The sequence below is a fragment of the Phalacrocorax carbo genome, chromosome 9 (assembly GCF_963921805.1).
Source record: "Phalacrocorax carbo chromosome 9, bPhaCar2.1, whole genome shotgun sequence".
Lineage (NCBI taxonomy): Eukaryota > Metazoa > Chordata > Aves > Suliformes > Phalacrocoracidae > Phalacrocorax > Phalacrocorax carbo.
In genome coordinates this window covers 12,557,177-12,618,124 of record NC_087521.1, presented here as the reverse complement: position 1 = coordinate 12,618,124, position 60,948 = coordinate 12,557,177, and the positions used below count along the sequence as shown (strand labels likewise).

The window sequence follows — 60,948 nt, the reverse complement described above, 5'->3', positions numbered from 1 at the left end:
TGTTCATGGGTGTCAGTAAAGTGGCAGGTGGGGGGCTGAGGGCAAGGCAATGCCCCAAATCACAGAGTCACGGAGTGGCTGAGGTTGGAAGGGACCTCTGCAGGTCATCTGGCCCAACCCCCTACTCAGGCAGAGCCACCAAGAGCCAGTTGCCCAGGACCATGTCTAAATGTCTTTTGAATACCTCCAAGGCGGGAGACTCCACAACCCAATCATTAATGAAGATGCTGAACAGGATTGGATGTAGTATTTGGAGCAGTGTTTCTGCTCCACTGTTTGCCCTATATCTGCAAGGAAGTGGGAACTATGGAGCTGTGTTTTACACTGGCTTTTGTGAAACATGGACCAGCATGAGCACAAGGAGCATTTCACATAAGTTATCCTTTGTCTGTGATAAGGCCTTGCCACTTCTACCCATGGATTGAATTCTGTCCAGGCAGATGTTCCATCCAACAGAAATAGGAAGAAAAAAAGGAGGGCTAGAGAGACTCTGCAAAGGACACGAAACCCCAGGGCGCTTGTCTGTCTGGCATCTTCCCCAGCAGCTTTTCAACCCCGTCTACTTTCAGTCAAGTGTAACAGAGAGCACAGAGATGTCAGGGATGCACAGGGATCACCTACTCACCTTTTGGTCACTCCATGATCTCTCTGCAAGCAGAGGTCTGGTCTGGGGATCCTGGGATCCAGCTGCCTCTTTCAGGGGTGTTCATCTGCCTGGAGCCAGGGGGATTGCACCCAGGCAGGCACAGCTCTGCTGCACAACGCTGAAGTGGGGTGAGCTGAATCACAGCACCATGCTCCTGTGGGAGCCTTGGAAAGCAGCAGCTGGCTGGCAGAGAAGCAAGGGGGGACTCACACTGCCTTCCCTATATCTAGGTTATAGGAGAACTGGATATGGAGAAGGCAGCACATCTGCTGGGATGCGGGCAGAGCTGGCATTACTCTAGGGGCAATGCAGCCTGAAGCATAAAGGGAATAGGGTGTGAATTCTTAAGAAATTAGAGTTTCACTGGTTGTGCTGTGCAGGGTGTGGTGTGTAATTTCATTTACAGTCTAGCAGTGCCCAAGATAGAGCAGCTAGTTTTCAAAGACTAATGGGTGCCTGTCACAGGAATATTTCTACAGATAAATTGTGTCTGCTTGGTTGGCTGGGGGAGAAGGGAGAGCTGCTGACCCCACAGTGGCTATGGTCACGACCCTCAGGCTTGGGTGGGCTCTTGCTTCACCATCTCCCACTAGTTACCTGAAGAAGCAATGAGGGTAGCGCACTCACCTACTGCTGACTCAGTTTCATCTTTAAAAAAAAAAAAGATCCTTTCCTTCCCTTTCTGTGGTATATGCAAAAAGCCCACAGCCACCCACAACTGTCTCCCCTGGGAACAATTTCTCTGGGCTATCCTTTTACATCTCCAATCGCATTTATAACCCATCCACAGCAATGCTCCCAGTCCACACAGCTAAACAGCAGCAAAGCTGCTAAGCACTAAAAATCGGTTTCCTGCCTCCAGGCTGCTGGTGTTCTGTAACAGCCAAAAGAGGGAGACGTAACCACGTTGACTAAGCTGGCGAGGCCCGGAGAGACCTTACATACTCATCTGTGTCATTATTTACGATAAGAGCCTTTAGTACTCATGTACAGCTAATTAGAGCTTGAAGAAGTTCCTAGTGAACGTTCATCCTGTGTGCCAAAATAGCTGGGGGGGGGGAACTCTGACAAGGAGTAAAACATCTGTTTTTTCTTTAATCCTGCTAATGACTTGGACTAGTCTGCAGTGGCAGAACCAGCCCTAGAGGTTCCCAGCTCAAGCAGATATTCTTGAAAGGGAACTTACCTCAAACACCCATCTCAGATGCATATTTGGCATCAGAGCAGCTGTCTCCAGGTCAGCATCCCCTGGTGAGCCAGTGGCCCATACTCATGAAATCTCAGCAACGTTTGCTGTCCCATCATAAGCATTGGAAAGATGGCTTAGTCCAGGTTACAGCACAAATACCACATTTGAGAGCCAACATTGTTTTTCAGCTGGAGAAGGCACCCCTTCCTCTGCCTATGGTGTGCAGAGCTGCCCTGTGCTGCAGACCCATCACCACTCCAGGGGAAGGTGAAGCAACGTACAGAGAGACTGTGGAGATCAGTCTCAAGGATAAAACACTCTGTGGGGTCCCCCAGGACAGACCAGTATCTCTAGCTGGTAGCAAAAGCTTTTTCTTTTTGCACACCATGAAATACCGTATTAATTGTGAGCCACAGACCAGGGAAGGGGAACTGGGGAGTGGGGCTGTGCCAGGTGCCAGCTTCACAGCATCAGCTAGTTGAGCTGTTCTCCCTTGACTTATGCAATGAAAAGCCCTGTTTTGATGAGACAGTGGCAATGGAGCCACAGAGACAGGGCCGCACTCTCCCTTCTGGGCTGCCCGAGCTCACCAGCCTGCCTGCAGCACCCTGGGTGCAAGCACTAAGGCTTGGGTGCAGAGGTGAGCAGGGTGGAGAAGGAAGATGTTTCACAGGGAGCTCTGCCCAGACAGGGCAGCACAGGCAGGCACTGAGACAGGGAGGCCACGGTGTAGCCCAGGGGCTTTTGTGGGAGATACTTACTCTGAGCAAGGGAGCACAAAGGAGCGAGAGGGTTGTCGGCCTCTGCTGGAGAGTGCAGACTCGCCTCCACCACCCAAAACCAGCAGGTTGGCTGGGGGCAATGCTCATCCGGGGAGGCAGCTGTGGTGATAGAAGATGGGAGGCAGGCTGCCAGGGAACCAGCACACATGTCCATCCATAGATAAATACCAAACTAGTAAATCCATTCTTTAAAAGCGGGCCTGATTAGCATGCTTGAGAACAGCTATTCAAGTAAAGCCAGTGACAGCTGTGTCACAGGTCTCCAGGAAAAGCAGATTTAGGTCAACACTCGACACATGTGAGGATACAGTCCATATTTATATACTAATTCCTTCTCAGCTAACTGTACAGGCTGCCAAGTAGCAGGTAAAGTCCCACATCATTAAGTCCCATGTCATGATCTACATTTTCTTTGGTAACATACAAACATTAAAGGCCTAAAATTTGAGAAATTTCTTATTTTCCCCTTTTGAGATGACTTTCAGCAAATTTACAGTAAGCAATCACACCTACTGCCAGCCTCTGCAGTATTTCTATAGGCTTCCCAAATTTACTGATTTTTTTAGTACTAGGCTTTTGATTAAAAGTTCATAGGGTAATTTTCATGTTGTCTATTAGGGTTAAACACCATTCTTGGTTTTGCTATTCCAACAAAATGGGCACTATAGACACTTTCTGTAGCTATTTCCCATTACCTACTAAGCAACTCTTAATGACACAGCATTAAGTCCAACTGGCATAAGCCAAATGTAGCAGCTTCCCGGCTTGTGTTTATTGCTTAGGCTTTTATCTTTTTCTCACTAGTTGTTCTGCTAGATTAAGAAGGATCATTCTTAAAAGTGCCAGCCTGTACCAACAGGATCAATCTTTTTGTCTCAACACAATCATAGGAAATAGGCAGCTGAATGCAAGTGTTGAAGTGAAAGCTTGCAGTATAAAAAATACAAGATAGAGTAAAAAACCTGAAACTTCAAGGAAAATATTTTACTGAATTTCCCAAAGCACATACGTGTCATCCATAGCTTTACACAAGAACAGAAGTTATAGAAAAATACTTTGTATTACTTTAAAAAACTAAGCGAAACACCTGACAACATATATGTGTATACACATATCTATAAATCTCTATATAAAACCTGTCCGTATCTGGTTCTCAGAATAAGCACAGAATATTCAACAGCTTAAATAATTGTTTTTTGTTTCTAAGTTCCAGGTCTGTGAGTAAGAAACAGTAGAATTAAGGACAACTTTTGAAAACACCATGGATTCATGCTCAAGGGAAAAGTGAGGCCAGCCCTACACACCTGTGTCTACTGAGTCCCCATGACTGGCAGTGCAACCTGTGTTCAAATAAAAACAATTACAAAGGCTGTTTCTAAATATAATGCCTTAAGAATAGTATCACAGTTACAAAATGCTGTACAAAATGCTGTAGAAACGGCATTTTTAGAAGCCACAGTGCGCTCTAATCTTGAGCAATCGTTATAAAGCAGAATATCATCTATTCATGTTCAGAAACCTCCCGGGCTGCAGCTGTGAGCATTATGCCAAGTGGCAGCAAAGCCCTATCGTCTCAGCTCTGACTGCTGCTGGCTCAGAGGTTTTTCAGTTTGTTGCTTCTTTTGCGGAAGGCCATGCCCATAGCATGGTGTCTCCAAGAAAGGGCAGAACAACAGAGGCTTTTTACTCAGGAGCAGACTCTTCAGATACCCTCTGGGTAGAGCACAAGTCCATCAACACTGCTGTCAGAGCTCAGGTAGAGCCCTTCACTGTGTTTTTCTTCATCACACCGCAACTTCAGACCATTTATTCTGCAGCTATTTCTAAGTCCTGAGCTTGAAAGGAATCTCACCTCCATTTGTGACTAAACTTTTAATGAGCAATGTTATCTAAAAGACCAGAGCAATTTCTTTGCAGGAACTGGCAGCATCTGGAAATTGGAAACACCATCTCAGTAACAGTCGTCAGTGAAGGTCTCTGTATTCACGACACGGGATCTTGGCTTCCCAAGGTGGTAAGAAGCCAAGCGTGTTTGATCTGGTGACAAACGTTCTGTTTCAGGAACTTTGTGGAGCTTTGATTATGCATTGAAATGTAAAGGAGTGACAATACTATACTCACCCATATGCTAGCACTTAACTGGAGATGTGTCCATTAACACTATACAATTTCCTTGTGCAAGCATCTTTGGTACCTGCACTGTCATCAGGATACTGGTGGCAATGCTTTCTGCATTGGAACAGTCACACCAATTGGAACACAAAATCCTTGCAGATCCCAGTTTACTCATAAAGATGTTTGTATTTCATTCTTTAGAAGGGGCCACCTCACACTGGAAGGAATTATCTTTGGACCAGTGTTTCTTGAGCAGCTACTGTGGGGAAGACTACAATGGCACAGAGCATCTGTTCAGTGCCAAAGACATTATTGCTGTGTGAACTCTCCAATAACTGAGACAAAACTGCAGAATCCTCTTTCTCCCGAGTTGTTTTAAGCTTGTTTCCATATAACTGTGTGGTGCAATTCAAACAAAAATATGGCAGTTTCTTTCCTTTACATACTCAGTGGCCAACTTATTCCCTGCTAACAGCCTATCAATACACTCTGCATCTGTCTGCATCAATACTCTCATACTAAAGCCCACCATCTCCCGACAGTGCAGCTTTACTCAGATCACCACACCCCGCCTATGACCATTTGTCCCCAAATTTACTGGTTAAGGAAAACCAAGTTTAGCTTTTGACTGTGTCATCAATTTAGGCCAATAGCCTAAATAGTAGGGAATAGCCCTACTACAATTCTTAAGATGTTTCTTAACAGTGAGTATGAAGACCTCTGTCAGTCAGTAGACTGGCAGTTACCAGCAGCAGATCTCACCTCTTTTAACACTACTGTATGGCCTCTTATGTCAACCACAGCCCACCATCAGCCTTGGAGCCACCCAGCTGTTCTTTCTGCAGAAGTTGTTCTCCAGCAACTAGTGGCAGTAGCAATTTTTTCCAGAGCAGCTCCCCTCTTTGCAAAAGATGCTAGAACCAGTGTGGAAGGTGTTCCTCAGGAGCATGGCACTGACGTCACCTGAAAGCAGTGTGTCATGTCCCAAAAGCCTTTTCAGAAAAATTTACTGGCCCTTACACTGTTCCCACAACATGCTCCAGTGATCCAAGGATCTTGCTAGTTGAGCAGTTTGCAAAACTCAGTTCACCATCTCACAAAGCTTCTCCTATAAGCCTTCTGGTGCCAGTTCAATTGTCTTTATTCAGTATATTATTGAACGGTCATGTGTTTGGAAGCCTTCAGTGGCTTTTTCCAGTGGAAATAAACCTTACAGTTAACAGCCCCATGACCGAAACACATTGCATGCTGGAAGATAAAAGCTGAGAAAGGATTCTCAGACATACAAAATGCCAGTTAAGAGAGCTGGGGAAGAAGAAGGCAGGGAAGATAGGTAAATGCAAGTAGTATAGATGTAACAGATACCATGCAGGTATAAAACAGAAATCCATAAGTAATGGAGTAATGACAAGGCAAATGAGGTGGTACCAAAAAAAAGTCAGGCCCTACATGTGAAAGATCTACATACAACAGCCCTAAATCCTGGTACAAATAAAGGAGCACTGAGATTAATAGGGAGGAAGGTTTTATGTAGACACCTCTCCAATGTCTGTTTTCCCCATAAGACCTTTAAACAGAACCGTAGCACTGGGAAAATCCCCTGCCATGACAACTCAGTTCTGCACTGTTAAGATTTAGCACACAGGTATGTTATCAATACATACAACTGTAGCGGAGCTTTGGACAGTCAGCGTGCCCCAGCACATGAATCCACACCATAGACAGTTCAAAATACCACGTGATCCATCCGCCATCCCACAATAAGATGTAGCATCCCCCCAGCCCATCTGCAAAATGGAAGAGGTCTGACTCATGAGGGTAAACCCCTAGATAAAAATCACGGTAATTAGTCTATGAGAAGTTATAAGGTGATTTCTGGGAAGCATCACTGAAGACATGCATCTTTGTGCCATTCCCTCTCTGGTAATAGGACTTATCTGCTCCACATTAACTGTTCAGAGCTTGGCTCAGACGCATCCCAGGCGCAGGACGGGATCCCTGTGTGCATAGGGTTCAAGGGCAACATGTCAGTGACGCTGCTGGAGGTAGGCTGCTGCTTCCAAAGGCAGAACTGCTCTTAAAATAAATCAAACTTTGTGACAATGACATCAGCAAAAAACCTGCCAAACAAAAGAAATCCCAGCTGGTAACAGTGTAAATAAAGAAAATAAGGTGCCTAATTGCTACTGAACATTCTTCTCCCTGAGATCACCAAAAGCAGCATTTCACGTATTATCTTATTTTCAAAACCTTTGTCTTTTATCACGGTTAGAAACTCAGCAAAAAAAACCCCAAAACCTGACACTGAATACAGAATTCCAATTCTTACTTTTCCACAATGTATTTCTACCCTTTTATACTTTCCAAAATTCCCAGTCTTGATTTTGCTGCTAATTTATATCCTCTTTGCCAGGGAAGATGCCACCCAGGTGCATATTTGCACAATATTTTAATAATGTTAATGACTTCAAACTCAATGCAATTTTAGTGCCATTATTTCCAGAGGTCTTCCTTCTCCACAGCTGGTGTATCAAAGGTAGGGAAAAATGAAACCAGTAATATTAAAAAAAACCAAAAGCAACCTATATATTGCAGAAAGTTAACAATGTTTCTACAATACACAGACTCCACCTGTACATTCAGCTGTACTGAACTCTGTACACACCAAGTCTATACAATTTGACACAAACACAGAAAATCACAGCAAAGATTGAAACTTGAAAAGCAGCAGTGCAGAAGGCTCTGGAAACCGCATACAGGTCTCAAATCCCTGCTGGACTGGACTAATCCAGCTGAAGAACTGAATGTAAAGGAAATTGATTTCAGCACCATTTAAGTTTTCTATAACATATATTAAGACGTGTGTTACACATTTATGACCTGTGCTAGAAAATGCAGAAAAAATATACCCAATTAGGTTAATTATCACAAGGAGAGAATATATTATTTGTCTCTCCTGTATATGGAGGCCAACAAGTAGCTTCCTCTGCTTAAAGGGGATTTCCCTCATCTTGATGCATGTAGTCAAGGACAAATTAAGATAAAAGGAAATGCCACAATAGTCAATAGAAGGAAAAGGAATGTGTACTCCAAGAGATAAGCTATACATCTTTGCCTTAGAAAGGTAAATCTCCTAATAATAGACCAAAGTCTCAACCTAAATCATTCATCTAAGTAAGAGACTGCTATAAAACTGCTGCTGAAAGAGTATTTTCCAAGGCAACGATGTCTGAAATCAATCCCTCTTGTGAATAAGAGCACCCGGATGAAGAACGTACATAAATTACACTCCTGCAAAAATATAATTACCTCATCACCAACCCTGGACCTCACATCAATTGTGCAGATTTATAAGTAATGTTTATTTCTGAGGTTCTGTTTCACTAGGAATGGTAAACCACCATGAACAGGAACACAGCATCTGTATTTTCTCTTCACAGACCTTAGCACCAAAAAGGTGAGATGCTGAGAATAAATGTCTGAATCAAGAGAGAAATTTTGCAATACTCCTTGAGAAAGACAATCTCTATGAGATTGCTCAGCTGTAACAGACACTGTTGGGGAACTTGTCTCCAAAACTCTGACTGCACTGCATGCTGCTGCATCAGAGTATGTAGTGGAGAACAGCCTTTGAGAGACAAATCCTCTGGACAACTGTGGCTTTTCAAATGAAATTCAAGACTATGACAGATGCAGAATCCAAGAAACTAAATCAAAGCAAAGCGCAAAGTGACAACATGATATGGTCAGCCTTTTTGCATTTAGCAAAACATAAATCATGTCATTCTTAACTTCCAGATGGTCCTTTCTTTCAATGTAGCACATTGTAAGTCTAGCTTAGGAACAAGAGAAGGATGGAAATCCACAGGACTGAGACAATCTTCTACAAGCCAGTCCTGGACACAACTGACAAAGGAGGTGATGGAGAAATATTTGTTACTGAAGGTCACAGGTTTCATCAGGTCTCCAAACTGACCCAAAGCCAAACAGTCACTTCTGGTTTTGCTGAATTAAATCTAGCCTTTTAGTCAGATTTTTATTTTGCTCCAAGTTAATCTTCAAGTAGCAGGTACAGATGTGCACTGTTGGCATACTACTAGCAATGCAGCATACTCACCATGTTAGTGTCTCTCCCCAACAGATTTGCAGATAAATTGCTTAAAGGGTATCTGAATATTATTCTCAAGCTGCATCTGAAACATGTATACTGCAATGAGGCAGACAGACTTAAGTAAAAATCAGGAAGTTTATACCCAAGTTTACTTTAGGGCTGTCCCTTCTGCCTTACAGCAGGTTCTCTCTGCCTGCTGGCAGGAGGGAAAGGAGATACAAATTGTTATATTCCTAATAAAGGAATACATAGATTGTAATCTCCTTAGAAAAGGGTATTCACATTCCTCCTGAATTATGACGTATCTACTGCAAAACGTGCTGTAATCACATACATTGCACAAACCTGTTTGGACTGTTCACGTTAGAGCTTCAAGCATGTTTCTGTGTGAGAGATCTCGGTAGCATCTCCAAATCAAGCTGAAGTTCTGAGATTTCTCAGTCAGAGTGAAGTTAGCAGGTTCTTCTGTCAGAAGTATCTTTAGTGCTTTGGTTTGGATATTTATCCCTCTTTTTCTTCATTCCAAGAAGAAAGCAAAAGATTCAATAAGAAACCTTGGAAGGCTTCAGAAGAATTATTTCTTGCTCCAATATATTTAAAGACTCTGCAATCCAAAAGCAAGTTAAATCCCATTTTCCATTACATGTCAGTAGTTGTCAAGATTTCTAGCAGCATATAAAAAGACCATTTAGTTTTGATGCCTCTTCTTAAGGCAGAAGAAAGATCTTGTTCCACAATTATGTAGCACGTAGGTTCAATGGAGCGCAAAATCTTGACTGTGGACTGCAAGTGATACTCCATACAATAGTGTAATGTTAATCCACTGAAATATTTTCCATAGAAAAGTGGTGAATTTTCTTTCAGAAAGTAGAAGTTAATGGTTTAAAACTGTATCAGGCAATACGAAACCACAAAAATTTAATTATTGTGGAAACAATTTCAAGCTTTTGTTTTTTCTCCAATTTAATCCTAACATGACGTCACAGCTTTAGTGCCATCTGGTTGGCATTAACTGAAAAAAAAAATATCTTGATTTCTGTGTAGCTCTGAAGAGTACAGTAAGCTCTGCTATCAGACAAATTAATCGGTCCACAGCTTCTTCAAAGAAAAGAATGTGGCAACTTCAGTTCAAAGGAAATAGAAAACCAATCACCTCAAAGAATAGCAGTAAAGACTCATCACTTGCACAAGAGTTCTGAGCATTCACAGATGAGTAAGCTGAAACAGTGTAGGTGTTTCTTGGTAAACCTGTGTTTTCTGTGCTTCAAACAGTAATATAGTATTCTCAAAAAACAGAAGTTGCATGTACAAAGGCCAGTAACTGCATCAGCAACGGGGGTCAAGCAAATCTTTTACTACTATCTGCATCAGACTTACCAAAACAGAATAAAAAGATGATTTCTAAACACTGCTTAAGATACCTTGTCATCCACATATGGTGTAGCACCAAATTAAAGTCTTGTCTGTATTACCTACCTGCCAAAATAAATATTTAGTTTTTTGCATTTTAAGGCCATTTACACTCTGAAGCAGGGAAGAACTGCAGCTCTGCTCCCCTTCTGTACTAACCTCCAGAGAAAAAATGTAACCTTCTACAAGACTTAAACAGAAGAAATCTTAGTTTTTCTAGGATGCTTTTTTTTTTTTTTTTGAGTGGCGGGGTAGGGTGGGTGGGTTGAGAATGTTTCAAGTTCACATGTAATCTGTTAATGGCTTGTGCTTTTAAAGAGAATTAAAAAGTACTTTCAAATCACCTTTAACAGGCTTTTTCAAGATGCAGTGCTTTCTAAATCAGCTTGCTCAACTATACTTTAACCTGCAGACAAAAAATGGTAGGGATTAATTTCAGATTCTCCACCACAAATATATACGCAGCCAGCTGCTAAAGCAGACACCTCAAGACAGTGGAGTTGCTAGCACATTCTAGCCATACAAGAGACTCTAGCTCAGGTAATTAGAGTAAAACTAACTGAATGCCCATTTCCCGCCCCCCCCCCCCCCCCCCCCCCCTTTTCTTTTTTTTCTCATTTAGATGGAGAGTTTTCACTTCTCAGGTTTTGGGTGGCGTGTTCCCCCCCCCTTTCTTTCCCCACCTTCTGCTTCGTGTGTTGTGTTATTCACCCCCCACCCCCCCCGCCCCGAAGCACTGTAGTTACTCCTCTCTGAAGACGACAACATCACAGGAATTGGTGAAGTGATAACAACCTTGCAGTCTTCATGCAATCCCGAGTACTAACTGTTCAAACACAGCAACTTCACATATTAATATACTGGTCACAACAGACAGTTCAGATGCCATCCTAACAACAAGCAGCAGAAATTTCTTGCATAAAGCTGAACATCCATTCATACATGTGTACCTTGACCATTTAAGGAAACAAACTTTGTCCCTGTACACACATACATGGGTACATGGGAAGCAGTACAGAGAAATATTTGAATGACACACTTCAGAACAGCATAAGCCCTAGGGAAAGGCCTCCCCTCCCAAAGAGATTCCAGCTGAGAATTCCACAAGTCAGAAAGATACTAGAAAAAAACCCAACTGTGCCATTTCCACCCAGACAGCTTTAAGGTTTCACATATTCAAATCTTAAACCCTACAATTCAAAGAGAACAGAGCCTCCTGACTAGAAACCTATCACAGAATGGAAAACATAAGTGACTTAAACACTTATGTCTCTCCATGTCCAGTAACTTGCTGTACTTTTTGTTTGGTAACAGTACTTGTGCTTACCTGGTTTAAGCAAAACCATGCATGAAAGAGCACATTCTGCTTCCAAACAGTAGTAATCAGCTAGAAATTGATAATCCACCTGCATGAAATATTGTTGTTACCAGTTTTCCAACCTACATGCACAAGAAAGATTTAAGGCTACCCAGGCTGCAGATCCAGTACCATGCAAATTCGGAAGTGGTAGAAAGAGACATTGCAACTGCTGGAACACTCCACTGGTAAGAATGAAACAAAACAGTTTCACCATGAAGAAGAAAGTGATTAATCCTGAGCAGAAATCAGAAGAGTTATTCTGTGTTCCTTTAGTTGGTTGAAGGATTCTGACTTGCACTTGTATGAATGAACAGGAGAAGAGACAACAACTTCAATTCAAGTTTTATGAGAGAATAAAGATGACTGGAAATAGAAAGAGAATTGTGCCATTCATATTTTAAGTGCTAGGAAATTTCCATTCTTTCTCATCTCATTTCTACTATGATAAGAAATCTAAGTATTATCAATCTTACACCACCATGTTGTAAGAATTTGAATTTCTTTTTACCCATTTACAGTTCACACTGCAAACATGAAGATCTCAACTGAGATGGCCACCTCTGCTCCTCAAATACGTTATCTCATAGTATGCAGATTGTCCTGGTGCAGTTTGATCCCAAATTGTCAGTGGACCTTAAGTTCAGTATTAAGACCTCATTTCCCAGAAGTAATCTGGGAAGCATGAAATAACAGAGAGAGGCATAATAAAAAGAACCATGTATCCATCAGTATTTGGCTTCCCGAGGATGCAGACCATGTGAATGTTCCACAGGTGAAGAAAACTCTCAGTACTGCTTCCCCTTTCCAGTCCGTGTATGCTGAGTTACAATACTCCAAGAGAGTTCCTGGGTTTCAGCTCAGTCAACTCGCGGTTCGCTAGCTGAACGCTGGCAAAGACATTAGGAACTTCTTAGCAAAAAGCACAGTTTGCCTCTAACCCAGATCAACCAGGTTTTCTTCAAGTCCTGAGGTCTGTCCAATATTGTGTGGGTTTCCAAAATTTTGCAGCAGCGATATTAGTAATAAAATGGCATAATCTGCTCCAGGAAGGGCATGAAATGATTCACCATGACAGCTATGTTAAATAAACTGACAAAGAATATTTTTCCTTCTGGTAACAGTAAATTTGTTTAGGTGGCAACAAGCTGTCCTAGAGGCTGAACTAATTCATTCCTTTGAAAAGGATTCTCGGAGTGTTCCAGTGATGCTGAAATCTCAAATTGGGTAAAACTGATTTTGGCTGGCAAGGTCATATTCCTCTCTCTCATTTAAAAGCACACTAATGATAAGACTATTCTTTTGCAGGAAGCATACTTCCTAATGTGACTTGCATATGACAATTCTTCATAATTTTTAACTATTCAACTGGATTAGATGCGGGCTTTTTGGTGATAGGTTAATGTATTTGCTTCAGTGTAATATTAAAACTCTACTTTTCCAATTCAATCCTTTCATAAGAGCCACCACTGAAATCCTACTCAGGATCTCCATGGTATCTAAATTTCTGTTCAGAGACTAAAAGGCTTCAGGAAACAGTTAAAACAACACCTTACAAAAAGACAATAACAGTGACGTACTTTGTTTAGCAACAGACAGTCAAGGAAAAATTAATGGACAGGGGTTGCAAAGATGACTGAAGCAAAGTCCAAAAAATACCAAACCCAACCTGATCAGTGATAAGTGAAACACTTGTACCAATGCCAGTTCTTCCCTTCTAAAGACTGGGAACTAACAATGCAAGGTAAGTTGTTTATCTATGTTGATGTAAACATTTAAGAAAATAAACCATGACATTTCCAGAACTGATATAATATTCTATGCTATATTTTCATTTTTTCATACCGTAGTCAGACCATCATGCTTAATGAGCAATCCTACAGTAAAACACAAGGTGACTGAGGATGACAACTAAGCTCTATTCACACAGCAGCAGCATGTCTTAGGTTGCACATTCCCTTGCAAAAAGCACATGTACTTCTACCATGACACAGGTAGTTTCAATATTCTGAAAAAAAGCAGACGGTCTTGAGGGAAAAAAAACCCCAAAACAAGTGCCATAACAAATTGTAATTCACAGAAAATATGGTTTTAACAGTCAACTTTGCTTAAGAGGTAGCAGCTCCATTCTGCAGCAGCTTATGATTTTTTGAGTTGTATTTTTCAACGTGATGCACTGCACAGAAACAGTCCAATTTAAGAGTTAGCACAATTGCACACGTGGTCAAAGACAGATCATTATCTGAGAGCACTGGATGCATATTATCCTATTTAGCCATCAATGAAAGCGGGCATTTTTTCTGTTCACAGTAGTGAACAATTCTACTGCCAATATCAGCAAACAGATCATGAATAAAAACAAAATCAAAACTTACTGGATTCTGTAGTGGAGGATTTTCCAGACAAAAGTGAAATTACTAATCACCAACCTCTGACTACAAGCCAGGCATGGGACTACCTAGCTATTCCCAGTTCTATCAGCAGCAATGTTGATTTTTTCCTTTTTACTCGATTTCTTCATTCACTGAAGGATTAGAGTATGTGGAATCTTTTACAGGTTGTACTTCTGACATAAGTTATTTTCTTTGAGACACTTCCCTTCAACCAGATGAAGACTGACCTGCTAAACATTCAAACCAACTGAAACAAATGACAAAGATTACAGAATGATATTTCTCTACTACAGAAATGGAAAGTTCTGAACTTCAGGGAACCAGGAAAACACTCCCCCCCCGCCAGGCCCTTCAAGCCTGTTCTGATCAAATGGTCCAACATTCTGCAACAGTATGTTTTCGTAACAAAAATTTTGCCCTAAACTTGAAGATGAATAGATTTTCTCTCTGTTCTCAAAGTAAAGTACAACCTTCTGTGTATTCTCTGCTCACCTCTCTCGAATTCTACATGCACCACAGAATAAACAGCATGACCCTCTGGGTGTTATCTACTAAAATAATTTTCAAAATTGTTAAAAACAGTAAACAATATGATCAAGTTCTGTTGCTCGCTATCCATTTGCACGTTCCAGAAATATTTTTTAGCCTGGAAAGGAAAATGTTAGATAAGGATGTGGTTCAGGCGTATTACCAAAAATAGAGACAAAATCATAATCGGCTCTTAGAAGTCAAGAAACAGCATCAACTTATAACAATGGTGTGCCACAAGAACTCTGGTTTTGTTATGGACAACTGAGGACAGACTGAAATGCATTTTACACGTACCTGAGAGTAACTTCTCTGAAGCAAAGCTAGCCTATTTCCACAGCAATAGACAATACTGTTTTCTTGTTAACTATTAGTTTCTTTTTGTCAACAATTCTCAGTCAGAATTCAAAGAGTGCTTAGCAACATTTTAAAAAGAAAGTATGTATGCTACATAATAGGATGTGTGCACAGAAAATACGTATTTATTACCTTCCATTTTAAAAACGCTGCATTCAGGAAGCTTCATTTTCCTGTATTAAACACATTTAGGGCATAACACAAGTTCAGATATTCCCCACATTTACCAAAGAGCTTTCAATCATGCACCACAGACAAGGCTGAAACATCCAATAAAACAAAATATTAGAACAGCAAACAAAACCATCTACCAGCACCACAGCTCTCTTTTAACATCATGAATTACCATCACACCAGAACTAGTTAATTTATCAACCTAGATGCAAACCACAATGTAATAACTCAGCAGAAGAACAAAGTATAGCAGAGAATGAAATGCAGGACTTGATTTTTCTGAGGGAAGAAAATTAGGAGAAAATATTCAATTCACCAGAAAAACAGCAATTATTTTCAGTTTTAAACAATTTGCCTTGTTACAACATCGTTAACACAAGTAATTTCCTTCAAAACCTGAGAGGACAAAAGAAAGTTTTCATCAGCAAACCTGATGCTGTGCAGAAGCAATATACCGTCATCTGTGAAGAACCTGTACCGCTTTTAATAGTGTGGATGGCTATTCATTTGTCTTTTTTAGCAAGCTAAACACATTAAAAGAATAGAAGAGTATAACTTCTGGTCTTTGTTGCTTCTTTTATTGATGTTTCTCTATGAGAGAGTAGACTTATGAATGGAATGAAATACCTGATAGGGATCAGTGTTGACTAAAAGACTGAGTAAGACCAAAGTGAATTTTCTAGTCTGCCCTCCAGAGAACTCCGTAGTACCTGTTTTCAAGTTGAGCATTAAATTTTCCATACATTACTACCTTGAGTATTTCGGAGCCATCCAACAGAATTTATACTCACGTAGTAATGGAAATTTGACATAATTGACAAGCTACAATCCAAAAAATAATGGCCACTCCTGTTCTCCAGGAAGGATGAGAATGGTATGACTCTTAAAGGCCAGCAAAACCTGGGGCCTTAATGAAGCTGTCTATGAGAAGAAGAGCAGGTGATAAACCTAGAAGACAGGACACATTCTAGAATATGAGCACAGCACCTCTTCCAGGTAAGGATAGTTCTGAGCACTGTCAACATGTGAACACAGACCACATTTAAAATGTCAAACAAAAACCATGCTACATGGTCCACCAAGAACACTGAGTTTATAGTGAAATTTATTGTTCTGCTTCCTAATACAATAAGCTACAAGGTACATACAGTATAAAACGAGAATGGCCACAAAGCAAAGGAGATAAACATTCTGTGACGGTACAGTGGAGGTAACATCTGTCTAATCCTTCCACTTTATCCCATAAACAGCAGCTAAAACTACTGGCCCTCCCCCTCCCTCCCCTCCAAAAATATTAAAAAGTAAACTGTCTCTCTCCCTTAGGAGCAGCGGGACTTGTTGTTTGTTTTTTTTTTCTGAGGGCACTGGTTATCTGCCAACATCTCAAGAAAACTGCTGAAACTAAAGTAACAAAGAAAAACTGTGATGGTGGGAGTGACATGACCCATGCAAGATGCTCATGACACCTTGGTTCACTTCTCCTCAGAGCAAATGGCCTGTAAAGAAAGGAAAAGTTTGTTACACCAAGTAAAATAGGAATTAACACGGTCAGAGTTAAGACATGGCAAGCAAAATCTGCACTAGGCAGGAATAGGCACACAGCTGAAGTACTCCTTTAATTAAAACTATCTTCCTATTAATAAGGTTTAGAGATTGATAACTGACAATCCCTCGCCTTTTATTTTTAGATGCTGTAAAGGAGGATGCACACTGATATGGGCACAGCTGACACCTATTATAAAAGGCTCCAAATCAAATAATCTTGTCTGGGAGAACTCTAACAATAACATGAACTGCAACCTCAACTCTTAAAGAAAACTAAAAAACATCAAGGCTATAAACAGGCAGGAAGACTGAATACTTACCTTAAAGGCACAAAATTCCATTTAACCACTTTTTCATATATACTTGGTGCGGTTGAGGGCTCTCTCAGCAAGATGGCCGCTTTCATCTGTTATCTTTTCCCAATCTGTTTGTCCAACAACAAAACCAATGGCCCTTTTCCTGTCTGCATCTTTTTTTTCTTCTAGATCTGCCCATCGCACCTATGGAGAACATACTATCAGTAGGACAATCTCTTCAGAAAACCCAAGACAGGTCTAGGCTTTCCGCTGCTGATAAAAATACATGAATTCTAATTTGATCCCATTTTCATTTGAACAGGTAAGTATTAATGTGTTTTCCAGTGGGTAAAGATGGAAACTACACCAGCTACATTATTTCAAATTGAATTTCCCAGGTGTTCCATGGAGTAGAAGAAAGGTACAGATGATTAGCCTTTTCTATTTCAATGCTAGAATTATGAGAGCTGAAGTGTAATTACTGCAATTATTTCTCTGTTCAAAGCAATGCCTTTTGCAGGAAGAATTATCAAAGATTCATTTAATGACTTCATTTTCTGTACAACCTGTCTTTCGATTGCACAATGGAAACATCTAGAAGATGACTATGAAACTACAGAAAAATAGTGTTAAAGAGCAACTCAGCAATGAATGAGTGAACAAGGGACAGTTTTCATCTCTATCTTCTGTGATACATTTCTATTTAAATCTTTCCACTATTTCTTTACGCTAAATAACTTCTTCATGCATTCGTTATCTCCCATCTTTACAGCTGCAGCCATCTCCTCTGTGGCTCTTCATGGTCATGCAGATCACTTGCATTCATCCTGTTCAAACATATACAGTCACTCCCTCACCCACAAACCCAGACACCAATGGGAGGGAGTGCAACAAGGAGGAGGGAGTGAGGGAGGTGATGATGAAGGGCTACAGTCCAGAAACTCAGCTGGAACACACTGCAGCAGGACAAGAAAGAACAGTAAGTGAAGGAGCTCTTCCTTGACATCCTAACTCATTAGTCCCATTCAGGCTGGTGCGTTACTTGGGGACACAGCCATATCACCTTTCTGCCAGCACCTCCCTATCCCACTTTTTGGATTTCCCCAGACATTCCTGCTGATAAGCAATGCCTGCTTTCTTCTACCATTGCTTCCTCTGCCAATGCCTTAGTATCTCCATTTCTCTCATGCACACTGTCCAGTACCACCCAATATCTTCTATTTGGCATTACAGAACAAAAGAAAGCCCAAACACCAACAGTTAAATCAAGTTACTTTTAGTGGTACAGGATGGTCTATTTTGGAGACAAAAAGAAAAAAGGTATTACCTCTCTTTCACCTTCCTCTGATTGTTTGCCTTTTCCCCACGGTATCTGAAGATGTAGCATTTTGTGTTGAGAACAGAATTACATATGAAGTGGCTGAAGCTAACTTCTTATACACCAAGCTTTATGCAAGGTATATGCAGGAGGTAACATCTACAAAACTTCATTGATATAAAACCTGCATAGCTGATACTTTCCTCAGCTGAATCTTTTTGAACATAAGAACAGTTTATGATTTCTCTGCCTACTTATTACATAACCTAACAAAAAATAGCTTAATAAAATCACCATCTTGTCTTGCAAGCTGCTGTATCTCACACTATCTCATCACAAAACATGCAGCATAAGAAAAGGGCTCCGGCTTGCTCAGAAACAAAGCGCTTCACCTCCCCCAGCAAAAAATGGGACATGATTCCATTCTCAATCTCAAAAGCCATGCCATCCATAGTTAATCTTTATTATCTACAATTCCTCATTTTGTTATAATAAATCTGTTTACCTCTGAAAGACCCTATTTAAGAACATCCTCTTACAAAATCTAATGGAACAGCAAAACTAAAAGTGAGTCAGTGAAATTGCTGTATTCATAGACACTGAATGAATTGATACAAAGTCTTTTTCACAGAGACTGTTAAATGGTCATATACAGACAATAAGTCATTTGAAAATTTATTACCCTTTTCTTTCCAGGTTCAGAAGCACGTGTATCATAGTCATCTGGAAGCTGTAGATAATCTTCCATCCTGCTGGCAATTGCTTCCCAGTCACGTTTCCTTTTAGTGCCAGTCCGCAAACCATCCAGCTTGTCTGAGAACAAACACAGAGCCTCAGAGTTAAAGGAGATTTTTTTTCTCTATTATTCACACAAACAAGATGAGTGGAAAAATTTTCAGAAGAATGAGCAGAACTTGTACATCCAGCTTGTCTTGACAGGTGTAATGATGGGAGTAGAAATAAACTAGAGAAGACTCAACACCATTTTCAAGTTTTATTGATATTTCACATTAACTGTGTGGCAATAACACTCAGTCTTGTTATTTGTATGAGGGAGAAAAGCTTGCTCTTCTGGATGTTCACACTGTATGGAGTCTGTCCTTACAGGTACAATATAGGCACCAATAGTGAGGAACCATAGATCCACCTTTCTGTATTTGAACACAATACTAAAACTGTAGCATTTTTCCCAAATTTGGGGTTTAATACTGTGTCAAACATGGCATACATGCAGTATCAGGGAACACATGATGATCATATAATTTAATGCATCAGAGACAAGTTTGAGATACTGTTTCTGCTAAACAATATGCTCCTTGGAAATCCTGATCCCCCCCCCCTTCTTTTTCTCTCCCCACAAGGAAAACACACTCAAAAAATCCTCCAGGATTGAAAAAAAAATCTCAGAATCTTTTGTTTCATGGTGTAAGAGGTCAGTCATGAATATTTGAGCAGTACATTTGTCCAACAGTCATCATTTTCTTCTTTTTCTTATTGAACCGATAAGGCATGAGAAGAAACAATTCCATTCCTACGTTTTAAAATTTTGTTCCTCTTTAGACACTTATTTTCAGTAAAAAACACCACCTTCTTGAAATTATGTGGCAAACTGTTTTTGAAAAGGAGATGAAGTATTCATTGAAAGATTACGAACAACAAAGCATGAAAATGAAAAACGGCTTTAGAAGTCAAAGGAAACCCTAGTACTTCTGTTGATGTATGCTACCATTTTATAAGCCAACAATTAAAGTATATGCAGAAGGAATATTAAGCTTGGCAGTTATATTCTGTAAACCATTTCCAGTGATGTCAGTAAAACTGTTTCAGAAGTCACTGATGTAATTAAATTCACCCACAAAAGACCTCAGAAATAAACCAAATACAAGGCAGCATATTTCCTGGATAGCAGAAGAGGATGTTCAAAGGTATGTATTTAAATAAGCTCAGTTCAGAGATAAGGTTTTTTACTTAATATGGGAGAGAAAAGAGCAACAACGGAGATAATGTAAGGCAATGGTGATGCAGACATGCTAGTATAATTTAAATGCCATAAACTAATGAAGTAATTTCTCCCTCATACAACTTTAAAGTTTTTAAAGACTCCACCTTTATCCCAGTTCCCTGGAATAGATACAGAATTTCTTCTAAGAAAACATTTTAATCCCCCTCTGCCTTTTAAAAAAGCCAACATTTAAGGAAACTGTGCAGAGTATTTGTATCTGTTACATGACATCTTGTTACACAATTCAATTAAGGCTCTTCTTTTGCTCTAAGTCTAATCTGCCAAATTTGAAGCTCAATCTCCACAGAAAGACGGCACTCTCTCTAGAAGACAAAACTGATTTACACAATATTCCTCTGTTACTTCAGCACATAAACATACTTGTGCTATTCCTCAGTATTACTTTCAGATCAATCAGTGTAGATAATTTGTAGTGTAAGGGTTTCCAGAAAAAAGTGGCATTGAAAAGGAGAGCAACAAATGCATTGAGGAGTATTTAGGAACAGGAAGAACTGAAAATTCAGGAGCTCTCTGTTGGCAAGTATCTGTACACAGACATATTTCTCTTGGAAGGCAACATGCTACAACGCAAGCTCATCTCATTACCAATGTGGAAGAAAGAGTTGTTTCCCACTCCCTGCTGCACACAGACCAATTGAAAATATCACCAAGAAATGTGTAACTCTTAAACAGCGATAGAGGCGTTCAGAGTATGAGGTTACCCTCTGTCCCATTTTGTTACTGCTATACAGAATTTATTTTAAAATGTTATCTCCTTCCATGTTTGAAGTTGGATTGCCTTTCCAGAGGGATCTGCTTCCATCCATACTATCGTGGTTCAAGGCACACGTGCCATGCAGTAGACGCACTACAGAAATGTCAAAAGCCTACCACAAAGCACTATTTCAGGATATTCTTTTCTGAAAATGAGACAAGGTATCATTTTGTAACAATGATGCTCGTAAATATTTATGGCAGATAATTAGTGGTTAACTATCAAACATTTTACCATTTCAATTTTTAAAACAATGAAGCAGCAGCATTTCTGAAAACCCACAGAACTTAAAAACTCACCTTTAGAATTTTAATAATGAAGCATCTGAAAGTAACTGACTTAGCTCCTTCAAAAACTAAATGAATCCATCAACTACATTTTTGCCCTTCTTATGAAAAAACCCACAATGTTTTATGTAAAATGTTATTTGTGTTCTAGAGCAAATTTTACAATGGTATCAAAACTTCAGCTATGCCAGAGCTCATTTCTCCTTTCCTGAAAGCTTGTAGAACTCACCACTAAGCTGCACTTTGAAAGAGTATTGCATTAAACACTTCGAATATAGCCAAATTTTAGAAGTGTGAGTCCATTTCTGTAAATTTAAATACAAGAACCTATGTGCGCTATGCACCGAGATGGACCAGCGATTAGACTTTGCAATAAAAATGTGGCTGTGCACTCACAACACATAAGGAAATGATATACCACATTTACTCAGAGGAATGCATCACCCCTACCAAATTAAATCTGAGCTAAAGCAAGAGCTCTGGGGTATAGAGTACACTGATTGTCACAAGTCAGCGGGGCAGCTAAAGAACTCAAACTTCTCAGACCTTTTCTGAGTCTTATTACAATCAGTAAGATCTTATTGTGCTTTCCTGTAACAACATCTACTCAGAAAGAAAACAAAAAAAGCAAAACAAGACTTACAGTGTTGATTTTGGATTGCGCACTTACATCACTTCCGCAAATGCTTGCCCTCTGGGACTAACGCAATAAACCTGATGGGCAGGCCAGCTACCAGGAAAAAACTCAACTTTGGAATAACAAATGCTTACCACAGTTTACATGCCTTTCAGGAAATAATTTTAATTGGTCCTCTACAACAACGTCTTACTGTGAATTAAATATAATTCTTACTCACAGACTGCAAGTTGTTATAATGCACACCTTGAGCTAAAAGTTTTCTACCCTTTCAGAGCAATTTTTCAAAGAAACAGCATTCATTACACAAGAATGCCTGGGTTTGTAAAAATGTATGTTCTGTCAGAATCTACTTTTAATCTATAGATCTATATATTTATAAAAATGAATAGAGTAGGGTAGTTATAAAAGTAAATCATTAATACAGATTTAATAGAAAGATCATCTGAGCACCTGTACCTGTATCTTGCAGCATGCTAACATCCAGGTTGTTAATGGAGTTTGATTGTTAAAGGACTATTGCGACAGCCTTGCAAGTAACTTCCTTCAGCATAAAATTGACTCTGCTGCTCACTCCCCAGTTTACGTTTAAGTGGAGACCGTACAAAAATCCTGCGTTTTACATTATGGAGTTCTCAGATGGAAAGAAATGCACCACAGTTCTTTGTTTCTATTTGTTAGCAGTACTTGATCATGAGAGGGGTAAATTTTGAAAGCTACCTGTAAATTTCTGTGGCAGTCACAGTGTCCACATTGCTAGAAACTACACATAAAACGTAAATATTTTTAGAACAACTTTGGACTGCTGTGATATTTGCAAAATGCACAGGATGACTTAAGGTTCACCATATGCAGTGCAACGCATCCGTTCCTACTACTCAGTGTTTAAAGAAGTCTACGTTATCTGGCATACAACACAATGTATCAGAGCATTCTTCAACAACGCAGTTTTCCAGTACTATGTTTTCATACATAATTGGGAAAAAAAAATCATTATAAACTTAAGAAATAATTTTAAGGTATTAAAACAATCAACTTTTAACAAAACTGCAGAGCAATCCTGAATTAATTCTGCCTAATTGTCTAGCTGTTATATACGCCGGAATCATTGAGTACAAGGCTCCTCCAGTTGTACTGCAGGTGCCACAACGTCAATATATTCCACAAATATTTAAATTACTGAAGAGAGTACAGCAGCAGAAGAGATGGTGCAGCTACACAGTTGACAGCAAAAGATGAAAAGGCTGCTTTACGTAAGCCAGAACTTCTAATGGTATTTCTATAGTGCAAGTGTGATTTTCGATATTGGAAGATAATGATACACAGGGCTGTACCACGCATGCAGAAGCAAACCTCAAAACGTTAAGACACGATGCATCCCGTTCAGATATTTATTACTTCTCATAGACGTGACAGAAAATAGCAGTTTTATACAGATTGCATTGATAAAATCTTCACTTAGAACCATTACTGTTCAGTAAAAAAAAACCAAAAACCAACCACAGAACTGATCATAATGACTAGAAACTCCTTTCCAAGTGTACACCTTGCACCATAGCTGTGGTGCATCCATTTCAGCCTAGAAGTTGCTTTTGACTTTGGCAGAATTAGCTCTTATGTCTAACATGTCAGAACAAAAAGTGCAGCAAAAATAGTGCCCTTATGCTCCTGGAAAGTCCATTTTGCATCCTACTAAGACAAATCCCAGTACTCTCCTAGAACTGAAAAGTGTAACAAACTAACTTTTAAATACTTAAGTTGCTGAAAAGATACACCGAGGCCTAATAATTCAGAACCAACTTCAAAGCATGGCACTACTTTGTCCTCACATATGGCAGTTTTGGAGAGTGAGAAACACCTTCAATACAGTTAGCTACTAGACATGTCTCCACGAAAGTAAGAAGTTACTGACAGCATTTAGGCTTGAAAAAGTAGGTATGCAGTGTGAACAAGAATGCAGTGCGATGTAAGTCCACTCTTGCTTTTTATAACACAGAAGAGATGAATAAAGAATTGAAATACGGCTTTTTTAAAATTTCAAGACAAAGTACTTTCTTTGAACAGATGGAAGAACAATTAATGAGTATATAAACCAGTGATGGTTAGAAAGTCATAATTCCCCTGCCTCTGGCAGAAGACAAATTCCTTTTGCAGTTTCAGACATGTGTACGAGATCAATAAATTTATTTGTCTTTGGTAAGGAGGCACAGTAAAAACAAAAATGCAGGTTTTGCAAATGTCATCAGATACCAACTATAAGAAACAGGAAAAAAAATACCCACCTAGCTTTGCCTCAGAAGTGTCCATCTCCCATTTGCTTTTCGGAATGTAACCCTAAATCATACACAGAGAGAAGCTCGGAGGATTAGAGAGAGACACACATGCAAATCACTTTTGAACTGGAAACAGCATTAAAATGGGAGCTTAAGGTATTTCTTTTTGTAAGGCACAATTCTTGTTATCAGATGAAGGAAACAAATTACTCAGTATTGGAACTTCTGCATCCACTTCCCATTCAGTGATTTTAGCAGCCCTTGCAAATCACTACAGGAGTGCTGCCCTCTGCAAACAGAGCTCCGGAATGCCTCTAACAGACAGCAATGATGCTGTGTGCACAGTTACTATATTATCCCAGCTGGCAAAGTTATTGCAACACAACTTATCAGGCATAAAAAAGTATTCAAAGCTTTACAAATACAAATGAAAAAGTTACCGTAGTCATAGGCTTTTAAGAATATTCTCCCAGATTTACGACACTCAAGCTTCACTTAGTAATCCTTTCAAAGGGACATACTAAATTCTTGTATGCCTGGTTAGTCCACAACTAAACAAAATTATTTGTTTTTTTAGTTTAAATGAGAGTATGTGCTGCATCTCTAAGATTTAAGTGTTTTTATTTTAAAATAACCCTCTTAGTTCAACGGTTCTTTTGAAACACTTTTTCCCTAAAAATCATGTCATCATACATTTTACATGTAAAGTGAGCATAATGATATTAAGTTTGACAAAGAGGTATTTCTTTTAGGAGTCTCCTTGTTATCTTTTCTTTTTATACTCTTGGACAAGTAAATCCTTACTAAGCAACCCCTTAAAACTCATTTTGACTGTTCAGATTTGTTGTAAAACCACTTATTTTTCTCTGCAATCATATAAAAAGCTCAATGCAGTGAAATGGAACCCCTGTGAGAATTTTGTTATTTTCAAGAATGATTTTTAATAGAGAGGGAAAAGAACTACTCTAGAAGATTTCAGCAAGGAAACAAACAATCCACAGACTAGTTTTATTACACTAACTTCTTTCCTGCTCTATTTATAGGTTGCCTCCACTCTGGTAAACTTATACATGTATTTGTTAATGCTAAGGGTTACTATATCAGAGTGTACTGCTCCAGAGAGCTACACTGCTTTTGATTATGTTCAGCATTGCTCTTCCAAAATCCTTGAAAGACCGTTTTTCTATCAAGCATATATCAGTGACTTGAGATTATCAGATCTGTTTTATTGTTTCTAATCAAGTCTGTGATTAATACAAACTAAGACAGTTTGTGCTGCAATATTTCATTGTAACAAATAAGTAAACTTCATGTATATATGTATATTTATACTTTTAAACCAAGTTGCACATTAAAATTTGCTCAGAAAGTTTATACCACAGCTGCTAGAAGCCTGTATTGAACAAAGTGATGTATGATACACTGGTGAGAACTCTAAGTTAAATGCATCAATAATTCATACCATCAAGCACAGAAAAGCAAGAATTGTCTTAATGCTACAAACAACCCTATCGGAGTTGATAATAGCAACAGAAAAGTGACTTTGATGGTGTGAAATGGCCTATTGTGTGCTGAATCTGTACAATATCCCGATCCTCAGTTAGGATAAGAAAAGATTCAGACTTCACCTTTGGTACAAGACAGTTGGATATTTCAAGGACATCTGCCAGATGGCAGGAGCTTCAGACCTCTCTTTCCACAGGATTAAATGCAGCAAAATGAACTGAAGAACCCTTACCAACTGCTCTCAAGAAGGCAACAGATACCAAATACAGTGTACTGTTCCACCTTTCTGTCTGACATACCTCTCCCTGAGATTAGCCATGTGACTAAATAGCAGAGATTACATACAGCAGATAATTCTTTGTTAATTTTCATCTCTTGTGAATCTGAATAGAAAACATTCTTATATGTAGGTTACTTTTAGTTATTAATAATTTGCATAGTTGTTATCACCAAGCTTTCTCCTTGTCTTATAAAGAAAAGGCCTATTGGTATATGTGCTGTAGATTAGGACACTCCCCAGAGCCCATAAACACACATACACACACACACTTATGCACAGATGTCTCAAAAGCTAAAGAGAACTTTCTCTTATAGATATAGCTCATTTCCAAGAAATGAGACTAGCAGCCATATTCTTGTAAACATGGGTGCATCTTAGAAATGTTTTAACCACACTTTATGCAGTCTCATACTCTGTGCCAAAGAATAATTTAGTAAAGAGAATAAATGAGTCATGTTGCAAAAAACAGATGTTTATTGAAATCCACTCTTCCTAAGCTTTTTTTTTTTAATATTCTGTATTTCAACTGCTTTCTAAACTGCCACTCCTGAGGAATAGTAGATCTCCATCAAGAAAAAGGACTTTGCTCATCTCAGACATTTTTGGTTACTTCCTGTTTATTGGAGTTTAACTGCTTGGTTGTGGGAACCAGGGTTTGACACATTCAACTCATCAAGCACTGACCAGCTGCGGCTCCAACACATACCAAGAAGTTACATTGGGAAGTCTTCCGTAGCCTTTTAAATACATACCTAAAAACGCCAGCCCTCAGGGCAATTCTCTAACCTTCATTTATCCAAGACACCTAATCCCTCATCTTGGAAATACCTACTGACAAAGTCAGAAAGCCTTGGCAGAGAAAGCATTCTTCTTTGTAACTCTTGTCATATACTGTGACAGTCGAGAAGAGTTCTTTAGACACATGAAAGGAAATAAGCTAAATTAATCTTTGCCCATTCTCCCCATCCCTCCACTTAGTGTAATTCTTAGGTAATCTGGAAGACAGTGCTATAGTGTACTGCAATTTATAAATGTCTGTATGAGGCATGCTGCCACGCTCCACTGACAATGCTGTATGTGGCATAGACTCACAGATTCCTAAAAGAATTCGGTAAGGAATAATATGATTTAACATTAAAGTTCTCCTAGAAACGTTTAAGGAACAACTAGAAATGTGTGTATTAAGATCGCACTGCTAAGAAAGGCAATGGTTTGGCATTTGTAAGACTGAGATTCTCCCTCAGACACGTTAACAAGCATTTTATTAGAGATGGTTGATGTGTCTCCTACCAGTTCACTTTCTTCCTCCTCTGCTGTATCCTTCTTGACTTCTTCTTTCTGGTCTTCAATATTTGCATCAAAATCCTCCATCTCCACCTGTTCCAAGTCACAAGCACAGATTTACAAGGCACTGCTTGACTTCTAAGTATTATCTTTTTATCAGAGTAAGTAGAAGATTCCAAGTTCAAATAGGAGAGGAAAGAAAGGATTCATTGGAAAGTATGATGGTGCAATATATATGAATACTGGCTCCATTTTGGCTTTCCTCAGAAGCAGGTTCCCTTCTAGCTATAGAGTGACAAACTGGGGGGGAAAGCAGCGATGGTTTATTCTCTTCCTTCATTCTTTGCGCTACCAGTATCTGTAACAGTAAGATACTTCTCTTGCTTCCCACATATTCACATTTCAAAACTTTAAATCTCAGAAAAAGATCTTAAACTTGCCATTTACACATCACTGGGATGGTACGCTCTGCATAGAACATCTCTATCAAGCCTTTATCTTTTATATATTTAAATATCACAGTGAAGAATAACCACCACAGATTAACATAATAAAGAAAATTATGCTTTAAGACATACATCTAACCCTGCCCATCTAATGAATACTTTCTGGGGTCCACATCTCTAATAGGGATTCATGCGCATACTGTGGCATACCTAAAGCTCTCAAAGTACGTACAGTTCTTCATTACCATTAGTAAAACCTTGATACACGCAGAGTAAACCCCACATCTGCCATTCTCTGAGTCAACTTGAGACCTGAACTTTCTGCTATCCTCTTAAAGATTACTGTTTTCTGATAAAAAGAATTTGGAGATTCAGAAATAACCTGTTGACCTCATGACAAACTGCAAAGAGTAAACTCTCTTCCTATTTCAGCAGTTCAACAGTTTCTATGGCCATGGCAAGAGCTGTTCTGACAGCAACATGCAGCTATGGTACATTCATGATGACCATACGATTAACATACTAGCTTATTCGCAGAGCTCCTGAAACGTCTGCCAAAGAACGCAACAATACAAAAAGCCACCAAAGCCACAAGAAAGATGCATGTCACAGCAAACTGCAAATAGAATAAAAAGGTACCACACTTCTACAGCAAGTGTAATCTTTTGCTACGTGTTATTCAGTTCTCCGTTCTCTGCTACAGGCCTATATTTCTCAAAGCACGGACCAAGACAAGTTCAAATTTACTTATTTATTTTATCAAACTACTTCCTCAAATTATGATCAAATTAATCCAGTAACCTGAAAAAGTACTGAGTTTCATCTGAGAGAGCAAAGATCCTCTTTACCTGGTACTCAACAGCTGCTAAAGAGCAAAGTGGCTTCAACTCTTCCCCAAAGATGTGTAGGTCTTGGCTCCAAAAAGGTGATAAAAAGTAACATGTACCTTCATGTTTGGGTAATTGATAATAATAATGGAATACACTTGTCTGACATAGTGATTCTGGCTTTCTACAGTGCCAAATATAACTGCCTTGTTGTGATCATACCTTTTTCTCTGCTTTGTATTTTCAGCAGAGTCGCATCTACATAGTTTGTACTTTAACAAGCACAGAGATTCTCACCTCTTCAATAGCAGCATCCTGCAAGAGAGAACGAATGTCCAGGCGCATCATGTGACGTGGTGCTGCCTCCCAGTGATCAGACATCTAACAAAAAACAAACAGAAATGAGGCACCTCTAAAAATCTAATAGATTCAATGGAAAAATTTGGTCTCTGATCACGAACAAGATGTATCTGTACTTAAGAAAAGTAATTTCAATCAATCCCATGAAATAACTAACAGCTCTTCTTAGGGATAAGGTGTAAGCATTATGTAGCCTAAAAGAGGTCAACAGTTTTCCAACAACAGCAAGCCTGAAAGTACAATGAAACCCATCGTTAATCCTATGACTCCAGATGTATACAGTTACCCTGCTGATTTCCTTTAGCTTGCGTCCATGAATATTCCTCTTGGAACATGTCTGGTTATCTGCACTCATTTCAGCTAAGTACACCTACAAAGAGAAAGACAATATTAAATATTGTAAATAATTTTTTAGAGCTCTTTTTCTACCTGGTGATACACTCTGCAGTTGTACGTTCCAAGAAAGGTAAATTTGTAACTGTAGACGTCAGTGGTTTTTGTGAATGTGGGAGGGACTTTGCATTCAAGAGTTTAGAAATACCAGCATAAGGTGTGTTAGCAAGTTCAAACACTTTTTAGGCTCCATTACCTCAAAACCCTTGGTTTTTGCAGCACTCCAAAACTGTTCAAAATGTCGCACTCTATCATTGATAGCATCAAGGATAATGAAGGGGAAGAAGCCATCATCCAAGGTCTTTTTGAAAGTTTTAAACATGCTGGTACGATAGGTCTCTTCCATATCAGCTTCGTATTCATACTCCATCACCTTTATGAAGGACAAAAGCATTTAAGAAAGACAACACCTATTAAATTGCTAATGTTCAACTGCTGAATGTCATGACCACAAAGTACACTGGTATGAGAAAAACATCTTCCAGGTCAACTTTAAGAATATGCCCATTCTGCCCTTAAGTCACATTGACTTGTTTCAAAAAACAGTGCACAGACCTCTGCACTCTTCCAAAGCCACAGACTGAAATTCTGATTGCCACTGTGTTGTTTCAGAATGTCTTGTTTCTTTGTCAAGATAAGCAACTGAATTAAAAGTACCTTCTTTTTCACTTTTTTCCCTGTATCTGGGTCTCTCTCTTCTTTTTCCACTTCAGTGATAAAATAGTCATCCAGGCTGAGCACTCTTGGCGCAGGTCCTCCACACTCTACTTCCTTATCCTGGGAGAAAAGCAAAAAGAAAACATACTCTTGCTGTAAAAATTCCATTCTGCTACAGAGGATCTTCAAAACACTTTTGGCAAACAGCAGTTCCCTGCTCTATATCCAAAACAAGAAGAGAGCAGTATCCCTCATGCTTGCTAATAGTGGAGGGGATGCACATGCCATTATGAAGACATGGAACATGAAATAACAGGCTGAAATTCCAGACAGATAGAAAGAAAACAGCAGAGGAAGTGCATGTAGAAGACAAGCAGCACTACACAGTGAGCCACTGTTTACATACCCTAATGAGTTTCGCTACATGTGTCTTTCCACTGCCAGGCAACCCTCTCATTATGATTACAATCTGAAACAAAGATCATGTAAAAAGATAAGATACTGTACTACATTTAACAGAATCTCTTCTGCAAAGATTTTCTTCCAGAAAGTTATGTGCTCTGGGTTCACGCTTTTGCATGCCATCAAGCAAAGCCAGTACCATGCCTGACTGCCTATTCTACAAACCAGGTTGTGAGGAATGGAAGTAGCTCCACAGAACAAGAGTATATGATGTTAATCATCTCAGCAGCTCATACTGCATAAGATGTTATAGATTGGGTTCAGATAAAATTAACTGAATTAAACTTGTCTACATGCTTTATAGCCTGAGTCTTGTTCTTTCTTATTTTATATGGTGCATTGCCAAATCTCTGACTCTGTGTCCAGCCAAGTCTTTCCTCTAATATATCAAAAACCCAAGTGAAGATCTCAGAAGAGTCTAAATACATTAACATTACCCACTAATAGGAATTTCATCTTCACATACCCAGGAAGTTCACATCTCCTGTGGACTCCTATTAGCTATGCTAAAACACTCTAGTCATTTGCAAAGGAACCAAGAGAATTTCCAGAGCTTCCTCTAATGTAGGCTTGTTCACAACATATTATACTCATGAGCATTTTATCTGAATACAGACCTCGTAGAAACCAATTGTTACTTTCACAATGCATACTCACCCTCTCTGGCCTGCTATCCCGTCCTGGTGGCTTCAAAATGTCATCTACATTTTTAGACTCTGGCTTCCTTTCCACTCGTGGAGCAGGTGGTGGCTGACGAGGCATTGATGGAGCAGAAATAGGAATCCTTTCCTCAGGGTAATTTCTACGATCACCTTCAAATTCCAGTGTTTGGACAGAAGAATTTTCTTAGTTCAGTAAAATAAAAAAATTAGGATGCTCATACCCAGCTGAGCTGATTTAAAACAGACCTTCATTATTTTAGGATAAATTCATGGATTTGTCCCCAAAATAATTCAAATTTCTAATCTTGAACCTATTGCAATCAAAGGCATTTTTTTTAGCAGAGTATATAACTGTTGCGTTCCTGATCTCATCACCACTAAGAAACAAAACTACATGACATTGCCGAATAAATTTTCCTGAATTATATATTCTGAACAATGAAATAGAGCAAATCAATTAACTTCTCCCAGTTAGTCTTCACCTCTGCGAGTCCATATTTTTAATTATATTCTAGCATGGCTTCAAGATTGAGAAACTGTACCTCCAAACATGGAAGGCCCATGATCATATGCTGGACGATCTGTCTTTCGTTCATATGGTGGTCTTTCAAAACCACCCCGCCTGGAGGAAGGATGGTCTTTCTTGTCACGGTAAGACTGAGTCCTGGAAGGTGTAGTAGGAAGAACCCTGCCAAAACAGCATTTTGCATATTTCTAGAATTTCTACTATGGATGCCAGAGAGAAATGAACATGTACCTCACAGACAAAATGGACAGCCTGACACACAATACAGTCTGAATTGTATGGATTTCAATCGTGTTCTGAAACCACGTACCTATCATCTCGGGGATGCCGCTCTTTTTCAAATCTCTCTCGTTCATAGTCCACAGAACCACGGTCTCTGTGCAATTCCCGCTCTCTCTTGAAATCCCTATGATCTGTGTTGGAATTACCTTGACGCTCAAAATAAGGCTCACGATCTCTTTCTCTGTTATAACGACCAGGGTGCTCTGAAAGGAGAAACCCATGGAAATCCAAATTAATAAAACACACTCTGAATTTTTTATAATTTTTGAAGGAAAAAGCAACAAACAAGAGTGCAAGAAAAGTATATAGAAACATACGATGTGAGGGCTAGAATGGACTTTATCAGCCCCTGAATCTCTTTTCCAAACTGTAACAGACAACCATACCATGAAATCCTACTTAAAGCTATAAAAATTCAGTTTTGAAGTGGCTAGGTCACTGACTGCATTACTCCTCTTGACAATATAAACTGTTACGGGCCTCTGAAGAAAATAAAGTGGTTCTAGCTTAAATGGGAGTTACTTAGTTTAAAATGTGCTTTTAGTGCCTTATAACTTTTCTTAAGAGCTAACTGTCTGAGAGCTAGCCAAGCGCTCCCTACCTTTTTGAAATGTTTGCCTCTCCGGTAGAGGTTCTGGACGTAGTGTTACCCTCTCCCCATATGGGATCTGTTCCACTTTACTGGTGGTTATATCTGGTTAAAAATAATCAAAAAATAATCAAGGTCTTAAAATACCCCTCTTCCATTTCCTTTCCTCTGTCATGAAAAGCAATCAGTCAATGGCATTAAAAGCGACTGGAATAACTTACCAAAATTCCATTTAATAGATAATGCAAAAAAAGCCATACATAAATATACAACACTACGGTTTCAAAAGTCTGAAGTGGGTTGTGTGTGGATATAAGTATGTGTACCACTTTATCTTAAGAATAGGACTTCTGCCTTTCCAGATGACTTCAGATAGCACGCACAGTCAGATTACAAACACTTAAATACTATGAAAGTTTCAATAACTCAGAGAACTACAGTAATGTCAAGAATGTTAACTGAAATACTCACTATAGATTCTTAACAGTGAGAATTTTTCTAACAGCTTTTAGTAAAACATCTACTTAATGGAATCGGTACGGCTTTAAATTATGTTATGGCACCTTAGGGAAAAAACACTCTTCAAATGACAATGCACAATTTAAGAACTTCTTTACGACATGATTTCACTCCTGTTAAAACTAAGAATGAGGGAAATGAACTACATTAAAAAAACTAGTGTTGAATTTTAGCTATGATAAGCTCAATACTAAACATCAGAGCCCTTCACTTTTTGTGTGTAAAATACCTGTTTAGGGTGCACGCCCTTCAGAACTAGAACTTTGCCTCCCTACCTGTCTAGAGGGTACCTCACACCCATTAAGCAGTATATAAATAACGCAAGCACTGGTCTGCTTTAAGTTTAAGTCACACCTAAGAACTGTAACAATCCAAAGTATTTTCTAGCACAGTTATTTCCATACTCAGCTACAAAGTGATTAAGGGAAAGATTCAATATCAATATAAATATAACACTTTTATATGATCACATCAGTTGGTGTTTATTAGAAGCAGATGTGGCTATACACCACTCTGTTCACATGAAATATCTCTATCACAGCACTGAAACAAGCACTAAACTCAAGGCCAGGGGTTAGACTCCTTAAAATTGCATTGCTTAGCATTAGATCACAAGGTATGCAGACTACAGGTCAACTGCAGAACACCTATGGCATGCTTTGTGTGGCACACCCCTTTAGAAAGAAGCTAGGAGGACTAATTTGCTCTCCGTTACAGATCAAATATACTGTAATACATACCTCGCCCGTGGCCATAATCCACAGTTTGCTGAATTACAGGTGCTTTAGGAACCGGTGGAATAACTGGAGGAAGGGACACTGGTACAGCAGATGAAGCAGAGGTGTGAGCAGCAGGTACTTTCACAGGCGAGGAAACAGGTGGAGGCATCGACTCCTGTTTACACAGCTCATACTCCATATTTGCTCCTTTATCCTCATTTGTGTCCCAGAGTCCGTGGAAAGAATCCTCATCCCAGCGTTCCTGTTCCACAGCAGAAGGTGATGGTTTTAAAGACTGACCATGACTTGGGGTTGTAGTTGGAGTAGAAACTGGAGCATGTGGCCTTGTCATAGGTGTAGCAGGCCTTGTCAGTGGGGCACTTGGTCTTGTCACAGGGGTGGGCTGTCTGAACAACACGGGAGGCTTTATAATAACAGCAGGAGAAGGTTTAATAGCTTGGGCTTCTACTGGTGCCTCTGAAGATAGCTGAGAAGAGACCTAGATGCAGAAAGCACTTTTAATGTAGATCTGTAAACTAACCTTCTCTCATCCTCTGTAAGTCAGTAAGCACAATGGCAACTGGCAATCAAATCATAAGCATTTTCTAGTACCTCCGTCAAGGGACTACAGGTAGGAGGCCAGTATTTCAAGAACTGGTGACCTGAATTAATGTAGCGTCTGTTCACTGTGTGACAGCTTAAATATATTTACTTTCTCCTTCAACATAACCTTACCAATTTAAGCTCCAGTAGGCCTATCTCAGTTCTAAAGTGTCTACAGTTTTATTCCCAGAGACTCCTGCTGTATGTGAGAAGGTTGAAAAAGTCTGAAAGTGGGGCAGCTTACTGATGCACAAAAGGATTCATAAGGCCAGCTTCTTTCTGGAAGTCACTGGAAAAAATCCCAGAGAGCAGAATCACCTGGAAACCCCTTAATGAAATCAACATCAGATCAGCATAAGAAATGGGGAGGTCTTGCCCATTGGAGAGAGAAAAAAATAAAAATAATTAAAAAAAATCAATAAACCAAAACCCCTTCATGAACCAAACATCCCCATGGAACCCCATGTGCTGTTTCACAAGCATATTTTCAACATCATAGCAGATGCCAAGTTACAGGCAGCTTTATTAGCAACATGCAACAAAACTTGCAGAATGGTTGTAGTTACAAAGCTGAACTTTGTAATAACAGTTCAAAGTCACAGCAGAAGTCTGAAGGCAGGAATCCCAAGACAGACAACAGTTGTTTGAATACCATTAGGCAGATAGGTCAAGTAGTCTGAGATACAAAATATCAAAGTTGAGTAAAGTCACTTCCTAAAGGCATCAACATATCTGCAGCTCCTGGTAGCAAATCTGTTCCATTATTTTATTTTATAGACGCCGTAAACAAGGAAGAGGTCAACTAGGCAAAAAGAAAACTTGCAGTACCTCATTCACTGCATAACACTCCTCTGGAGGGAGGGACAAACAAAACTTGGTCTGTCTAAATGTCAGACCCAGATGTCAGTACAGCTAAATTTATTGGTACCAGTAACTTTGAGGTTAAGATGTGATGAAGAATAAGGACTGTGCATTGATTCAGGTATCTCCTTCAACATATGTTTAACAAAATTGTTTATTTGTTCTACGAAGGATATATAAACCTGAGTTAACATGACTGCAGAAGGTCAACTGGTTTCTGACCAGGTATGAATTATCAAAAATCCAAATACAAGCAGCTGAGAGGAGTTCCCAGAACCAACCAGGAGACTAAGCAGCAGAGGAATAACTTGCATCACAACAGGAGAGTAAGTCATGGAAGTACACAAATGTGAGCTTCCATGCATTTTATTATATTCCAGAGGGTAATGATCATTCCTAATAAAGACAGCAAACAGAAAGCTAACGCCCACTCGACATTGAAATATCTCAGTTTTTGATGGAGCAATCCTCAATTATCTCTCTTTAACCTCAAAAAATGGGAGAGAGCATTTAAAGTAGAAAAAGCAGTGCAAGTCTGTAATTAAACAGTAATAGAACCTAGTTAGGCCAGGAACAGGAGAGTCTTCTCATGAGCCTTATTCCCTTGTTCTGGAAGAGCTCACCATTTCTTGCACACCATCCCACAGCAGGCTAGGCTGTTGAGCCTCATGCACTACTATCCCCGATGAGTCATGCTCAGAAGACACAGTGGACTGAATGAGCAAGAAAGGATTTGGAAAAAAATCTAAAGAAACTATGAAGTTGCTTTGCCTCAACGGAAGATTGAAGAAGTTGTAAGAGCTGCTCGGGGGGCATTCCACAGACAAGTTTGACCACCAGGGTGCAGAACTGATCTGACATACACATGAATAGTAATTGCGACCAGCATGTTAACACAAGATGAATTTACCTGAAAGGCACCTGGCCTTGTGCTTGTGCTCTGTGATCTAGGAGACTCCTGTGAGGAAATGTCAGGTTTAAACTCTTTCAACTTCTGTAGCTGTTCTTTTTGCTCTCTGCACATGAATCACAGGAAAGTGTTATCAGTCTGTAGCTTAAATGAAAAACTAAAGAAATCAATGCTCACAGTGAAAACCACATATTACACCAGCATTAGGGGCCAAGTCCAAAGAAGAAAAGGACACAGCAAGCTTTACATGGTCAATGCTATGATTCACAGATCCCTGTTTCACAGTCACCTAACCATGGAGGTATTTAATATGTTAGCTGCCTCCTTTTTTTATCACAAAGTTCCTCTGCAACATGCAGTTATGCTTTTGTGCTTGGCCAGAACCACTCCGCTTTAACAGCAAAGAGCGAAGCTAGGTTTTAGCTTCTGACAACACCTTCTGCAAATCATAAGCCCAGTGGAGATGTGAGCCTAGGTGCTCTCAGTGACTTGCTCTGGGTTGCACACTAACAGGACTGGGCCAACACAAGCACAACAAAGACTCCAATGTTTAAAAACAAAGTGGTGATGTTAATGTTTGTTTCCTTGTTTCATGTACCAAAATGCTACCTGGTCTATGGAGCAGAGACCAGGACCAGTAGTGAATACTACAGCCACTGGATTACAAAGATCTATCCAATAGATTTTCCTTTCTGTTATTGTTTGCATCTTTTTATCTAGTTTTTAAATTGCTAATAACTCTCTGTTCATATTAATTGCATGTATTAAAGCAGTGCCCAAAGAACAACTAAAAACAGAACAGGATCCCTCTGTACTAAGCACAACAGAGGCCATCCTGACTAGCAACCCATCTGTTCAGTGTCCAGTGAAATAGGATACTGGCTCACAGAAAGGGATCCAAAGTGCTGCATTAGTACAAAGAGTAAACTGAGCAATTGCTAGCACTTAAAAGGTCGTCTTTACACCTGGCTTCGGAAAAATATACCAGATGACAAATACAGAACACCATGCAGCTCAGAGTATGCTGTTTTATACACAATAAAAGCAAAGCCAGATGAAGGCTTTACCTTTGGAGATGAAAGCAGTTATGCACAACACTACTGGTATAACTCTTGGCTCAAAAAAAAACACTACCACAAGCAGTCTCCTTAAAATTGTTCCTACTGTTCAGACTGGGGTTACCTGCTTCTAAGGACCTGATAAGTACCAGTGTAAGTAATTTTTAAGATTATCCTCATATTAAACTAAAAATCAGTACCAGTAGCATCATGTTTATATTTCCTTCTTAGTGGCTTAGAAAGAGTTATATGTATCTACTTTCTTACATAAAATGTTTTAGTTTGTGTTTAAATATTTCAGCCCTAATAAATTATTCACTCAGGCAGTGATGCCCAAACAGTGGTCCTTAGATTAAGTCCACTGGCTTGCAGCTATTCACATTGAATGGCAAAACATACCCCTGGCAACTCAAGGCAATGGGAAAGTCAGGAAGCTGAAAATGATCTATTGCTCTGAACTTTTGGCAAATATTGCTTTAAAACACAGATTTCACAGTTACTAACACCTGTTGAATTAATCTAACTGCAGTGGAAGATTAAATTACTCAGAATAAAAGTTATCCCTTTATAAATTTTTTTTTTCACATCTTGGCATGAAACTAAGGCCTTCCATATGGGACAGATGCTTAGCAATCTTATGAGTCTGAAAACAAAACGGCTTCAAGAAAAGTGAAAAACATCTCTGTATCTTTCAACATGGTTTAGTGTAAATGTAATAATGATAACCAAACATTCATTTTAATTTCCTGTTATTTTAGCATAATATCTAGTTTATGAAGTTAAACCTGTCTTTACCAGGTGACAATCCTTAGCTATCTCTCAGTAACTCATGAATAGGATGAGCCACATGAACCTCTGTCTCTAAGATGTTTCCTCTTTTCTCTACAATCTTCTCTGAAAGATCTCATTCACTGAAAATAGTCAAAAGAAACTCAACTCTTTTTTTTTTAATGCATTTAATGCACCTAAACCCATGCACCAAATCACAAAGATAGCATTTGGATAGATGGTATGTGCTCCATTCATTCTAATATTAGTAAGTTTACTGAGCCCCAGGATGTTTCTGATGTTTAAGAGGATATTCTATTACTTATTTTGAAATAAACACTTATTAAAGCCTTAGGGAGTCCAGTAGCTGCTTTCTAAAACACAGTCTTGGTGAACTCTTGCATTCATATCCTCCTGATTGTTACCACTGCTGTGATGCTGATCCTCAGAACTAAGATCAACCAAACTTGACCAAATGATTCTCTGACCATGCTGAATTTCAAATGAGGGAGCATTGTAAAAAGAAGAAAGAAAAAGGCCACATGTACTTTAATTAAAAAGTAAGTAGTATAAAAAAGTTAAATAGGTTCCACTGTGTGAATTAAGAGCCCCATTAATGTAGATCTTGATAGGTAAGTATTATCAACAAGCTCATCTGACACTAATAAAAAGACTGAAAAGCAATTATCAACAAACTCATTTGAAGATAAAAAAAAAACTGGTCAGGTGGTTTGCACAGAGCTCTTCCTGGAAAGTAACAAACAGGGAATGTCATATTCTTGTGGAAAGGGAAAATCACCTATTTAAGAAAAAATGTCCATCCACAAAAGCTGTGATGGAGGTATTCCAAATAACTTTTTCCACATGAGCTTCTACTATCGTGCTGTGGTGAAAAGAAACAAAGCCATTACTTACTGCATAAATCAAGAAATTAATTAGGAACAGAGCACCATCTCCGCAGAATGGTATTCCCACCCGAAGTGACAGAATCAGGCAACTCACCGAAGCATTTTGAGCTCCTGGGCAGCCTTCAAAATTATTTCATGCTGTCTTTGGCTAAGGACCATCACTCCTCCCAAGGACTGGTCAGAGTCCAGGTTTGAATCTGCTCCCAGAATATCAGAGGAATGTGAAGGTGGAGGAAGAGATGAATCTGAATGGTCATCCAATGACCGCAGTCTGTCTCCATCATCTGGATACCACCTATCCGATAACCGTTCCCTCTCCCAATCAGTCCTTTCAGGAAGGTAGTCTTGCTTCTCCCGCCATGTGTCATATCTCTCTGGATACTCTCGAATCCTCAGCTCCCCCCTGTCTCTGAGGTCTCTGTCATAATGATCTCTGTTCCTATCCTCCCTCCACCTATCTTCACGGTATCTGTCCAGAGGTGGCAGAGGTGGCAATGGTGGTAGAGGGGGTATATCCAGGTCACGATTCCCCATTTCTCTGTCATCCATAGGTCTCGTGTCCCAGTCTCTATCCCATTCTCTGTCTGCATCTTGATCATAAATGTCTGAGGATCTTCCAGTTCTATCTAGATCCCTCTCTAATTCCCTCTCTCTTGGCCTTTTCCAGTCATCCCACCATGAATCTCGTCTGTCATGGTCAGATGATAAAGGAGGTAGTGGTGGTAGGGGAGATAGTGGAGGCAATGAATGGTGGGATTGCAACCTGTCATCTCTGTCATATGCATCTACAGAATCATCCTGATAATCAGAGTTGTGATCTCTCCAGTATCGTTCTCTTTCCCAGTCATCCACTCGCTCATGGTCCAAAGGAGGGTCATCTTGACTATCTAAAGGAAATTCCTCCTGCATTCTATCATCTTCATGACCCCAAGAACCCCTGAGTGTCTCATCTCGATGGTATGGAGGCAATTTGTCAGGGTCATCTCCTAGGTGAACAGGTTTATCTATATTGCCTGTTTCAGATCTTCCTGCATCCCTCTCCCGGCTACCTGCCCGCCTGACGGGCCCCCTCTCCCGGCTACCTGCCCGCCTGATGGGGCCCCTCTCCCGGCTACCTGCCCGCCTGACAGGGCCCCTCTCCCGGCTACCTGCCCGCCTGACAGGGCCCCTCTCCCGGCTACCCGCCCGCCGCATGGGCTCCCTCTCCCGGCTACCCGCCCGCCGCATGGGCTCCCTCTCCCGGCTACCCGCCCGCCTGACCAGGCCTCTCTCCCGGCTACCCGCCCGTCCCCTGTCCCAACTGCCTGTCCGCCCAGCTAGCTCTCTGTCTCGGCCAGAGAATACCCTCTCATGGCTATCAGACCGTCCACCCAGTCCCCTCTCTCTGCTGCCGGACTGCCCATCTGGCATCCTCTCCCTGCTGCCTGACCGCCTATCTGGCATCCTCTCCCTGCTGCCTGCTCTTCTGAACATCCCCCTGCCACGGATGGATGCCTGCCTAGCCTGTCCTCTGCCTCTGTATACATATCCTCTACCACGGCCATCGTCCATCCTGCCCATTCCCCGGCCATGGCCATCGTCCATTCTTCCCATTCCCCAACCACCATCCATTCTTCCCATTCCCCGGCCACCATCCATCCTTCCCATTCCTCGGCCACCATCCATCCTTCCCATGCCCCTGCCACGGCCCATTCCCCAGCCACGGCCATCCCCCTGCCCTCTGCCACGGCCATCATCCAGTCTGCCCTGGCCCCTTCCTCTGCTGACTGGTCCCTTGCCTCTATCTTCATGCATATACGGCCCTTTCCCTCTGCTTTCTGGTCCAGGTAGGTCCTGGGTGCTATCTGAAGCAATCAACTGGCTGTCTGGTGAATCCAAGTCCTGGCTTTCTGTTACAGGGGTTACTACACCACCTGTTCTTGCAATACCTGACTGCAAAGCTACAGGATTACTAGAAAGGGATGTTGATTTCTGATTCTGAATAGGCGGAGTAGGTGCTTTGGACTCTTCTACTTGCTGGTTAGGATCATGGGAACTCCACGTCCACTTTTTAGGAGGGTCTGAAATAGGTTCTTTGATTTCAGGTTTGGGTGGGTCCTGTTCGGTGTTTGTCAGGTCCTCATTTGGCTCAATGGGACCTGCACTTTGTGCATCAGGAGTAGACTGTGTTCTGCTTACAGTCTGCTGATTGCCAGCTATGTCCGTAAAAGGTTCTTTGTTTTCTGACTGTGAGTCACTCTGCAACTGCTGTGGCTGCTGCTGTCCTAAATGAGGCCTGGGCCCCCTCCATCGTGGACCACCAGGTCGGGAACCATGTCCATGTGATGCATTTGTTGAAGTATAAAATTGTGCTGCTGGTCCCCGTGGGATAGTCCCCCATCTACTTGAAGACTGTCCATCTGTATTCTGTCGGTCAAAACGTGATCTGTATCCTTCTGAGCGCTGGGAGTCAAAACGAGGCCCTCTCTGCCTTGAGCCTTCAAATTTGTCATATCCTCTTCCTCGAGGTCCATCAAATCTATAGATAACATAATGGCAATTTTATTCAAATGAACATGTCAAAATCTTCTAAAAGATAGTTTCATCCCCTACAAAAGTCACTTCTAACTGATGAATCTTAGCATGCCTTAGGATCAATCTCTACTGAACTAGTGCAGAAGCAGAGACATGTTCTTCAATTCAATATTGTCCACTGAAGACCAGTTTAAGCCACGTGCAGATTACATAACGCTAAAAGGAAAGTTGGCTTAAAATATCTCAGGACCGAAATCTGACTGACAAAGTAAGCTGGCAAACGTTTGGAAAAAAGTTTTCAACTTCCATTTAATGGAAGCTTTGTTGCAATCAACAACTCCTGCTGAACTTTTGTTTTGATACTATGCAACAAGCCTACTTAACTCTGGTGATGAATGCCATCCGAAAAACTGTTAAGAATCGATCCTTTCCAAAAGTGCAAACTCATATCGCCCAGTTCCATGCAAGACAATATGCCTAAAACAAATACATTTTTATTTCATCGCTTTTTTAATTCCTTTTGAGATCATCTACAACAGCTGTTGCTTGAATATGAGGAAACAGGTCAGGCAAACTAATGAAGAATAACTCATGCAATCATATTTAACAAAGCTGATCCAGTAAAAAAATCCAATCCTTAAAGCATATGCTCAAATACTGATTTACATAATAGAACAAATCAAACTCACTTCACACAAAATAGAGAACTCATGCCTGAAGTCAAGTTGCTTGGATGTTTGGGATTCAGAGTTGTCTCTCACTGGATGAGGTCGGGAAGGCCAAAGCACAGCTGGAGCTGAACTTGGCAATGGATGCAAAGAGCAATAAAAAGGGCTTCTGTAGGTGTGTCAGTGGAAAAGGAAGGTCAGGGACAGAGTACCCCTCTGATGAACACGACTGGCAAACTGGTAAAAATGGGTGAGGAGAAGACAGGTACTCAACAGTTTTTTTCACCTCAATCTTCACTAACAACCTCTATTCCCATACCTCTCAAGTGGATGGACCACAAGACAGGGACTGCATGACCAAAGTCCCTCCCACTGTAAGGGAAGATCAGGTTTGTGACCACCTGAGGAAGCTGAACATACAGAATTCTACAGGACCTGGCAAGATGCAACTCAGAGTTCTGAGGGAATTGGCTGATATAGTTGCCAAGCCACTCTCCAAGATATTTGAAAAGTCATGGCAGCCAGGTGAAGTCCCTGGGGACTGGAAAAGGGAAACATTACATCCATTTTTAAAAAGGGTCAAAATGAGCACCCTGGGAACTACCAGCCCGTCAGCCTCACCTCTGTGCCTAGGAAGATCATGGAACAGATCCTCCTAGAAGCTATGCTAAGGGACATGGAGGTGATTCAAGAGAGCCAGCATGGCTTCATAAAGGGCAAGTCTTGCCTGACCAACCTAGTGGCCTTCTATGGTGGAGTGACTACATCAGTGGACAAGGGAAGAGATATGGATGTCATATATCTGGGCTTCTGTAAGACCTCTGACACAGTCCCCTACAACATCCTTCTGTCTAAATTGGAGAGATATGGTTTTGATGGATGGACTGTTCAGTGGATGAGGAATTGTTGGATGGTCGCATCCAGAGGGTAGTGGTCAATGGCTCAATGTCCAGACAGAGACTGGTGACAAGTGGTGCCCCTCAGGGGTCCTTACTGGGACCAGTACTGTTTAATACCTTCATCAATGACACAGAGGGATCAAGTGCACCCTCAGTAAGTTTGCAGATGACACCAAGCTGAGTGGTGTGGTTGACACACCTGAGGGATGGTATGCCATTCAGAGGGACCTGCACAAGCTTGAGAGTGGGCCCATGTGAACCTCATGAGGTTTAAAACAAGGCCAAGCGCAAGGTCCTGCACCTGGGTCAGGGCAGCCCCCAGTATCAATACAGGCTGGGGGATAAAGGAATTAGAAGCAGCCCTGTAGAGAAGGACTTGGGGGTACTGGTGGATGAAAAGCTGGATGTGAACTGAAAATGTGTGCTCACAGCCTAGAAAGCCAACAGTAACCTGAGCTGCATCAGAAGAAGCGTGGCCAGCAGGTCAAGGAAGGTGATTCTGCCCCTCTACTCTGCTCTGGTGAGACCCCACCTGAAGTGTTGTGTCCACCTCTGGGGTCCTCAGTACAGGAAGGACACAGACCTGTTGAAGCGAGTCTAGAGGAGGACCACAAAAATGATCTGAGGGATGGAACACCTCTCCTATGAGGAAAGGCTGAGAGAGTTTTTGGGTTGTTCAGCTTGGAGAAGAGAAGGCTGTGGGGAGACCTTATTGCAGCCTTTCAATACTTAAAGGGAACATAAGAAAGGTGAGGACAGACTTTTTAGTAGGGCCTGTTGTGACAGGACATGAGGTAATGGTTTTGAACTAAAGGTTTAGACTGGATATAAGGAAAAATTTTTTTACTATGAGGGTGGTGAAACACTGGCACAGGTTGCCCAGAGAGGTGGTAGATACCCCATCCCTGGAAACATTCAAGGTCAGGTTGGACAGGGCTCTGAGCAACCTGAACTACTTGAAGATGTCCCTGCTCACTGCAGGGGGGGTGGCCTAGATGACCTCTAAAGGTCCTTTCCAACCCAAACTATTCTATGATTCTACGGATATTAATTTATTAACACCTAGTTACCAACAGGGGTTGACATGTTGCAGAATTTAGTGTTGCAATGAGCAATTTACCAAACAAGACCATTTATACAAACTCAAAGAATTTTAATAATCCTGATAGGCAGTTTACTGTGTTAACTTTTTTTTGGGGGTAGGGGCAGGTCAAGATGAACAGGAAGAGAAAAAAGAAGAAATTAAAAAGCACAGTGGCAAGATAACTTAGATTTGAAGGGTCAACTTTTAGGGAAGGTGTAGCTAGAAGGTTGGATACTCTAAGACACTTCATTCCCAAAATTATGAAAATCAGTTTAAGCTTGTTCTTTGGAGTTTCTTCAGAAAAGTTAATTACTGAAAAGAAGTGAAGGGTGTGTTTGTCTTTTTATATGTCCAGTCATTCATTACCTGGGACTTTTTAGCTGGGATAAGCGCAGTAACATAAGATTTTTAATTTATCCCAAGTTCAGTTAAAAATTCATTAGGGCTCTTTTCTCCTAACTATAATGACACGGAACAGTAAACAGATTTTTGGCAAAGCTTTGATAAAACCCTAGAATGGTCATGCAATCACAATATAGGAATGCACAAAGGTTACAGTGTTAAATACCATAAGTACACTCAAAACCAGAGCTCCTGCATGTGTATTCTCAGCCTATCATCACACATCACTGAGCTCTAAACCAACGCACATAAGAGACATGCACTAGCAAATCACAAGAACAGTCAGTTCAGAACCGTACTTCCAATAAATCCCCAGGACCAGAAACAACACTTTTAAAAAAACATCAGGAGGTAGAAAATTATTCAAAGTTATAAAATATTCATTTACATTGCTAGCAATTAATGAATTATTATTTATGAATCATCATTTTGGAAGCAAAGAGAAGGGAAACAAACATGAAGATATGATTGTAAAGTCTAGTAGATTATGTAAGAATAGAAACAATTTAATAGAACACCATTGTTCTTTGATTCAGTAGGCATCACATCAACCCGTCTTGAACTAATGACCAGGCAGAACAGATGTTTTTGCAACCTGATATCATGTCAAGTACAAAAGAAAAACATTCCAAAACCAAGATCTTGGATAAAACCACATAAAAGACACAGAACACTGGCTTTTAGAGTAGCTTTAAATTAAGGCAGCAGGCCATCCACCTGGTAAGATGAAGATATTAAATTTGAACAAAACTGTACCTTACCAAAAGGTAAAGACAGCAACCTTCAAACCCAAGACCATCATGATGTAATGCAAAAGAAGATGTGGGAAAGAATCCTAACACTAGGATCCTAAGGCTCAAATCTTCATTTCTTTCCTTCTCTTGTTTATAATGTTTGAACGCTAAGTAATGCTACACGTGTAGAAAACCACTGATTTGTACTTAAGACAAGCACTATCTCTCTTACCAAACAGCCATTTTGAAAAGCGCACTGAATAGGACAATCATACAGCTGCAGAACTCTCTCACATTAGAAGTTAAGTACTGGTGAACAGCTTTGAATTTTCATTTCTTTCTGAAATAAATCTTGGATTACAAACAATGAGTACTTTTTATTGTTCCTAAAACATAAACAGGATCTAAATTGCCAGTAATTAGCTACGTTAGTATATTCTACTGAATATATATCTGAATACTTCCCGGAATCCCTTTCAGAAGATCTACATTACAGTGCTACCATATATAGCAACACCCTAAAAACAATCCTTCAACATTTTTGCATTATATTTTCCTAAACTGTTCCAAGTACCACACACAAAATGCTGGGAATTTAGATCACTTTTCATATAGGATCACTCTTTCAAGTGTGAGTTATCATCTTCAAACTAAGGACAGCAGAGACATATAAAATACTTACAATAGCTTTCCTATTTTCACAAAAGGGATATTATGACTCAGGGAATGAAAAAGGTGCAGTGTGCCCAAGCATTTCATTTACTAGGAAAAAAAGCACTCTATTCTAGATAATGCTTAGGTGAAAGGTATCTATCTACCCTTGCTTTAATAAGATGAATACAGAGCATGGTGTACATACATTAAAAACAAAACCTCCACCAAACAAGCACACTTCACACAACCTCAGGAAGATTTGAGAATAAGATATATGTTTCATTTCTTAATATGTCACTGAAAGTCTTGTAGCCTGGAACATGTATAAATCAACAGAAACATCCTTACCTAGGGCCTCTGGGGCCTTCAAAACGTGCTGATCTGGGAGGATCTGGAAGCAATCCACCCGACCTCACTGGTTTATCCTGCATGGTAGGTACATGTGTTGAAGACACTGCAGAAGTGGTTTTCAGTTCCCCACATCCTTGCTCAGATGAAATAGAGACAGTTTGTTTACCAAGATGAACTTGAGACTTTCCATGGTCTGAAGAGCCAAAGGATGAACTTACTTGAGAATGATAAGGTGAATAGACAGTTGAACTAGCTATTTTTGATGCATAGGTACCAGGAGTGGGAAGCAGAGCTGGCCTTGGTGTCTCAGTAGATTGACTGCTTTGAGAACTGGATCCTGAAGGGGCAGAGGAATTAGAAAGCTGAGAAACAGAAGAGAGAGGCGGGGGGACCAGCGGAGGTGTAGTTGAAGGTAGAGTTGGAGGCATAACAGGAATGCCACTTTGAGTGGTTTGAGAATACGGAACAAATGGAGGTGGTAGTGAAACATTTGCAGGATACTGATTCTTCAGATTTTGGAGTGAGCTCACTTTCTCCTGCAGATGGGACTGAGTGACCTTCATCTGTTCATCCCATGCTTTCCACTGTTTCTCATACTCTTGAAGCTGCTCTTTGTGAGGGTAGGTTTGAAGCTGATGCTGCCATTGTTGGTTCATTGATCGCTCCCAATCTTTATGAAGCTGCTGGAACTGTTTTTGCTGTGCCTCATAATGTCGCAGCTGCATGTCCACTGACATTGTCTGCAACAAGAAGACAAGCATAGCTTCAAAATACCATCTCAGTTATTTTCAGAGCCACATATTTCAGTATCAATTGTAATATCAACATTTCTGACTTGGGCAGAAGCTTGAGGAAGAACTACACTGAAACAAAAGCAAATACCAACTATGATGTCCAAAGTCATTGTGCCAATTTACACATTTTATGACTAGAGGACATTTATGCATAAGTAAAAGAGTTGGGGTATTTTTCCCCACTTTAAAAAAAAACAACAAACAGGACAGGTGAAGAAAGCTATATCAAAGGGCTCCAACCTATATTATTACTGGATGCTAACAATGGCCAAAGCCCAAATCGATCTTCATGCTTTCAAAATATACAGTACATGGCTATTTCTCAATGTTTCAGTTTCTGCTGTTAACCCGCTCAGAGTTGCTTCAGCTGTCAGCAATTATTTTCTCTAAGCCTTCACCAGATACTATTTGCACAATGAAGCTTCTTTCAAGGAGGTTCTTTCTGTCTTTCATTATGTGTAGGTACAGGTCCTAATATCCATGGCTTGATCTTGCCTGAGATTTTTAGAGTTCACACTTAAAAGATCTTTTTTAAACAAGCAGACAACCTACAAAGAAAGCTTAACATATAAACTCCACCAACCCAGAAAAAGCTGACTCAACTCTCTAATACAGTAATCAACTTCTACTTAAAAGCTTAAAGGTTGCAACACTGACATAATTATCCAAACTTGTTATTAAGACTTTTCATTCTATTTCACTGATTATTTCAGTTTACTCATGTACACTGTGTACACTGTTGAAGTAACTGTGAACAGTAAAAAATAATGTGAGACAGTGATTTTCTTAATTCCTTTAACTGTGTATTTTTGACATCTAAGTTTACTTCATCACTGTACATATTTATTTTTGTACTACACAATGTTGTAAAAAAAAAAAAGCAGCTACCAAATTACTCCATGCAACCATCTGTTTACCTTTCTTCTGAACAGTTTCTCCAGCAGCAAAACATTCAAAACTGAGTAAATTCAATACTGTGTCCAGCTTTGCTCCTGTATTACCCAGGTATGTCTGACAAATCTTACAGCAAGTGTAGTCTTGTATTTCTTATCCTACACAAGCTTCATCACCATCTGTCAGTTCCTTTTTCATTCTGAAGTTGAGTGACAGTAGGAAAAGGGTATATATAGACTTCTAGCCAAGCAGAAAAAGTAGCTAGACAAATGAGCCAACCATGACAAATTGAATAATTTTGTTTTTCAGCAGACCATGAGTGCTAGGTCACCCAGGAAGTATATTAAACACCATCTCCTTAGTGTGTCACCTGTAGGTGTGGAGGCTGTTGCATGATCTGTTGATACTGCTGTACTATCTGCTGCAGCTGGGCATGCTTCTGCATTATTCTCTGATACTGAAATCCAACCCGGTGATGGGGATGCTGCTGCCATTGAGCTGCTGCTGCTTGCAATTGCTGCAATCTCAAATCTTCCTCAGGGTCATCGGGAGGTTCAATATTGAGCTAGAGAAAAAGGCAAATACTATAAATAAAGGAAAACTCCTCTGCCAGAGAAAAGCACACTTGGTCACTACCCTGTTTAACAGGAACTTTCTCAGTGTCTAGTATTTTATGTGTTGTTATTTTCTGGTTTTCAGTGTTGCAGCCACGCACAGCTTCTGGAAGGCTGATTTTTATTTCACTTAGTCTGACCTAAAGGTTAGGCTGATGGCAGTTAGGGTATTTGTACATACAGAAATTACCTACAGGAAAGAGATGAATGCAGATCTCACAGCAAATATGAGACAACAGTGCTTTTTCATAATGAGAAAGTAACTCTGAGTGCATTATTTTTGCCACTTGGTAGGAACGCACACGCTGTAATTAAAGTGAAGCATGTGCTACAGGCTCATCTACTATCCTACACTAATCTGTTTAAACATCAATCATGACCTCCATCCACTCTGTAGGAACTGTTATTAAGCACGCTGACAAAAATATTCTGTCTGAAAGCCAAGAACTGCACAAACTATAACACATGGAGAGAAGGGGAGCCAGAATTGACAAACTGCCAGAGAAGAATTAAGAAATAGCGTCTTAAAGATAGCAGTCCTCATCTACCAAGAATTTGATTTTGCACTTAGGTATCGCAAAGCGTTTCTCACAGTCAGAGGTGGCAACTTTGGGGAAGGTGCGAGTGAGTCAAGCCTGGACTCACTTGGTGCATGTGTGTGTGATTATTAAGTCTACATACAAGGAGTGTATTTTTATTTTTTTAATTGGTACAACCATAGCAAATGCTCTATTAAGATTGCTTTACCATATTTAGTTATTGTTACACAGTATACACAAGAATTTGATGGCATTATTCTCCTATTTCTTTGTCCCATTTAGCACAACAAATGGAGTGACATCACTTTACAAAGCCTACCTGAGTTTCAGTGGAGGTAAGGGAAGACTCGTCGTCTTTGGAAGCTGGAGGCATGGATTCATTAAGCAGAGGAGGTTCAGACTGCTGAGTTGAAGCACCCATTTTCCCTTCTTCAGACTTCACTCTCTGCTCAGATGCATCCTTCACTACTGGACCTTTCATTTGCTGCTGTCCTTGAGCATGGGCTTTTGCCCTTTGCTGCAGGCTAAGCAGGTGCTGCTGGTACCAATATTGCTGCTGTTCCTACAATAGACAGAAACTTTCTAAGACAGCTTTCACAGGAAAAGCCTTGAAAATTAATTCATGATAGTCACTAGACCATATCCTAGAAAAGTTTTAAAATCTATTTTAAGGGAAACTCACTTCATCAACAGTATTGCAATGGATGTCAGAAGAATGAATCAGAATTATGAAACCACTGAGTGAGGCATAGTACCTGCAGTAGAATTTATTTCCTACCTCAAAGAACTTACAACTAAAGAGAACAGTAACAAAGTAGAAAGATGGCCAATAATAAGCCAAAACACTACAGACATGTGATAAGTATCATGCTTATTATTTATAGTACTTTTTATTCATGACAACTATAGGCACTTATTATGAGACTAACAGGTAAAATGAAGGGAAAATGGAGGACAAGTATGAGTAAAGAAGCAGTAAAGAGAAAAAGGAGGAAACGTACAAAAAAGATGAAGAGGATGAACAGAGAACACTGACATCAAGTAGAGTGAAAATGACAGCTGAGAAATTGTGGTAGAGACATTTGAATAAAAGCTGTGGAAAGGGAAAAGGACCAGCATATAGTGAGGATTATGTATCATCTGAATTATCATTAATTCTGATACATTCAACAGCTGAAGAGGTAAATAGATATGGTTGCATCCATTTAAGAAGTGATCAAGCTTTCAGTTAAGTATTTCAGGCTAGAATTAGAGTACTCCAGGTAGGTGACACTAGTTTCAAAGCACTATAAACTGCCACCAACATAAAGAACAAAAGACTAAAGATATAAGTATCTCCACACTTAAGTAGTGGTGCATCTTAGAGACCTGAGATACAGAACTGTTGGTTCCTATTCTTCCGATACAAGAAATATTAGGCACCAGATCAGACTAGCAGGACACAGATTTAAAACATGTGGGAGGCAGATCTTCACCAACATGGCTTTGTGCTACCAAAGTCCCTGCCAGAGACAACTGCAAGGACTAAAATTGTGTGGATTCAAGAAACAGCTCCATAAGCTCATAGGAGAGAAATCTACAGATTTTGAAATATAAAGACACAGTTGCAGCTAAGGCATCTCCTATATTTTAGGGAAGCATTGCTGTACGCTTGATTTTTAAGTTATTCTCTTAGCATCTGTTTTTAGTCGCTGTCAAAGACGGAATGGTAAAATACCATACTTTTGGTCTGACCAAGTGCAACCATTCTTGTGTTCTCATGTCAACTCCACCACCTCTGAGAATCTGTGACTGCTCTACATCTTTCATATCCTTTGTTCTTCTCTTCCACCCAAGCACGCATAACTGAGAAGCAGCACCTGTATAAAACCCACTCAGAAACAGAAAAGAATCCAAAAGATGCAGGTATTTTAAAATACAAGTGTGACAACGAAGTGGTAGGTGCTGTCTGATGAGATTTCTCAAAACTGAACCACTCTGCCTATCTTAAAATAGGTTTAAAACAAGCACAAGCTTCCTCCAAAAGCTTACCTCATGCTCAAATCAGGAATGATGCTTTCTATCGGTAGCAATCTAGCAGACAGAATTAAACATGGAGCTTGCTTTTTTTTTTAAAAAAAAAAACAGCTTCTGTAAAACTGTAACTTGGAGATGAGGTCAATGAAAGGAGAAGCTATGGTTCTTGGACTTTATGTTGATCCTGCAATAACTCCTGCCAAGGATCTTTTTAACAGGAATATGACTCAGAAGAGCTGTCAGTGCTTTGGGTAGAAGATGTGCATTCACGCTCCAGCAGAGACTGTCTCAGAAACCTTCAAGAACATGCTGTAATAAGTGCAACTTTCAGCACAGGGAGGAGCATACACCCCCAGCTATACAAAAGCTGATTCAATTATCCCTCTCAAAAGGCACTATAAGGCAATTTACCATGATGGTGCTAGATGCTATGCTTGGTGGGCACCTGTTCTACTGCCACAAAATTGTTGCCTCCACAGACCCATTTTGCTTCTTCCTCATTCTACCAATTGGACAAAAGGTTAAAACTCATAATATGACCAGGGGTTCACACAAAGAGCTAAGATAATATCCTGTCATCTATTTTTTTACAGCAGGTGAAGCCAGTAACACACATATTGCAGGTTCTATCTGAAAAGTGTGAGAAAAGCGGAAAGGTAGATTTCTACAGCTTAGTCTGAGCAAAACAGAAGTGCTAGCATAGAAGATTCCTGATGGCAAAAAGTTCAGTTATTTGAGGGTTTATCTCCTCACAATGACTGTTGCTTTTCAAGTATAGTCACAGTCCTGAAGCCCAAGCAACACACCAGCATCAACATATGCTTTTTTCTATGTTTAGCTGACCAAGAGACTACGCCTGTTGCACTGCACAAGGAACACTGAAAACAGCACTATCAGCTCCTGACCACAGGACATACCACCAAAAACATTAATGCAGAGCCCATGCCAAAAGACTACTTCAAAATATATTTAGGTGACCCTAGGCCATAACATAATCCCTACTTTGGGGGATCGCTCAGTCCTTTTCTGGTAAAGATAGCAAAAGAATGGTTTAGTACCCTTTATAAAACAAAGGAAGGATATTAAAGAGTTCAGCAGCCTGCTGAAAGATGACGTGGTAAAGCTAAGGTAGCTTTAACAGAAGTAGGTAGGTAAATGCATATTTATGGCTACAGATGCACCGACACATATTTGTTTGCTACTGTAGATAAATAGCAGCATACAGTACCCAAATATGAGACAGAGCATTAAATACCACAGGTATTTTAACAGGACTTAACAAAAGATGCATCTGATTGTAGAGGAATACAAGAATCCAGCCATTTAATCCAACTATATGCCTATGCAATAGACTACGCTAAACTCACAATATTGTGAAGGCAAAGAGCGGCACCTTGTTTTTAGACAGGAAAGGGAAATAATAAAACATCAACTTATGGCAAATTGCATAATATTTTCTATGTTAAGAGAAAAACACCAAGCTATTTGGCTGCAGCCACTGTTACTGTGGCATAAGAACAGAAAGAATTGTTTTCAATCACCAGTTTAAACAAAGGCTTCATAGGATCTTATAAATGACAAATCACAGTATTTCTCTACTTGGCTTCTAAGATCATTAGCAAGAAAGCATCGCTATGCTTTGCTCTTCATACTCGTACTCTGTAAGGACTTGTTGCTCCAAATCCTGTCTCATTTTACAGCCTAAGATAGCCAAAATCTTATCAATCTCTTCTAATGAATTCACGACCAGCAAAGTGCCATATTCCTTTTGAATTAACCCTGAATTGTGCATGAGAGTAAACAAACTACTCAAGACAGCAGCTGTTCGTATAAACACTCATAAACGTGAAAACATAAGCTTCAGCAGTATTCTGCTGCTTCTGTGTGTGTACTGCGATAACGCATTACTTGTGACTCTTCTGGAAAGCAGAGAGTCGTTGCAGAACACTTCAGTAATATTAATGAGGTTTTGGGATACATACAGGGGGAGGAATTACAGTTTACTGTTCAATCTTGAGTTCAGTAATTTCAGAAGTCAGCATGCAGCCTCAATACCGAATTAATATCACTTTCTACACCTGATTTTTCAAGGATTTGCCATTAAAAAATTTCATGAGTCCCACTGACATCACTGTAAAAGATAAACTAGGACTGTCCAAAACCTTTGAAAATTAAATCCATGAATTGAAAGCACCAATTTTCTAGGCAGTGATTAGTTATATGGTACAAACTTAAAAAGTGATACATTCCCTAATGCATTATGGTATTGGTATGACATTTTAATGGATACAATTAAAAAAGCGTCCCAACGATTAACAGATTTTAAGTGTCAGTGACTTCAATATGACACAATGGGACTTCTGCAAACTTAGCTTCGAATCAGAATCCTAAAATCAATTTGCCAAAATAGATGTCTTTAAACTTACAGTCAATTTAAAGCATGCACTTCAGCTTTGTTCTTCAGCTGCATGTCTACAAGCTGACCCTAAAACCATGCAAGCGCCTCAGTGAATCTGACCGACCTGTATACATAGCTGATGACCTCAACACACATGTCTCTGTGCACACTTAACTTTAAGCAACTGGATTGTCCCTAACTTGATGCATATAAATGGTCACATCAAGTTCACTGGAACTGCTCACATTTAGGAAGTGAAGCATGCAAACATTTTGCCAGCATTTTGACCCTAGTGTACAAATAAAAATCATACAGCATTAACAGTAAGAATATTTTTCACCTCAAAAGCATTTCGGAACATTTCCCTCCAATGCCCCATACAATTTTACACTGGAAGATCAAGCACGCATAGTGCAAAATGCCTAAGTACGCTAAGTAAAGGGCAACTACACCCTACGAAAGAAACACTTTTGCAGCTTTAGCTATGTGTGGCGAGATTAAAATAGTCACAATTCTACACCGATCAGACAGACAACTGAAACACGACCCCATGATAAAACTAAATGCAGAAATTACCGAAGACAAGAGGCACTCATCCTGCAATGTGCAATAAGTAAACAGACTGTTGCATCTCACAACAGGCTGGATGAAGTCAACAGAGGTTCAGTGCAGGCTGCCCACACACTTTACTTTGGAAAACAGTTCTCCAGACACCAACAACCCCCGCGCCCTCCCAAAAAATTAATTTCATCCGGGAGATAGACTTTTCCCTAAACAACTCATTTGCTCTTGAAAAACAACAAATTGTTACATCCCAACAATCACCACTGGATAAAGAAGCATTTACGGAGCCTTGCCTGAGCTGTGCAATTGCCGACTTCCAAGGGTTGCATCCAAACCCTTTAAGTATTGTGCAAATACTGTGCATTTATTGACTGCTCTAACTCGGAGACCTTTGCAGCAGCCAGTACCCGCCAGCGATTGATCGCCACTGCTGCCCTGGCAACTCCCTGCTGCCAGCCAGGCCTGCAGGGGTGAGTGCGGAGGCAGCGTTGCCTTACCTGGGGAGTCATGGTGGAGGGGTCCGGCTGCTCGTTGCCACCGGCCTCCTTGGCGGCACCCTGCACGGCCTCTGGCTGGGCAGTGGCAGGTGGGGGCAACGACGTCTGGGGAGGGGGGAAATGGGCTTGTGATGGCTTGGCCGGGGGGGGGATGGAGGGGGCCAGGCTGGGCTGAGCCGGCTGGGAAGGGGAGGCCTGGGAGGAGAGCAGGTAGGGCTGGGGGTGTGCCATGTAGCCCTGGGCAGGTGGCGGCAGGTAGGACTGGGAGGCGGTGGCCGGCGGGGGCTCCAGGTAGGAAGGCGGGGGCTCGGAGAAGGATGGGGGCGGTTGGGAGGCCTGAGCCCGGGGCAAGTAGGGCTGGAGCGGCGGGGACTGGGCCGGGGGCAGGTACGGCTCTGCCTGGGGGGGCGGCAGGTAGGCCTGGGCGGGGGGCAGGTAGGCCTGGGCGGAGGGCTGCGGGGACTGCGGCGGGGAAGACAGCTCCATGTCCATGGGCACCGGCGAGGAGGGCACCGGCTCTCCCCACTCGCTGTGCCCACCCGGCGGCTCCTGGCCGTCCCGCTCCCGGGCGGCGGTGGGCGGCTTGCGGGTTGTCGTCGTCGGCTCGCGGTGGGCGAACTGCTTCTGGTAGCTGCGGACTGGCGGCGGCACGGGCGGTGGCGGCTGCTGCCAGTCGGTGAAAGAGCCAGGCAGCGGCGGCGGCGGCAGCCCCGGAGGGGGCGGCCCCGGCGGCGGCGGCGGCCCCAGCAGCACGGACTGCAGCTGCTTCTGGTGCATCTGCTGGAGCTGCTGCAGCTGCGCCAAGTGCTGCTCCTGCAGGCTCAGGAACCCCGAGGTACCGGCGGGCGGCGGCGGCGGCGGGGCGGCGGCGGCGGCGGGGGGTGCGGGGCCCGGCGGCGGGTAGTTGGGCAGCGGCATCGGCGGGACGGCGGGAGGCGGCACGCTGGGGGGAGGGATGGGCAGCGGCGGGGGCGGGATGGAGGTGGGCGGCGGCGGGTAGTGCCCCGCCGCCCCGTACAAACCCCAGGCCGGGTACATGGCGGGGCCGCGGCTGTGGGAGCGAAGCGGAGCGCGGCGCTTCCACAGGCCGCTGTGGCGGCGGCGCGTGGGCCTCAGGGCGCCTGCGCGGGGAAGTGCCCCGCCCTCCCGGCCAGTAGAGCGCAAGTGGGGTGCTAGAGCGTCGAGCGGTGCGTCTCCTCGGGTGTTCGGCTCCGGCAACGCGCCGCCTAGCGGGCAGCCTCCCTCACCGCCGAAAGGAGGGCGCTACCCCAGCGACCGGGCGCATAGAGAGGGGGCGGAGGCGAGTCCAGAGCGCCGCTTCCCTGCTCACCGCCCGCCCCGGAGGAGGGAGGGGCGGAGACCCCGGTGGGGCTCCATTTTGCGGGGGGCGGTGGCTACTTGGTGGGTGCCGCCGGCTGCTGCTGCAGGCACCAGAGCGCCCCCGCAGGGCTGGCCCGGCTCCGGCGGCCGCCCCAGGCCGTGGTGCTGCCGGCGTGGGGGCGCGCGTGACGCGGGTTACCCCGGTTACCCCGTTGCGGCGGCGGCCATGTTTCCGCCGTTCCCGCCCGCCCGCCCGCAACGGCCCCGGCCTACGGCGGGTCTCGCCGCGCCCCGTCGCGTCAGCCCTACGGGGCTACGGCAAACGCGGCGTCCGTGAGGCGGGGTGCAGCGGCGTAGCTAGCTGACGCTGCCGGCCGCTGAGGGGCGAAGCGAGCGCGGCTGCGACGCCGGCCGAGGCGGTCCTCGAGGAGGTGCCCCGAGGCCAAGGGGCTCTGCAGCCCCCCGCGGAACGGGGCCCCGGGCCCCTGCGCGGGGATGGGGGCCAGGTGCCGTGGTCCGTCCCTGAGAAAGGACGCGAATGGCTGTGTTTCGTTTTCAGCGAGTATGCTGGTGATAAACCCGAGAGGCAAAAATGAGAATGGAGCAGCGGATGTGTGAAATCGCCTCATCCATTACAGAGGCAGCTGCACTGAGGAGCAGGAAAGAATTTTCTCTTGCGTTTCTCTACGCTGAAGTATGAGTTAAACGTGCAAATATGTCCTGTAGCCCTTTAGCAAAGATTTACGCATCCTTAACACAAGAAGGGCACGGAACTGTTGGAGTGGGTCCAGAGGAGGGCCACAAAAATGTTCCGAGGGATGGAGCACCTCTCCTACAAGGACCGGCTGAGAGAGTTGGGAGTTGTTCAGCCTGCAGAAAAGGCTCTAGGGAGACCTTATTGCGGACCTTCAGTACTTAAAGGGGAACTATAGGAAAGATGGGGGAGCAATCTCTTCAGCAAGGCCTGTTGTGACAGGACATGGGGTAATGGTTTTGAACTGAAGGACGGCAGATTTAGACTGGATGTAAGGAAAAATTTTAAACTATGAGGGTGGTGAAACACTGGCCCAGGTTGCCCAGAGAGGTGGTAGATGCCCCATCCCTGGAAACATTCGAGGTCAGGTTGGACGGGGCTCTGAGCAACCTGATCTACTTGAAGATGTCCCTGCTCACTGCAGGGGGGGTGGCCTAGGTGACCTCTGAAGGTCCTTTACAACCAAAACCATTCTATGATTCTTTGCAAAGTGCTGAACTTCCATTACAGAGAAGACACAAGGGCTTATGCCTGTGAATTTTAGTAGCTGGGCAGCGAAGCCTAGTGGCTACTGTTTAGGTCAGCAGTACACCAGTATTGTGGTGTCTGACTGCTTGCCCTCCTTCCCAAATACAGAAAACCCAAGCAATTTTTCTCATGTTCAGTCTCTAGTTCGTAGCTGGTAAATCAAGGATCCCTGGCCAGCAAAGAAAGGCCAGTGTTAGAGGAAAAGTACAAAGACTTTTCAGTCAGGAGAAAAAAATCCAGAAAACCAAAGCGTTAGGTAAATAAAAAAACTTTGTCCCCTGATGGAAAAGCTGGACTTTGTGTTAATTTGTTGTGAAATCCCAGGGAACCCACAAAGGTGATACACCACGAATCTACAAGAAAACGCTTCAAGTAGAGTGTGAACTTACTTACATTATGAGATGCAAATCTTTAAGAAAACTATCTTAATTTACTACATATAGAATTGTTTTCCGTTTTTTGTATCCTTTCATTTCACCTAAAGGTGATTATTATCCTTTTCAGTCTAGGTTGGTGCTCCTCTAAGATTTCTCCCGAATGTGACTTCCAGATAGCATTTGTACTTTGACCCCTCATATCCTCCACATTGCACACGTACTTAACATGCCTGTCCCCAAGCTTACGGTCAGTTTACTCACTAAGCTTTCAAAAGTCTGTCCTTGAAAAACAGGTAATTCCTCTTGCAAACATCCTTTGATTTATCCTCCCGATCAATTCTAAAGTGAGTTCAGTTTCCTCAAGGTTACTTCCTGCAGGCAGGTCTCCCCCAACAGTCTTGCTGTTTGTTGTGGTTACTTAATATTGTGAAGAAACCTGTTACTTCCCTTATGAAGAAATATATGCACTCAACCATTTTCAGTTGCAATTGTTTTCCAGCTTACATCGAGGAGGTCAAAGTGTTAACTTCCAAATAACTTGATGCATGCTTTTGTCAATACCCGAATCTGATTTGGGCAACAGCAGAGCTGACTCCTGCCAGCCTATCTTGGCTTTACCCAACATTACCTTGTCCTAAAGAAACCCCGTTAAGCCCACGTTATGCCCTCTTGTTCTTTCACAGTCTGTAACATTAATGTATGTCATCATGCTGGTTTTAGTTTTAGTTAATTTTTTAAACAGCTCATGCTTTTCCTGCTTCCAAACGCTGTTCTACCATGTTTCAGTTGTCCCTCAATTAACCAGTGTCAAGTCTTGGTTCAACAACTTAAGCTTCTTCACTTCATCTGAGTGTAATGCTGCAGCAATCTGGAGCCTCTAGTGGTCTACAGAAAGGAACAGAAAGTATTTTCTCCCATTCTTTGCATAATTTCAGACCACCTTTTTGCAGCTTTTGTGATTGTTTGCTCTATATTCTGAAGCTATGGAAACTGACTACAGCAAGAGACAGGATGTTAGGGGGAGGCTGGATTCCCTAGAGTTATTGAGAAACATTGCAGGCATCCGTTTGATATCTAACTCATGTGCAGGTTTAAAGCAACTGACCAAACAGAGGTGGGTCAGGAAGGAATTTCTGTTGTGGTTTCAACTAGCAGAGTTCTGCAATCATAGGAACATCAAAGCATTCTCACTTACCAAATGCTTCCCTGTTATACAAATCTTTCCCTGTTGTAATGATCTCCCCTCATGTGACATGCTGTAAGCTAGGTCTGAGGTTGGGATGCCATGGTGTGCATGGAGTAAATACTTCCCTGTGAACTATGTATCTGGTACACAGGTTCCCTGGGACTGCAGGGGAAGCACTTGATAACTCAGGTGGTCTTTTCCTGTCCTTCTCTTCTGACCAGGGTCTTTGAGTTAATACCCAAGTTTTTGTCTTGCCAATTATACTCAATTTATGAAAATTTTCTGATGGGTTTGTTCACTGCCAATACTTTCTCCCTGCTGCTCACCCTCCAACCCTCTTAATGCTTCTTTAGGAATTGCCTTATGCCTCTTCCAGGTCCCTCCTCCTGCTACTAAAAGAAGCAAGGCAGATTATAAGGAATGTTAATTTTAGGAGTAAAATACTTCAGTAAATGGGCACATTCTTCTGGCAGGCAGACATTCCCCAAATACATCACATTGCTGTGCCTTTGACCTCTTCTCCAGTCCCAGAAAGACTCCTATCAAATATTACCATGAGCATCCATTTATTTCTTCTTCCGTCTCCTTCAGCTTAGGTTAATACAAGTGAAGTTCTTTGCACAGGAACAATTCTAGTTAACTCTGTACTTGAAGTCTTTCAAAACTAGATTTATTCTGAAAACCAAGTCACACAGATCTAATCCTACAACAGTTTCTCAGTCCTCATTTGACTAAACATGGTCTTCAAGTGTTCATGACAATACTTAAAGATTTAGCTTAAAGAAACGTGACTTGGATCAAAAGAAGAAAACTAAGGAAATTATTTTTTAAATGTACAATCATAAACAGAGTGTAAAATCTCAGGTTCGTTGGCTACCCTCTTCCTTGCTGGAGGTGGAGATCAACTTCAATTGTGATAGCTTGGAAGGGGCTATGCAACTCCAGCATTTTTGCCAGGAAGCACACAACATGTTGGCCCCAGGTGACCCTCATACTGTCTCTCACCTCAGTCTTAAGACAATTCTCCTCACCACAGAGCGGATAGCAGAACAGCAAATTATATTCCTAAAAATTAGAGAGTAAGGGAGAAGATATGGGAATGCAGAGTTACAGCTTTGAAAGATTTCTTCTGCTACACTTCTCCATGTGGCTTAACCACCTCTTTTCCTTCCCTCTTCTGATCACTTCCTTCCCTGCAGGAAGTGCTGCAGGTCTCTGTGAGACTCCCTTGATCTGCAGCCATTGCTCCAATTCCCCCCACCCACTCTGCTCTCAGCCCACATTAGTACCTTTCATAGTTTGACACCTTCCTGTCAAAGTCTGATACCTTCCTCCTCTTCCCTGACACTTAACAGAAGGGATAAGGCTTTGAGGTGCATAGGTGCCAATCAAACAAGAGGGAAAGGTCTGTCCTGACCCAACCCTGCCCTCCTGCCATCACTCGGCATAGAAGTAAAAAGGACTGAGCTGCCAGCTAACCCAGCACAGGCATGGGAATCTGAGCAGCACACTTGACCCAACTTCATTTGTGGTACAGTTGAATAAAAGCCCATGAATTCTGAATTAAAATCTTCCAGACCACTGGTCCAGAGAAGGCACACCAACTGGTGCAGATTTGATGGCTTTTGTCCAGGATGCAGATTCCAATTTGCTTATGGGACAGGTGTGAGGGAGCTTCCCAGAGGAATGTTTGTCCTGCTGCAGTGCAGCAATAATAAACTTCTAAAATTTCTGTGGTTTCATTCTCAGCCAGAGTTGCATCACCAATATTTAATTCAGAATGCTAAAATCCAATGACCCCAATGAAAAGGGAGTTAGGCATATTCTGGGCACTGCCATCCTCTCTTTCCCACATGCTTCTCCCAGCTATAGGTAATCAGAATAAGGATGAATAAAAACAGACTCTTCCAAGTAGATTTTTCTTAGATGATCAAGGCTATGAAGTCAGTCTGATGTCACCCACAGTCCTATGAGCAGAATCCCAGCAAAAAAGAAAGGAGGAGGGTTGAAACCAGAAGGACCCTTATCCTGGCTAAGAGTCCTGGCATTGATAGCTTGGCTGGACAGGTTAGAATCGAGGAGCTCCATAATCATCTGGCATCCTCTCAATATTGTACCTGAGAAAGAAAGAGGGAAAACCTATGAAGACAACATACTCTGTGTTGCTCTCCTCCCCATGCAGCAACAGGCTTACAGGCAGATGGGACAGCAAAAAGCTTTGTTGCATTTCTATCTGCAGCTCAGATCCCCAGGAAAAAAAATATTACTTCTGAAATGGAAAAGCCTTCATAAGGTTGCTGTTATCCTTCACCTCAAACTCAGAAATTGGGCATCTCAAAAATTCAC

General features: G+C 41.4%; 2 protein-coding genes and 1 long non-coding RNA gene across 9 annotated transcripts in view; all 3 read right to left on the bottom strand.

The window, feature by feature from the left end:
* Positions 1-3,580: 3,580 nt before the first annotated feature.
* On the bottom strand, positions 3,581-10,823 carry LOC135315005 (uncharacterized). The gene is made up of 2 exons (XR_010374425.1): positions 9,189-10,823; positions 3,581-6,730 (listed from the first exon to the last, which is right to left on the bottom strand). It is a non-coding gene; the product is annotated as an uncharacterized LOC135315005 (long non-coding RNA).
* A 5,326-nt stretch (positions 10,824-16,149) lies between these two features.
* On the bottom strand, positions 16,150-55,571 carry YLPM1 (YLP motif containing 1). 7 transcript variants are annotated; one of them, XM_064460382.1, is made up of 21 exons: positions 54,438-55,569; positions 49,282-49,524; positions 48,180-48,374; positions 46,119-46,861; positions 38,910-41,333; positions 36,082-36,187; positions 33,729-34,206; positions 32,482-32,574; positions 31,909-32,083; positions 31,615-31,760; positions 31,068-31,255; positions 30,355-30,417; positions 29,949-30,068; positions 29,488-29,664; positions 29,185-29,268; positions 28,836-28,919; positions 27,272-27,358; positions 24,205-24,256; positions 18,904-19,034; positions 16,928-17,107; positions 16,150-16,558 (listed from the first exon to the last, which is right to left on the bottom strand). In XM_064460382.1, the coding sequence occupies exons 1-20, from the start codon at positions 55,473-55,475 to the stop codon at positions 16,961-16,963; spliced, it is 6,774 nt and encodes a 2,257-aa protein (XP_064316452.1). In that variant the 5' UTR covers positions 55,476-55,569; the 3' UTR covers positions 16,150-16,558; positions 16,928-16,960. The 7 variants fall into 7 exon arrangements, with proteins under 7 accessions (XP_064316452.1, XP_064316453.1, XP_064316457.1 ...); XM_064460383.1 differs by having other exon boundaries at positions 31,068-31,222; positions 54,438-55,568; XM_064460387.1 differs by having other exon boundaries at positions 33,729-33,969; positions 54,438-55,568.
* Positions 55,572-60,357: 4,786 nt separating this feature from the next.
* FCF1 (FCF1 rRNA-processing protein) overlaps positions 60,358-60,948 on the bottom strand; it is a 5,077-nt gene continuing 4,486 nt past the window's right edge. Inside the window, exon 8 of the mRNA XM_064460381.1 lies at positions 60,358-60,719. Within this exon, the coding sequence (XP_064316451.1) occupies positions 60,671-60,719 (49 nt within the window). The 3' untranslated portion in view covers positions 60,358-60,670. The remainder of the gene's footprint in view (positions 60,720-60,948) is intronic.

Excerpts from the sequence above, each read along its gene's own strand:
- YLPM1 (XM_064460382.1), bottom strand. The coding sequence starts at position 55,475 with ATGTACCCGGCCTGGGGTTTGTACGGGGCGGCGGGGCACTACCCGCCG. Across the intron at positions 31,256-31,614 it reads TGGGCCTTCCATGTTTGGAG|AAAATTCTTCTGTCCAAACA; the intron begins GTACAGTTTCTC and ends TACTGAACTAAG. Across the intron at positions 29,665-29,948 it reads GGAAAAAAGTGAAAAAGAAG|GTGATGGAGTATGAATACGA; the intron begins GTACTTTTAATT and ends TCCTTCATAAAG.